Here is a 65,058-nt window from a genome sequence, read left to right as displayed (position 1 = left end):
TCTTAAGGTGGGTGGCGCATTTACGTTGTAGATGTTTATGGGCTCCAGTAACCAATTAACACCAGGTGGGCTGTGAGCTCGTCTACCCATCTAAGCAATAAAAAAATTAAATTTAAAAAAATAGAAAAAAAAGGCACACATGTCTACTCTAATATAAAATTAGAGGCGTGAACATAGAAGCGGGGTTTATAAAGTAGGGTTGCGTCCGTTGATTAAGCAAGGGCACGTACCCCACGCCGCCGACCCTTGCGTGGGGTGACACAATATCGATCCGGACGATGTGCATTTTGTCCCTATATATACCAACCCACAGCTATTGTACATTAAATTCTTTACCGAGCCGATATAAATCATTTGTATGGTCAAGAAATCTGGCGCAGACCAGGAATTTGATAAGAATATACAAAACGGCCGTCTGGTGTAGTGGTAAGTGACATGGTCACTACACAAGGGGGTCGCGGGTTCGAATCCCGCCAAGGGAGGATATTTGTATGATAAATATAAATGTCTTTTCCAGGGTTATGGATGTATCTTAAATATATGTATGTGTATAATAAAAATCTTACATTTATTTCCGTTATCTGGTACCTGTAACACAAGTTCTTTACGAACTTATCACGGGACCAGTTAACGTGGCGTGATTGTTAGTAAATATTTATTATTATTATTATTATTATTAATACAAATTATTTTATTCATAATTTTCTAGTGTAATTCGTTTATAATTAATACTACTTTAAACAATATTCAAAACAAAGAGACACAATAGCACGATTACGAAATCCCACTTTTCTGATACATACCTAGGTATTATGCAAGTGGTCTATACGTCGAATGTCGACTCGTAACAACAAAGCGCGATTATCTTATTAAATATAGGTATCTATATATTAATACGGGAAGCAAAAGCTTTGTATCCCTTTTTACGAAAATTGCGCGGACGGAGGAGTACGAAATTTTCCACACTTATAGAGAATATAGAGAAGAAGTGCACAATGCTAATATTTTTTTTTAAATAATGCATAAATGATACATTAAATCAATAAAGAAAACATTACACACACTGCATACCATGTATTTGACGCACACACGCATGCATACTATTTATTGTCAAACTTTGTGTTTTTTGTTCTTGACGTCTGTGGTCAAATTGAGAATAGATTAAAATTAAATATTGTTTGTCTTTATTAATGTTTTTTTATAGAGTAGCCTTGGCCAAATTTGTGATTATAAAAGTATAAAATACAATCATAATAGTGTACAAACTTACAATTCCAATTAATTATATTCGCATTTCGACTACTGCGGGACCTCTAGTCTTATTAAATATAGGTATCTATATATTAATACGGGAAGCAAAAGCTTTGTACCCCTTTTTACGAAAATTGCGCGGACCGAGGAGTATGAAATTTCCCACACTTATAAAGAATATAGAGAAGGAATGCAGAATGTTAATATTTATTTAAATTATGCATAAAACATACATTAAATCAATAAACAAAAACATTACACACACTACCGTGTATTTGACACACAACGCTTAGGTACATACTATTTGTTTATTGTCAAACTTTTCTTATTGCATAATTATTTGTTTTTATTAATATTTGTCTAAAGTGTAGTCTTGGCGAAATGATTGTGATTACAGAATGGTCTGTGATTACAGAAGTTTATTTATTAGTCTTTGACAATAGAATCATAATGGTGTACAAACTTATAATTTCAATTAATTATAGCTGAATTTCGACAACCAGAGGACCACTAGTCTATATAATATATTATAATTATTCTATTTGTGTGCATATTAGTGAACTCCTCCTAAGCGGCCGAAAAGATTTTGATGAATTATTGTCTGTTTATTCGAGAATATTTTCGAATAATAAATATTTTATAATAAATTGAATTATAATGAATTGGAATTCTCGGATTTAAGATGTGTAGGTATAGGACGTCTGCCGGGTCCGCTAGTATTATACATAATATAATATAATATATAATAGTTATAAGCGTTTTAATAACTGAGTCATCTTGTGACATCGATACGTCATATTAATACGTTACTTTGAGACGAATGTACCAAATGTGATTGTAAAAGTTTAGGTGATTTTTAAATATGTCTCAATTTGTCGGAAAATTTAATTATAGCCATCCCTAATTTAGTTTTAAGATTGGTATAGTAAGAAAACCCAGTGAAAAATCTTCATTACTTTATAATGTTGTAATAGAGATATTATACTCTTTGGCGCTTATGTTTTGTTAGGTCGCGTGCTCAATGTTGACAAGATACCATCGAAAAACATGACAACGATCACTGTGCAGCGATAATGGTAAAGAGCAGATGTTTATATTTAATATGAAACTCATATTCTACAAACTAAAATAACTTCGATTTTCGGAGGATTTCTCTGACACGATTGAGGACTCTTGCTGTTTTCGATAACGCCTTCATTTCATGGTTCAGTAGCATCTTGAAATGGTAAAATGTTTACAAAAATAGTGTTTCTAATTGAACGAAATAGTTCGAAATAAAATTTACATAACTTATAATGTATTTTCTAACAAATCTACATACATACACTCTTACAGCAACAACTAATCGGTATTGCCGTTCACTGCCGTTTATTTTACGTAAAATAACAGTTTAAAAAAACTAACAAAATACGCTTTTATAGAAAATCCAACTAAAAAATAGAAAATAAAAACTTAATAAATTTGAATTAAAAATAGTGTAAGAAAAAATGATTTTATTGTAAAAAAAAAGCGTGAAGAATCACGTCTGACGCTAATAAAAGCGTATTAAAAATATAATGTTTTAACTGAAATAAAAATTGGGAATCGGTAGAATTTTCTAGACCGATAGTTTGTAAAAATAAAACTCTTGTTTCAACACAGCTTGCCAAGGAAAACAGAGAAACAATAGAAAAGGATCGCGTCGCTAATAACATTGATGATGCCGAAAATTCTAGATTTTACGACCTAAGCCGGTAATTGAAATGTTATTGTGAGATAGTAATCTTCAAATTTATTAGGGGTATGAAGAGACAGCTTATTTATGATGTTTTAAAGGCTTAACTATTTTTCTGTAGTTTCTTTTTATATTTTTTCACACTGGAAATCTATTGGAGAGGCCTATGTTCAGCAGTGGACGGCGATAGGCTGAAATGATGATGATGATGATGATGAAATAGGTAACAGAAAAACTTGCATTCGTAATTTTCATGCAAATTAACAAAAAAATATTTTATTATTTAGGTTGTTATTATTTATTTGTATTACCCCTTTTATATTAGGTGTACTAGCCTTACTTGCCGCGGTAGGTATCGGTGAGCTCATTGCCATGACAATGTCGATGTCGCAACCTAAACTTAGATGTTAAGTGTCTATTTTTTTTATATTTCTGAGGATTTTTTATTATGGTCCGGACTTGTTAGCATAGATTTTAGACTAAGCTCACTACCAAAGGCCTTTAGTCACCTTTTACTCCTATGGTCATGATCCTTATGTCTGAGGGTCGAAGGTTGGCTGGCTGATCTATGTATAGGTACGCTAATAAAGAGCCAAACATCTGATACAGCAGCCAAACCGCAAATTTCAATTAAAAATCATGTTTTTTTTTAGGGAAAATAATAACACCAATTTGTCATAAATATTAATTTATTTTTATAAGGTGACTTCAATCGATTAAACCCAATTTGGAAATTGCACAAACAAAATTATAATATTTATAACGTTTTTTTTTTTAATTATTAGCTTAGGTTTTACACTTTATAATTATAAATCCAATTAAATTATAAATTATTAGCTTAGGTTACTTTATAATTATAATATCCAATTAAATCGAGACACTTTATTTATATTAATCGAATAACTCTATGTTATAAATTGAAAATTTTACTTTTTACGAATAAAAATTTGGCATTTCGATACATGGCATTGATGCATAGCCTACTAAAGTAACGTAATTAAATCAACTAGCGATCGCGAGTCTGAACACACTTGCTGCACATATCGGCCGCCAGCCGCGCCTTCATCTCTGTCATTTTCTTCTTCAAATAAGTGACTTGAAAAGCCAAACGCACTTCTCTCATCTTCCTCCGATCTCTGCTCTGCTTGGCCGCGAAGTTGTTTCTCTCCCGCTGCTTCCTGTATGTGTCGTCAGCCGTCTGATTAGTCTGCACGGCTCTCCTCATGCGAGGATTGTTCCCCAATAAGCTTCCACCGTTCTTCTCAGCCATAGCACGGAAAGCGTCTCTCTCAAACTCTTGATATTCATAGTCGTCTGTCAGGGAATCCATCTCGTAGAATTCAGGCGAGCCCGGCGGTGGAGACCGACTGTTTCCGATCGAAGGCGGGAGAGGATATTGAGTCCAAGAACCAGTAGACTCCGGTGACACAGAAGGCACAGCGTGCACGGGTCGAACCGGCGAATAATTCACGTAGTACGGTTGATAATCTTGATAAAGAAACCCAGAGGCTGGCGGCGAAGAATTTGTCACAGGCAAATCGGGAGACTTCCTTTCTAATTTGACTCTGGTCTTGCTCAAGTCCAGAGCCGATTCTTGCGCATAGGGCGTCCAGAGAGCCATATTGACCACTCCACACGAAAACGAAAGCACGAATGACAAGGGCACGTATTTTCGCGAAAGGGTGGAGTCTTCACCCTCGTTCAGAAAGGGTTGGACTACCTGCGGTCAATTGTAACGGAACCAGACGAAAAACTGCAATGATTTACGACATCACTCACTTCCCAGAACGTTTGGGAAATAGCTGTTGTAACTTGCAACAATTACATTTGTTTCATGCCAAGATTCAATCCTTAATTACTTTGTTTACTTGTTTTTAAGCTATGCATTTAAGGCATGTTATAATCTTTTAGTTGCTTTAATTCGTCATCGTTAAACTAATGACAATATATTAGACAGTATCATTTAGTAAACTTATTATTAACAAACCGATTAAGCGAAACCTATAATTAATAAGGAACAAGAAAAATGTCACCAAATAGCAAGCAACGCCGCGACGACTTATCTTAAATGACGCAGTGCAGTTTTCTATCCAATTCAAAAGTAATTTCTTGCAGAGTTAAATAGGCTGAAGATTTTTTTAAGCCTCAGAAACAGTGACCCATCTTAAGACGCAACAGTGAAGTCTGGATAACGACGATCTTATCACTAAAATTCGCGCCTTTCAAACATTTCAACACTGTCGCTACTCGTGATAAGAATTAGGGAAATGGTTTGGTGAAAAATTAAGTTAAGAGCATCAACTCCTACAAAGGGATGCTTGGAAAGAGCTTGTGGTTATAAATGAAAGGAAAGACTAGATACTATTGCCAATTAAGATCCTCTATCTCAACGCGGAAGGTAAAATTCATGTGGTGTTGTATATTAGTTCTGTTAACCGCTTTTTAAAAGAAATCGTATGCTTATCAATAACAGTAATATTTTTAAGGCTCCTATGATCGTAACATATGAAAATTAATCCTTAGTACATAACGGTGTGTGTTCATATCGAGTTCCCTTCGACGGCTGCATTAGTTTCTAAACACGCAATTTTAGATTTTATTTCTAAAACACTATAGATGGTTTTTCCACAAGCTTTTAAACGAATGCGTGGAATCGCCCGCTTTTAATCCCTTCCGCGTGTTGTCAGTGTGTGTGCATTATTGAAATTGCATAAATTTTAGTTTTGTAGGACATAATTAAGACTCAGCCGGATCAAAAAGTCCGTCAGGATTTCCACAACGATCACTCTACTTCTCCACTGGCTTTTAATGAAGAATCACTTAGCTTTGACGAATTAGGACGTTATTGTTTAAATATTATTTGGGTAAACGTAATAAAATAATGGTGTTTTTTATCAATTCTTTATTAAAAAAAAAACTTTATTAAATTATTATGAAGACATTCACCTAATAGATTTTAAATTTTGCGTAAATATTATTTTTGTGATATAGGAGTAAGAACGTATTTTGTGTAAATCTTATTCAGTATGTTTTTTTCGTCGACCATTGCTTAAATCATAGATTATACACGCTCAAATAATATCAAACTACCGCAGCAGTTGTCATGGTAACCATTTCTATAGAACTAATAGTTTATGGACTAGAGTAGGTACAGTAAAAGCTCTTTATTCGCGGGGTATATATTCCGTAAATATATCGCGAATATTGAAACCGTGAATATGGAATGATAATTTAAATATATGGGATTGTAGGAGATACTTAACTAGGCGAAAATAATAAAAAATAAGTGCCAAATATAAAAAATGAATTTAATTCAATTTTTGACCCTATTATTACCCTTTAAGCATAGTTCTATTAAGGTATATTTGACTTTTTATTAGTCTATTTAACGACGCTTTTATAAAGGATATTCGGTTGGATACTTACATGTTGGAATCCTTTTTGTTAATGAGTATGTAGCGATGTATCGATTAGATCCGCGCAAAAAAAAATTTTAGCCGCCGATATAGGTATTAAATAAACGTCTCATTCTTAAATCCGCGAATGGTAAAAACGAGAATGAAAGAAGCACGATTAAGAAGCTTTTACATTATAACACAAGCAACTCTTTATCCGAAGAAAATGCTACATGTTTCATCTTTTCTGAATTACAAATTTAATGCAGGTGAAGTCCCGGGGCTTGTCTAGTAGAGTAACACACCACAGTCGACATTATCATGTAGATTTCGTGTATTGTAGGTACTAGGTAATTTAAAAATAATATATTTAAAACAAATTCTCACTTCTGTTACCGGCGTGCATAGTGATCACAAGTTGCCCTCCAGCTTTTCACCATGAGATAATATGAGATCGAAATCTGTATGTACCTTTAATCATCTTGATCTTCATAATACTTATATTGTTCTAACGTGGCTTAGCATGTTATGTTCTGGGCCTAATTTACGTGCAAGTCTACAGAACTTATAAATATTTGACACACTTAGGATGCAGGTCTGCGGATTTTCAAATCTTACTTTGTTAGCTCCGATGTCAGCTTGTTCGTAACCCTTTCTAAATATTACGAAATTGTAGCCTCTTCACGCAGCGCGTGGCAATGTTTTTATAATTTTAAACATATTAATATTATGGATGGTTGAAAAGCGTGGGAAGTCTGACTTCGTTATTAACAATATTAATGCACTCGTGGCTCAGTGACATCATTTCTTCCCTTGCGCGTCGTGCGTTCCAAGCTCGACATATCATCAGCTGTTAGTGTATTATTAAATCATATTTATTTTATTTAAAAATGTTACATCGTTACACGATCTTTTTATTCGCCTTTTATAATTGGGACGAACAAGCACTAATTTAAACTGAATATATATATATCAAGATATATTTCCCGAGAAATATGATTGATATAGGTTATGCATTGTTTTAAATTCGTGCGGTTATCACTATCTATGACATGTCCTTTTTCACTCGAGGCTTGCGGAGAGTACTCAATGGTTCCCGATTTGGCTGTGCCCCTGGTATTGCTTACGTCTATGAGCGACGGTAACCACTTACCATCAGGTGGGCCGTGTACTCGCCTACAAAGGCAATAAAAAAATGTACGTTTTAATACTATTATTTAATGGGCTATTAATTAATAATTTAATCTTATCACGATTTTTAGTTTTAATGTCTGTTAGGTATAAGGGTAAGTATCATGTTTACTCAAATCAACCAGACACTTACCTACAGAAACGGTAAGTCGTTGTTAACAATAACATACTTCAAAAGGATCAAACGTAGAAAACTATTATTCTATGCTACTGACTTTTTTTCCCTGAAGAATTTGTATTTGCATAATAGAAATCTTTCTCGGTGGTCCGTTTTACTCCGTATTATGCAAGAGTGGGCAGCAGACTGTCTTCTTTCAAAATATACCAAGGTCAACCTTCCCTTTTTTGATGAAATCCCCTGTCATCTATTCGTGTTCACCCTTTCGTAATATTACCTCATACTCTTTACGCACATAAAATTTTCAATTATGGAATTACACAGCGTTTAAAGCGCTTACTGCACTGTGAGGAAGACGATAGCTGCTTCATTCCGATGAACTGCCTATTTTGGCGCGATTTTAAAGGAAAATTTAATAAACGGAATTTTTTATCGCTTAGATGGCTAGACACACTAACGGCCCACCTGATGTTAAGTGGTTACTGGGACCCATAGATATCGATAGTCTAAATGCCGCTATCCACCTTAAGACATGAGTTCTAAGTCTCCGTTTTTACAGTACAACGACTGTCCCACCTTTCAAACCGAAACGCATTGTTGGTTCACGCCAGAAATAGGCCTTTTGGTGGTATGTGGTAGTATTTTTGCGGATGATACATTTTGCGAAGCATGACTCTTGCTAGGAACAGTATTAGCAATCACTCTCAGGTTGAGCCCGTGAGCTCACCAGTCCTTAAGTTGCTGGAATTAGCCTTTAGGCTACCAGCAATTAGGCAGAAAAAAAAACTTAGCTGCACTACGTACCTACTTTTTCTTTTCTTTGTATACTTGTAAAATGCAAATAGCGACATCTAGTATTCAATCTGACCTTTCTTTTACGGTTCTAAATCTTAGCACCACAACTTTTAATGAGATTATGCAGAAATATATTGTGTTTTAATAAATCGTAATAATTTTTATTTTAAACTATTAGTTGTTAGCAAATTGTTGTTGCTGATCCCATATTGTAGGAAAAATAAAATAATGACATTTTGATAATCTGTGGTCGGCCATTTTGGATTTTGATAACTAGTCGAGTCTCTGAAACAAGTCCATGTTTTCCAATCTACCTGCATTTAAAATAAAAAATATCACCCAAAAACTACACACCGACAACCGTGAAAAGTTCGTTTTACCTACTCCATGTGGAAGTTTGTCGCGGTATCGAGGAATTCGTGCTCAAGGATCAGCTGTCACTCACCATTGACGTGTAGATTACAAACAAATCTTGAGATTGGGCTGCTATGGTGTTGTCGCAATGAACGGCACGTTTTATGAGCAGCTGGGGGGTGTAACAGGGGTATTCGAGCAGTGGGGTGCATGCGAAAAGACTGTGACAGCCTGTGTGCTCGCCAGACGGGTCCCTTGGCCAGGACTAAGATTAGTGCAGCGGGCCGTAGAGGCTGCACTTAGGAATCATGTGGAAGACGAACGACTCCAGAGAGACGCGAATGACGAGGCTTTGCTGACGAGCCTCCTCACTACAAGAGGGGACGATGAAGATGACGACGGTAAAGTCTCATTTTAATCATATTTTTCTATAAAATTAAATGGGTGGTATGTATTTGAACAGCTACCCTTTTTTATTTACATTACTCATCACTTACAAATGAAGTGAAAAAGTACTTATGTTCAACATATACATGAACAAGGATAAATTATGTTTTTTTTTAAATAATGACAGTGAGTCACTACAACAATAATACAAACTTCATTTTTGAAAATAGACTTGATAAGTTTTTACATGGTGCAAACATATCGACGCTTGAAAGGCAAAAGTGACTAAGCGACAATAACTGCTTTGTACATAAATGATAGGCAATAACCATATTCAATGCGCAAAAAAAAAAATATTTCTAGGTCTATTAAAATCATTTCAATCCTATAGCTACTAGCTAGATTCTACTACAGCTAAATTCATTAAAATAAATTTTGTTTTCAGGTATTTCAACTTTAAATTGGTCTACTGTAAAGTTCACGCATTGTCGCTTAGTCATGTTTGCCTTTCAAGCGTCGATATTATTCCAATATTATTAAATGCTGATTTCTTTTGCATGCCATCTCACATTAGCTCATATAAAATATAAATAAAATTAAAAACACAAAAACCTCTTTAAGACTGATTTTCATGCTCATCACCACATAAATGATACACAGCCAATATAACTGAATGTGTTTTATACAAAAAACTGGATGTCACCAATGTTTATATGTGATTTATTATGTACGCCAATTTTTGTTTGGTTGCTGGAGAGATTTTTCTATTTATTAATCTGATTAAACATTAGTGAATCTTTGCTGTGCATTGTCAGTATTGCTGAATATAAAATATGTATTTTTTTGAAGAAATGCAATATAAATTATGAAACATCAATTTTTAATAGAAGACTGGTGGTAGGACCTCTTGGGAGTCCGCACGGCTAAGTACCACCACCCCGCCTATTTCTGCCGTGAAGCAGTAGTGCGTTTCGATTCGAAGGGTGCGGTAGCTGTTGTAACTATACCTGAGATCTTAGAACTTATATCTCAAGGTGGGTGGCGCATTTACGTTGTAGATGTCTATGGGCTTCAGTAACCACTTAACACCAGGTGGGCTGTGAGCTCGTCCATCCATCTAAGCAATAAACAAGCACTATATTTTGTACATGGTATTATGCCAGAAAACTTGGAGTATAAACAACACTCTGGAAAGTGTTTTACTCGGCCTATTCAATTTCGATTGGCCTTGTGTTTTTAAATATATCATTTTATTTCTCAATCAAAAATAAAATTAGATGTCTTGAGTTGATCAACTCTACCGACTTATTTCTTCTCAGAAAAACTATGTAGCTCTATATAGTTTTTTTTTTCTATATTGGCACAAGCAAAGCTAACATATAAAAGCAGTTAAGTGCTTGGACTTATTGCTTTGGATTCTTGGAAGAGGAGAGGTTTGGAGAGGCTTAAAATACAAACTTATATAAACTGCAAACTTCATACATTTCATAAACTTATGTACACACAGTTAAAAAAAGCATTTTTTTTTACTTATTACAAGAGAATTATTAAATTTGTTTTCCATGAAAATAAGATGAATAGTAGCTTTTAATGTTAATATCAATCTTTATTATATTTGATTATATCACATTTTACATTTGAAACAGTATTAAGAGTTATAATTTTCTGTTCTACAGGTGGTGATAGACTATATCAACTCTTAACATTATTACCTCTACTGAACACAGACAACGAACGTGTTAAAGACATTTACATGAATGCTATGCCAGTGTTAGTTCAAAGGTGTGTAGATTCCCCACGAAGAACATCGCTGGCTCCAGAATTATGCAGACAGCTGTTGTCTTACATGCTGGTGCATCCTGCATTAACACATCATGATCAGAGGTATGTAATGTATGTGTTTTACGTTTACTAAAGCCGCACATAAATGCTAGTAAAACTAATCAAAGTTGAGAATGTATTCTGTAGTGGGATATGTTTTTTTTTATTTTTTTTTATTGCTTAGATGGGTGGACGAGGTCACAGCCCACCTGGTGTTAAGTGGTTACTTGAGCCCATAGACATCTACAACGTAAAGGCGCCACACACTTGGAGATATAAGTTCTAAGATCTCAGTATAGTTACAACGGCTGCCCCACCCTTCAAACCGAAAAGCATTACTGCTTCACAGCAGAAATAGGCAGGGTGGTGGTACCTACCCGTGCGGACTTACAAGAGGTCGTACTATAAGAATGGTTTTGAAATCCCTCCAAATTAATCAATACATTTTTTTTTTAATAGAACCACTAGAGCTTTTTTTTTAACATCTTTCAGAATAGACTAGAATAACTTATATAAACTCTGAAAGTAAAACAAGACAATATGTAAAACATAACTTTGATATGCTTACAGGACATTAACACAGTGGCTGCGTTACTTAGAGAATCACATATCCGGTAACAGAAATACAGAAAGCGTTTGGCAACAACGGATAGACCCCTGTCTCCTTCCTGACACCAATATATGGAGTACAAACAACTCATTCAGAAGAACGATAGGCAAAAATGTTGAATTTCGATGTATTTTAGATCCTTTGGATCAATTCAACAATGATTTACTTCAAGAATCATTCTCTAAGAATGGTCGTGATGTTGATTTAAATTTAGACGGAGACAAATTGTTATTTGAGGCAGCAATAGCCCAACCAAAGTCTCAAAGATCAAATAGTTTAACTCCACCTTCAACGAATTTTCTTCAAATGTCCTCGTCAGCTGAGAATTTGAGTGATGAGCCTTTTGTTCAGAAACCGAGAAGTTTCTCCCTCTCCAGCGAGCACAGCTTGAGCCAAATCAGGCCCATTAGTATAATGTATGGGACAACGGGCAGCGAAACTCGCTTAGATGATCTAAGATCGAATAACTTCACTGAACACCCTGGAATGTCGACTGTTGCTCAGTGGTTGAAAAGTCTAAGGTTGCATAAGTATGTGTGGCTATTCACAAATATAAGCTATGATCAGATGATGGCAATGGATGAAAAGTACTTGGAGAAGCTGGGTGAGTTCAAATTGTATCTGTTTCTCTATTCTGTCCTTTATTGTACACAAAAAAACTTTTATACAAGCTTAGTGATTTCAAATCAGTGTAAACTAGGTTATAGAAGGAAAGTGCACAATAAAATAAATATATACTGAATAAATGTAAATCATCAAAATAAAAATGTTTCTTATAGTAAAAAGATGAGAATTTTATACCAGTCCATGGATTCATTTCATCATGGGAGTGTCGGCCCATCTATTTGCAGAGACAGGAGTTTTTAGATTGACTAGCGACTCCCATGTAGGCAACAGGGGTCGCTCTTCCTGCCTACCAAATCTGATAAGAACAGACTAGTGCGGCTTTAGATGTTCGTTCAAGTATAGAGTTCTTGATGAGCCAAGGTCTTTCTTTAAGTAGGTTATAGAGAGATTTAGCATCTAAACTAACCACGTATCAGGTACGCTAGGACATCTTGTCAGTTCGCACGGGTAGTTACCACCATCCTGCCTATTTCTGTCGTGAAGCAGTAATGCTTTTCGGTTTGAAGGGTAAGGCAGCCGTTGTAACTATACTGAGACCTTAGAACTTATATCTCAAGATGGGTGGCACATTTAAGTTGTAAATGTCCAGGGGTGGGCTATGAGCTCGTCTACCCACCCATATAAGCAAAAAAAAAAACGATGTCACCACAACATTTTTAGTTTTTAATTATTTGCTTCGAAATTAAATAATATAATTAAATAATATAAAATGGTAAGAATTACATATTTTAAGCTCAGAATTGAAAAATAAAGAAATGGTTGTTAATTTTTTGAAATGTTGTCAATTAGTAGGGATCTTTGTGGACTCATGCGACTTCATTGTTGTGCTGTAGGAGTGACGAAAGGCGCTCGACATAAACTGCTCCTGTCAATAAAGAAGTTGAACGAGCGACCCTCCGTGATGGAAGCGATAGAGACAGAGCTGCAGGGCACTCCGGGGACTGCGGTCGTGGGGCGAGCTCTGGAGAGGCTTCGGGGAGTGTTGCTCAGCCCGATGCCACCTTCAACTGAACTTCCAGGCTCCATTGTCAGGGCCTTGCAACTTGGTAACTTTTTTTGCAATAAAGTCTTGAAGTTTTCTACTTCTATTTACTCAATGTAATGTTAATTATACAGATGCAGTGTAGTGTATTAATGGGGGTACTTGTTCTCCTTGTAATAAAAGGATTGCTAAGTGCGGGTTGCATAAAGACAGACACACAATGAACTGATTTGTTACCGAACACATGTACTTAAGTTCATTATTAAATAATAAAACATAATACAATGTAAGATTTTGACAAAAAATAGTTACATTTATATAATAAATTGACAGCAACAACCCTTGGACTAAAAACATTATACAACTTGTCAAATTAATTAAATAAATATTAATTCTAGCATCGAAATGCCTGAACAACTCGTCGAACATCAACCACCGTCTGTCTGTGCCCAGCAGCGATGATGACCACGAGCCGCCGGTGGACCCCATGTCCTTACATTGCTGGCTCGTTGAAAAGGTACTCGAGGGTTAGTTGGGGGCAGACCTCCCCCGCCCGCCCCCCGGCGGGCCGTGCGGATAACAACAAATATTTGTTATATAGTCGAATATCAATTTTCCTACCTAATCGTTGGTAGCTAAGGGGCTATTCCAACTTCACGCAGACCAGTAGGTGAGCTGACGGGCTCAACCTGACAGAATTGCTAACACTAGCCCGAGCAAGAGCAGCGCCTCACAGAATCTACCACCGGATCGGAATCGCGACCCACTGAGAAGATCCGACGAGAAACTCAGTGGGCGGTGTCTATGGGCTAGTTTGCATGAGGAAATATCAATATACAACCCTGCACAGCGTAGTGGGTAAAGAGACGTACTCATGCAACTACACTTGTCCTATGCTATTAGTACAAATATCATCATTTAAAGTAGATATTTTTTATTGTTTAGATGGGTGGACGAGCTCACAGCCCACCTGATGTTAAGTGGTTACCGGAGCCCATAGTTTGAGACATGAGTTGTAAGGTCTTAATTTTAATAGTACAACGGCTGCCCCACCCTCCAAAACGAAACGTATTACTGCTTCATTACAGAAATAGGCAGGGTGGTGGTACCTACCCGTGCGGACTCACAAGGAGGTCCTATCATCAGTAATTACGCAAATTATGGTTCTGCGGGTTTGATTTTTATTACACGATGTTATTCCTTCGCCGTAGAAGTCGATCGTGAATTGTCAAGTACGTATTTCATTAGAAAAATTGGTACCCGCCTGCGGGATTCTAACACCGGTGCATCGCTACATACGAATGCACCGGACGTCTTATCCTTTAAGCCACGACGACTCATATACTTACATATTATGTTCACGGACGAGTTGATGTGACGGGACGAAGTACACACACAGGCGCTGCACCACGAGTCCTTCAGCTCGGCGAGCCTGCAGGACGGCCTCAAGCGGCTGAGGCACCGCCTGCCGCCCAGACAGTTCTACCGGCACGTGGGCGACATGCCGCACCGACACCGACACGCCAAGCCCAGGTGCCGCCCCCCACTCATGAACTCATTCTGTTTCTTGATTAATCATAATAATATGATAAATTATTTCAAATTAATTGAGACACCATTAATTGCTAAGAGCATTATTGAGCTCGTAAAAAATATGGTGAATTTAAATTTATTGAAGTGAAACTTCTTTAGGCGCGTTGAGAGTTTAACCCGCGACGGATTCGTTACGGTTGGAGAGAAAAGATACAATTTAGGTAGAGCAACAGAAAATAGACAGAGCGTCTTGCGATCCACTCGACCGTAGAGAGAGGGAGAAAGCGAGTTAAGTCGTTTCTCGTATACATATTCTGTTTACGGGCGTCGGCCACTAGATGGCTTGTTAGTTTCTCATTGCTCCTGTAGATGGCAGTAACATATTAGCTATATAATATTTTATTTTTAATGGATAAAAATATATATAATATGTAATTTAAAATATATATAAATGATGAAGAGATATTTTCTCTTATACACAGCATTCCTTATTACATGAGAAATTTGATATATGGATGAAAAATGAAGAAAATCGCAATACAACACACCCCAAAAAAAGTTTCACTTCTTACACGCGCACTTATTTTAAATATATTTTCTTAGCACGAAACACTCGAATGATAATCGTGTTACAGATGGCGGATGCCTCCACACAACGGGTACCAAAAGCCTCAAAAACGCATATGGAGCTGCAAACCTCAAACGGGCCCCGGTCCCCCCCACCCGCGCCCCAAGTCCCACTCCTACCCCCCATACGTGGGCGCCGCGCCCCCCGCGCTGCCCCGCCCGCCCCCCACCCCCAACGACGAATACTCCAGCCTCGACGCGCTGTGTCTACAGATGACTGAACAGGCCATTAATTAATGACTCTCATTTGAAATATAAAAAAAGCAATCGAATTAATTTATTGTGTGCAGTGTCGATATCGCTGTCTCGACTTCTATAACGAACGGTTGTGTCCAGTGTTCGGTCGTCGATAATGTCTCAAATCATTTCAACTCTGATTCAGCAAATAGATCGTTATTTTTTAAATTATGTGGACACATTAACGGTATTCTAAATGAACCATACATCGAAACTATAATTAAAAATAAATTGAAATGTTGCCAACGCAACTTAGTGATTTTTTATTTATTAGATGATAAATCTATTTTATAACATTTGACAGTTTATCGATATGTTAGTATCGTGACGATAATACGTATTTATATTGATAGAGCGGTCAGACATGGCGACGCGACGACAACTCTGATGTTTAAACTTTAATCGATTTTTTTGTATAAATATTTTGTGACTTTCGGAATTTTGGTGTTAAGTGTATTTCAGTGGTTTTTTTTTATTATTATAAACATGACTGGGTATGCGCCGGGCAGTGCCCTTAATAATAATTTTATTACGAAAGTAAATAACTAATATATAAATGTTGACTTTTCTCTGTTGTTGAAATAAGTTAGATAAAATAAATTTATTGTTTTTTTTTAATGCATTTTATAGTCAAAACTTTTGAATACGTGATTACATACGGTTACATAGATTAATAGTTAAATTTATTCTGGTGCTAATTTCGCATTGTTGTTTTTAATTTGGAGAAGCAATGAAATCTTATGTCATTATGCCTTCAATAATATTTTATTAAAAGTTAAAACTGTTTTTATTTAATGAAAATGAAAATTAATGTTTTATAAATGGCCTATTGTAATACATCGACGATTACGTTTTATTTTTTGTTTTTATTTTTATTAAATCCAACAAAGTACCTTTCTATGCATGTCTGCATTAAGTCAACAAGGATTCAGCGTATTATAAATACAATAAAACTTGTCGTCTAATAGACATTGCTATTCTAATTTAACAAAATTTACACTATTTCGGACCGATGTTGAACAAGTCTATAAAAACATTGAAAAACCGATCCAATAAAACTAGTCTTCAATGATCACAATGACACTACCTACCTCCTACTTGTCGATTTAGGACCTCAAGAAGTCTCTTGTACTTATACTCTGATTGTCTCCTTCAGGGCGGAGCCTGTGTACTGCCACTGAATGAATGTAAACAATTTCTTTTTTGGCCCTATCCTTGTATTTAATATGCGCTGAATCCTATAATATAATATAAATATTTAATTTAATTAATTTTCGTTATTTATTTATACATATATAAATTGACTAATGTTTTTTTTATGGTTTTCGGGAATATACGTGAACTAGTAACACCCAGTGGTTATATTTCTATGTAATTGTAGGTTATAAAATTCGTGTAAACATAAATGGACGCAATTAAACCTAAAGTAGGTAATATTATCGAACCCAATTATAACAATAACTTGAGAGCAAGGCTGCTCAATCTAACGACGCTTTTGCTACTTGAAGTTTTGAGACGTATTTAAGCGTCATCAAATTTATCAATAGCGGTATTGTTAAAGTGTTTAAAACTATCTACTTTCCGAGCAACGAATACTCAACAAAGTTCTAAAATCAACTGTTACTATATCATTAAAATGGCTTTTTATTTATTAATTTTTTATTGCTTAGGTAGATGGACGAGCTCACAGTCCACCTGGTGTTAAGTGGTTACCGGAGCCCATACACATCTACAACGTAAAGGCGCCACCCACCTTGAGATATAAGTTCTAAGGTCTCAATATAGTTACAACGGCTGCCCCACCCTACAAACCGAAACGCATTACTGCTTCATGGCAGAAATAGGCAGGGTGGTGGTACCTACCCGCGCGGACTCACAAGACGTCCTACTACCATAATGGCTCTTAGTACTTTTGTCAGGCCTATACCTGATTTCGGAAACGTGTGAGTTTAGGCTATTCGCTAGAGAAAGGGTCTCTGTTGTTTACTATAAACAAGGCAACATACCCATTATTCAGCTTATCTCTAATTGCATTAGAGCAATTACAGTTCTCCCTTTGAATTTAAAGGCTTTAATAGTCTCTCAATACGAGAAAACCTCTTGAATACAACTACAACTTCTCAATCGTGAGGTTTGACAACGAACGTTTATTTGCGTCCATTTTTATTTGACGATTCAACAATATGCCCATCACAGTAAATAGACAAATTATTATATTTATTTTTTAATTTGACTGGATCAAAACAGAATGATTTACGAATTGTGCAATTTGTAGGTAATTAAAATTTAATTAAATGTTAATATAAACATCTAAGAAGTAAATAAGTTAAGTTTAAATAGGTACCTACATATTTTATTTAAAAAAAGTTAAAAGTGAAAGCATTAACATTTTGTAAATGTAAAGATTACCTAAAAAAATTTATTATTTGTTGTTAAAAATGAATAAAAAAATTTTTGTCGCTCACATTTATCTGCGATAGTAATTAAATGAAGCCTGTCGAATAATGAATGAAATAAAGAACTTTAAAATGATGTGTCGAAAAATCTAAAAAAAAATATTATTTACAACTGCATTAACGGGGTTATGAGTCTAAATATTATATTAAATAAAGAAGTTATATCTTCACAAACATGTGTAAATTTTTATTCAACTTTTGATAAATGTGTGTGACAAAATGAAAACTTTCAATTAAGAAGAGCTTAATTCAGCAATAATTGTTCAATGTACAGATAAAAATGTTCTCTGGAGCTTGGTTTTGTAGCGGCCCTTCGAAACGTGGGTCCAGTGTTCATTCGCAATGATATAAAATATTATAGCATATTTTGTGTTTTCATTTAATAATCTTGATAGGCCTATAGGCCTTGATAGAAACGATTTCTGAATGAGAATCCCGATCAGAAGTATCAATGTACAAATGTGTATCAGTACAAATGTGAATGATTTTTTCATGGCCTACAAGTTGACAATTAGTGCAACCGAACTCACTATGAAGTCGAGACTTGGACTGATATAAGTAGGGTCAAGGTTACTTTGAGCTATCAGTGAGAATATAAATAGACCATACATGACAAAATGAGATAATAAAACTGAGAATTAAGAAAAATGTATAAGTGAAAATAAAGCTTAAAACTTAGCTGTATACTACAACACATTTGTCCAGATTGTTTGTTGAACTTCTTCAATAGACACAATCTCAGTCAAAATAAAAATATAATGAAATAACTAATCAACTGGTGTTGGTCCTATAACTTTTTTTTATTATACTAGATGTTTTGCTGAGCGCAAAATAAGTTAATATCAAGTGGTCACTAGAGCCCTAAGATATCACAACAGAACTGGTGATACACAATAGGATTGAATAAAATAAAATCTATAATATATGGCACTATATTTATTGACTATCAAAGTCCATGAAAACACAATTTCACAAAAATCACAGTAACTTTTCCTTATGGGTTCCAATCATATGCCGAGATAGGTCATTCTTCCTGTAGAAACCCCTAGAGCATCGGTCACAAGGAAATGGAATGTCTGTACTGTGTACTTTGGCAGTGTGATAATCTAGCATCGGTTTAGATGGAAATGCCATTTCACAGCCGGCAACAAGGCATTTGTGTTTTGAGGTTTGCTTATGTTTGAAGTTAACATGATGTGTCAAAGCTTTAAGCTGTGAAAAGCTACTTGAGCACAGTTCACATTTCAATGGCCGTTGCCCTGTGTGCTTCCAACTATGAACTTCTAAGTTTGGTACATGTTTTGAACATACATTACAATAACCTGATTTCTCAGAATGCTGTCTGTCTATGTGACTCTTCAAGCCACCTTTCATACTGAATGATCTCCCACAGTAGTTGCAAACAAAACGCTTAGGCTCAGAATGATTTTTTATGTGCTTGTGTACATTGTTCTTATATTTAAAAGACATATTACAAATAGGACACGAAAACTTCTTTTCTGATGTATGTACTAATGCGTGGTTCCTCAATCCGTCTTTGGTTCGGAAAAGTTTGTTACATATAGTACATGAATAAGTCTTTTCACTCTCATGTCTTAATCTATGGCGAAACAATGAAGTTGCCTGTGTAAAACTCTTTCCACATGCATTACAAGTGTAAGGTGTCTCCCCGGTGTGCGTCCTCATATGGATTTCAACATCTCTTTTAGAATAGAATGCTTTACCACAATTTTCACACACAAACTGTCTTTGCCTCATCGGATCATGTTTTCTGTTCATATGCCGTTTGAGATTGCCTGCATCTTTATATTTACTATTGCATACTGTACATGAGAAGGATTTTTCGCTACTGTGTACTCGCATGTGGATTGTCAGAGTGGACGGGTTTATGCAAACTCTACCACAAACTGGGCATTTACAGCTACCATCTTGACGCCTTTTATATTTAGTACGTTTGGTATAACGTCTTTTCTTTCGTACCTCAGCTTTCTGTTCTGTAAATTCTGACTTAATATCAACATCGCACAGTCTAAGCGCGAATGTCTCTTCGTCCCAATGATTATCGTCATCGTCGGCTTCCAATTTGATTTCGGTCTTAGTCGCGTCAAATTTTGGTTTTTCTGCAATTTTCAATCGTAATCTCTTATCTGCTGCTTCACATTTTAAAACGAAATAGTAACAAGCATCGAGCTCTTTCTTGCAAAATTCACATATTTTAGACGGCAAACCATCATCCGATTTTATTTGAAGACCTGAACAGCAATACATTATTTTTGAACTTACGCTAATTTCTCCTTGTTTACTTTCAAATATGTTAGTTTCGGCTCTATTCTCGCAACATAATCTACAAATATTTTTATCCATGATACTATATTCCAAGGATCTATATAGGCCAAATACCTCTGTATTATATTTAATAAGTTATGTGAAATCTGAGGAGCAAATATCCAGCCCAGCAGGTTTGCCTTGGACAGGACAATGTTTTTTATTTAACATCACCATATGGTAAGTATCTATGTTTATCACTACAGAGTAGGTTTGTTTACTTAAGGATCAAATAATCATTGTCAAAATTAAAGTAATAGGACTAATAGGTCCATTTTTCCAACCTGAAAGGCGAAGGTCAAACAATACAGCGTAATTTTTGGTATTTTCTGTTTTATGAAGAATGATATGGAGCGAATTTCAATGAAGCTGATAATTCGACAAATTAATGAATGGGGATACAAATAAATGAGATGAAATAAGGTGAGATTAAATTTGTAATATGTGTAATAACGGTGGTTTATTAACTGTTTAATATCTGTGAAAGTGCATAAATGTGGGAAAATGAAACAAAGATGCTGGACGTAACTTCTCAGGATCCTCCAAAAAGGCCACTGAAAAAATTTCAATAAATAACCACTATTTTACTGAGATTATATTTCATACCGAATCATCTCATCTCATTTCATTTCATCCCAGTTGATTAATGTCTCAAATTAATCATCTTCATTTCACTTCACTCCATATTATTATTAATCATAAAAATAAGAGTAGGTATAAATTAAAATAAGACATGACTTAAATGTCTCAGTTACCAGGTCATAAAATCCCTTAAAAAAAACCGTGAAATGAAAACAACTTGATGTTTTCTGGTCTAAAACAATGTGAAAGATTTTACTCTAAAAAGTGATTTTATCACAATATTATGAAACTGAAACGACTTCAATGTGTTTTGTTTACTAGGTATACATTAATAAATTAATATATCATTGTAATGGAGTCCAAAATATGTCGTTTATGTCTCGTTCAACCAGGAAATATTAATTTGTTCGAAACACACGAAGATAATGTGCAATATTGTAAGAAAATTATGCATTGTGCGAACATCCACATCGCAGAGGACGACGGCCTGCCTGATTTCATGTGCGAAGAATGCCTAGTTAAACTTTCTGTTGCCTTCGATTTCATCACCAAATGCCAAGCCTCTGACAAAGCTTTACGTTCAGTATCTTTGAATTATAAACCAGAAAAGAACGACGTCAAATCCGAATACATTGAAATTAAAGAGGAACCTGAAATCAAGTCTGAAACTGAATTCTTAGACGGTGATGATCATCAGTATGAAGATTTACAAGGTAAACCCAGAAAATCATCTAGAACAAAGAGTAGGGGGCCAAGAATCTGTGCAATATGCGGTTACAGGGCTGCCTGTCAGAGTGCCTACAAAGACCATATGAGATCTCATTCTAAAATCAAATTGTTTGAATGTGAAATTTGTCACAAACATTTGTCTGGTAAATATACTCTCAGAAAGCACAAGGAATCGCGCCACGGCATGGAAGTAGTTAGAAAGTTCAAAAAAGAGGCCAGAAATAAAACAATTAATGGTCCAGTACAATGTGTTGTCTGCGGGCAGATACTACCTTCTTCTTCAGCCTTAGAAATTCATAACACAATTCATACAGGAGAGAAACCATATCAATGTGATGTCTGCAATAGATCATTCCGATTAAAGGGTTGTTTGAAAAGGCACATTGAAACTAACCACTTAGAGAGAGAAAAAACATTTATTTGTGAGACATGCGGCAACAGTTTCTACAGGAAAGCAGATATCATAATTCACATTCGTTCTCACACGCAAGAGAAGCCATATGAATGTAAATTATGCCACAGCAAATTCTCCCAACTTTCATCTCTGATACGCCACAAACGAACACATTCTGGAGAGAAAACACATTCCTGCTCAACATGCAACAAACAATTTTATGACAAATATGCTGTGAGGAGACACATGCTGTCACATTCCGATGAGAGGAAACACAAGTGTCACCTTTGTGACAAACTTTTCAAGACGAAATCAGCAAGGAATTTACATCTTTCATTACATACCAATGAGACTCGTTTCATATGCAGCTTCTGTGGAATGATGTTTTCACTTAAAGGTAATCTCAAGACCCATATGATTAGGAAACATTCGGAAAAAGCCGGAGAATGTAAAGTATGTATGAAAGAATTTCCGAATCTAGCTGAACATTTACGCAAACATACCGGAGAAAAACCCTATGTTTGCAGGACCTGCAATCAAGCATTTGCTACACAAAGAAGTCTTTCTTTCCACACCATGTACAAACATGAGAGAGCTGATAAATATCGTTGTACAGTTGGAGAATGTAATAAAGCATTTCCCATGATGAAGTTGCTCGAGACTCATTTGTATAAATATCATACAGACACCATGCCGTTTATGTGCAGTCACTGTCCAAGAAGGTTTTATCGTAGGTCAGATTTGACAAGACACCTTAAAGGTAGTCATTTAGACAGTGACAAACTCAAAGTAAAACCAGAGCTAATATTAACTATAGTGAATATCTAATTTTTAATCATAAATATATTTATGTATTACTAAGTACATACCTGCTCAAACTGGCTAATATTCCAAAAATTTTCACAAGATTGTCTAAGTAATGATTCTCAATACATAGTTACTATTTCAATTTTTACAATGAAATAACATAATAGTCCTGTTACACATACATACATAAATACAATAAATTATGTATTCTCATATCAAAAACAATAAAAAATAAAATTTTATGATACATGTTATAAGTTATGTATTGATACTGATATAAGTTTCACAAATATAAGTATATGTTAAATTGTGTGTCCTAGCTTAGTTGTTACATGTTTGTATATTAGTTAAAAGTTAGACTTGCTTACACTTATAAAACATATATAACATCTTGCGACTATGTCTATCAGTCTACCCTGACTGTAAGCTGTATTAAAGATCTTTGTCCAAAAAAAGACATTTCTGACACTTGCAAAATTCCAACAGTATTTGAGCAGGGATGTGAACCCTTGAAAGGCTGATATCAACAAAAACAATCTAGTCAAAGATGTTTCCTGCAATATTATGTTAAGTACTAAATAAGTAGATGAAGCTTATAAAAACTATATCATTATTTTACATAAGTGTAACTAAACTACATATATGCATATATATATTTGTATATTCAAAATAGGATTGACAATGAGTTGCGCCAACCCTAACGAACGTTTGTTGTTTTGGCGGCGCTGAACTTTATTAAACATACATTACAATACTTATTAATGACGTGATCGTTTGGTTATTTATTGGCTGTTGATTGATTCTGTCCCCATCCCCGGAACATTCTACCTGCGGATACCTCTGCGCTCGTCTCTGGTAGTATTCCTCCACATCACATCTACTGAACATCAAGTGAATCGTAAGTCATCTACGTTGAAAAGCAATAAAGAAGAATTAATGCATTCTTGTACAACATAAAGAGAAGCCACAGATGCGGAAGGTCCGCGCCCTTTTTTTCCTACCTAACAGCCTGGCCACGGGACATTCGCCGATGCGAATATTCGCGCGGTGCGAACGGCGAAGCGTCTAGCGACTAAAACAAGCGCATAGAAATGTACCTAACAAGCCACGCGCACCGGCGACCGGCGAAGCGACCGGCGAAATGTACCGAGCGAATCGCGCGATGCGGCGGGCGAGCAAAACAAATGCATGAATACGGACGGCGCGAGCCACGGAGTCGAGCGGTAGTCGCGGCGAATAGTGCAGTGATTAAATGAGTTTAGTTGTTTTCGCCGCGAAAAATTAACGCCGAAATTTTTATATTTTTTATTTATTTTTTATTTTATATTTTTTAAGTCGTCGTGGCCTAACGGACGTCCGGTGCAATCGTGTTGAGCGATGCACCGGTGTTCGAATATCAGGCGGGTACCAATTTTTGTAATGAAATACGTACTCAACAACACTCGACGTTCACGATTGATTTCCACGGTGAAGGAATAACATCGTGTGATAAAAATGAAATCTTCAAAATAATAATTTGCGTAATTACTGGTGGTAGGACCTCTTGTGAGTCTACACGGGTGGGTACTACCACCCTGCCTATTTCTGCCGTGAAGTAGTAATGCGTTTCGGTTTGAAGGGTGAGGCAGCCATTATAACTATACTTGAGACCTTAGAACTTATATCTCAAGGTGGGTGGCGCATTTACGTTGTGGATGTCTATGGGCTCCAGTAACCACTTAACACAAGGTGGGCTGTGAGCTCGTCCACCCATCTAAGCAATAAAAAAATAAAATAGCTGAAATACTAGCTAGACCAGCTATTTGGAAGTCTAGCCACCCAAAGTATTTCTCGTACTTCTTGTGGAATTCTCCATCTATAGGTATACTCCGATTCTTATTCAAATCATGTACTTCACAATCTTTTCCAAATAATAGGTCCTGAACCAAAAAACTATTAATTTGTAAGCAATATCGAGATAATTTCGATATAGACATTTCGCTGTCGGACTTCCTTACTAGTCGCGGCGGCGAACGTGAGTACCCGTGGCCTGCAAACGGTGCTGCGCGAATGGTCGCCTCGCCCACCGCTTCGCTGTTCGCACCGCCGATCCCCGTGGCCAGGCCGTAAGCTGTGTGCTTAGTGCGAGTTTTTTAACGTTCCCGATAGCGTAAAAGTTAGCTCATATTTGTATGGAATGGGATCGTTCGCCTACGTTTGCCGCTACAGCCGCCTAACAGCGCCCCGCTGTTCCAACTCCATACAAAATTGAGTTAACTTACGTTATCGAGAACGTTAAGAACTCGCACTAAGCACACTGATAGCCTTGAGAGGCTATTTCAGCGTAACCTTAAACCTGACGACGTTGCTAACACGAACTCTAGCAAGAGCCATGCTTAGCAGAATGTACTACCGAATCGGAAATGCGACCCACTGACAAGATCCAGCGAAAAACTCAGTGGGGTGTGTCTGTGGGTTAATTCGCTCGCCGAGACCTTCGTCACAAGCGACGGGCTCGACGAGGACGGTGACCGTCCGCGCCCGCCCGCACTATGGCTAAGAGCAAGATCCCTTAAACCATCGCCCTCTCAATGCGGGCGCCCCCGGGAGACGCGTCTTTACTTACCCAGTACATCTTTACTTACGCGATATTACCCGGCTTATCATGAATTATTTATACTTTACATTTTGCATAAAAATAAATTACATAGGTACTTTATAATAATGAAAATAAATGTCATTACATACATTACGAATTTTTTTGTAACAATATACTATTCTCTTTATTCTTCATCTTTGTTCTTGATATTATGTTTCTGCCATCAACTCTTATGGGTCTCTCGACGTGATTCCTAAGTTCAATAACTTAATAATTAACATTTATTATCAATTATTATGTAGTTTAAAATGAATCATCTTAAGAGACGTAGTCGTGGCAAAAAAAATATTGATCAAACCTCTGGTTTGTTTTATCCACGCGGTAATTCCAACACTTGATTCATATTAAAACTTGCAATATTTTTTTATATGCAACAAGGTCCAAAGTTCGTGTTTCTAGAAAACATTACTGTTATATTGCCATTGTTATGCTGTCGAATGGTAAATTGACGCGATGCGATTTATTAGTGACGGTTGTTCAGCTACGTTTACGCGCTCAGTGAGGCTCGACAAACATCCACAAACACAAGCTCATGAAAGGAGTTGGCTTGGCCTGCGTGAGCTTATCGTCGATCCTGTGCGGACTAGGGTAGGTTAATAAATAATAATTAATTAATTAGTTAATCCGTTAATGGATTCTCCAGCGTTGAAAAAAAAATAAAAAAAAAATGTGTGCGTGTACTAGTGTACACACGTAAGAAGTGAAACTTGTTTATGGCCTTATTTTTCGAAAAATGATCTACATGCAACTTTCTAGAAATTGGTTAAATAAAGTTAAATTAGATAAAGTTTAAACAAAAGGATTTTATTATCATAGACATGAATACAAAAAAGTTAAATTAGATAAAGTTTAAACAAAAGGATTTTATTATCATAGACATGAATACAAAACAGATGGCGCGTAACGGAAAAAAGTGACGCGTAACCGAAAAATGTGACGGTAAATTTTTTTCCAACGCCGATAAGGAAGTTTCACTTCAAAAATCTATTATTCTATCTCTTATTCTAATCTATTATTCCCTTCCTTCGTTTTTCCTTTTGTTCGGAATAAAATTAAGTCAAGCCAAGCGAAATCGCGGACACAATTTCAACGTATACCATGTTTGCCTACTCACCTTGCCTCTACGGCCAACGCACTCGCAAACGTGTCAATGGCAACAAAGTGTTTGTAAAGATTTGGAACTTGTGGTTGATGTCAAGCCTCGGCAAGTGTGTAAACGCAGCAATAGCATTGCGCGTAGATCGTCTCGTTAGTGTAGTGATGTCGACTCCCACTCCCTAATAGGCGCGTTAACACCTCCGCCATTCGCCCCATCACTCTTCCCGTCATGACCTATGCAAGTGTAGTGTTGGCTCACGCGGCCTGCAATAATTTGAAACCCGTTCAAGTCATTTAATCCCGTTTTTGCAGGATAGAAGTTGGAGCATCGTTGTTCATGAGGAACGTGGATCTCCATGATGACCTGGAACTTTGCTACTTTTTGAGTGCGCCACTTTGAAAAGGCACGACACGAAAACCCTCTTGCCTTGTTTTTTTTTTTATTGCATATATGGGTGGACGAGCTCACAGTCCACCTGGTGTTAAGTGGTTACCGGAGCACATAGACATCTACAACGTAAATGCTGTCACCCACCTTGAGATATGAGTTTTAAGGTCTCAGTATAGTTACAACGGCTGCCTCACCCTTCAAACCGAAACGCATTACTGCTTCACGCATCACGGCAGGAATAGGCGAGGTGGTGGTACCTACCCGTGCGGATTCACAAGAGATCCTACCACCAGTCATGCAAATTATAATTTTGCGGGTTTGATTTTTATTACACGATGTTATACCTTCACCGTGGAAGTCAATCGTGAACATTTGTTGAGTACGTATTTCATTAGAAATTGGTAGCCGCCTGCGGGATTCGAACACCGGTACATCGCTAGATACGAATGCACCGGACGTGTTATCCTTTTTTTTTTTTTTTTTTTTTTTTTTTTTATAGCCTTTCCCCGGTCGTGAGATCACGGGGTCTTTTTTAATCTAGTTTACTCATCTTCGTTTTTTAATCTAGTTTACTTACTTCATCATCTGTCATACTTAGCCGGGTGGGACTCCCGCTAGCTTAACCTACTATTGTTTTATTTTTCGGGGTACATAACATTTTGCTAATTTATTCATAAATCAATTACAAAAATATTGTTTGAAACTTATGTCTTTATATAATTTTAACAATTTCAATATTATTATCTTATTCCTATGGTTTACATTTTAGCTTCTTATGCTACTGCTTATTATATTACATGCTTATTCTACTTTTTCCTATGTTATTTGTTACATTTCTCTTCTAGTTCTATTCTAACAATACTTTTTAATTTTGTTTTCCAGGTAGCTGGACAGGAGAAGAGGAAGGTAAGTTTTAATTTATGTCAAGCCCATTTGCTTTGTTTTCTTATTTTTACTGCTTACATATGTACTTTTGTTTTTGCTTAATATATTGTATGCTTATATCTAATATATCTTAATATTATTGTAAACATACTTTATTTTCTATTTATTTCTTTTTATTACTATTCCAATGATCGTCTTATCCTTTAGACCACGACGACTTTTAACTTAAACTTTTACTTTTATTGCCCTTGTAGGCAGACGAGCGTGAGCTCATGAGGCACCTGAAGGTGAGTGGTTACCGTCGCCCATGGACGTCAGCAATGCCAGGGACAGAGCCTAGCCACGAGCCTGCCTTTCAGTACTCTCTACAAGCCTCCAAACTGTAAAGTATTCCGAACGTCGAAACTAAGAGACACGAGATATTAAGTCTTTAAACTACCTTTAAATATGTCTGCCACTCGCGAAAATAAAAAGCTAGCAATGTGTAGTGGTAACAATATCTCAAGAACTACCTTCCGTTTAGTTAAGAGCTGTCCTCATTTGGTATGATATTAAGTGACATCCGTTCTCAAAACCCAGAGCAATTGATTCAAACCCGTCACATAATATATGTAAGACGTAAGGCGTTATCTGACTTTATTATTTCCGATATTGGAATATTGAAAGGCGAGATTATAAAAATGGAAAAGCTTTTCTAATATAACCCCCTTGTTAAAAAGAACCAATTTATGAGTGAAGGTAGTAACCTCGCTCGTTCATATCTTGTAAATGATTTGAAGGAAAAAAAAATCGCGTTTTGTCGTGTCGTCTGTACTATTTCTAAGCCTGCCTATTTCTGCCGTGAAGCAGAAATGCGTTTCGGTCTGAAGGGTAGGGCAGCCGTTGTAACTATACTGAGATCTTAGAACTTATATCTCAAGGTGGGTGGCGCATTTACGTTTTAGATGTCTATGGGCTCCAGTAACCACTTAACACCAGGTGGGCTGTGAGCTCGTCCATACATCGAAGCAATAAAAAAAAAAAAAAAATACAACCAATAAAACGGTTAACTACTTCAAACGTACGAAAATCGAAAAATTACGATAACATTTCCACAATTTCGCCTTTTCGCATTAAAACAAGTAAGCATTTGGTATCACCAGTATTTTTCTCATAAATACTATCAAAAGAGCGTAGTTTAGTTGTAGTTTTTTTTACTTTACCTATGTTTTGGCTACTATTAAAAAAATTTATACATAATTTTATCTTACTTTAAAAGACAGTTAATGTAAATGGTAAAAAAAAAAATGTTGCAAATATGATTAATATTAAAAAGATTACATGTTACACCTTTAAGAGACTCTCCTGTAAAATTAGTAAGTTTTGAGATTATACAGTTTTAATGCGAGAAGACGATTCGTTGACGGCTTAAACATGAATACCGAGTCGTAAGTTAAAGTTTGATAAAATGTAAATAACAAATGTCGCCCGAGACAACTGGTCTCGATCAGCACCAACTGCTTCACGCCATATTGACTGCAGACGAGTTGAAACGGTTGTTTATAAAGCTTATTGTGCTTAGTGCGAGTTTTTTAACTTCTCGATCGCGTAAAAACTAACTCAAATTTGTATGGAGTTGGAACAGCGCCCCTAGCGGCAAACGAAGGGAAGCTGTTTCAATTCCATACAAATTTGAATTAACTTTTACGCAATCGGGAAGTTAAAAAACGCACATAGAATGGCAAAAGAACGTGCGACTCTGGTATTAAGCACTGGAACCAATACACGCATCAGCGTGAATACATCCCTGTACCAATCTTAGACTATGCAGTGGAGTTCTCATTTATTTATATAAATAATTAGTATTGCTGCGCGCGCGGACCCTCACAAACCCTATCCATCAGTATTTACTGTCAGACGCGTTCCGGTTTGAAGAGTTGGACAGCTGTTATACAATACAATAGAGACTTCGTTTTCAAGTGTCAAGGGCCGGTAATCACGTTGTGATGTCTGTAAGTTTCGGTGACCAATATAGACCACCTTATTTTGAAAACCACTACAAATCCGAAACTGATTTAATGAATTTTGTTTTCAAGTTTACTCAACAGTTAGCGCCTATACAAAGAAGCCTCACAATGTCCCGAGTTCGTACTGTACGGTGCACGAAGTCCACTCAAGTTACATTAAAAAGTTAACAGGACATTTAATTAAGGGCCGCTTCCTGCCCAATTTGTGGGGAGGTCTGGCCCTCGGAAGCCAATAGCGCGTGAATCCGTTCTCAAGGGTCAAGTTTCAAACTGGCGCTCACAATTTCGACGCTAAAACAGAATAGTGTAGCTAAAACAGCGCTCAGGTGTTTCAAGTTGGATCTACTTTCTCTTTTTAACTTTTGACGTTTTAGCGCCGTCGAGGCCTCTCACTCTCGCGCCAATTAGCGGGCCAGGTGATATGGCTTCGGCTCTGTAGTCTGTACTCGCGAGGCTGTCTCCGCAGAGGACGTAAGCGCTCAGGCCGCGTCCGTCTTCCGCAACGCACGCTCCACAAAACTAGAACCGTGCCAGGTGTCGGTGCCGTGATGTCGAAACAGTGAAACATTTGTGTGCAATTATCAGCTTCCTTCCCATTCGGATATCGGATTGCGTTACGAGTTTCACCATGGGCGACGTGAGTACCGTTTGTTTTAGTTCTAGTTTACGTCTGGTGCGTGCCAATTCAGCCGCGGGTTCGTAGGTCGTCGGCACGGGATAAGTGCAAGTAAGCGGTGCGATGGCGGGTCGTCGCTCGAGATCGACCTCCTTGTAATTAACGCGGACAATGTCGGTGTGTCGGTATGTGTGCCGACACGAGGGCCGGTAGAAAGCTTTTTGCGGGCCCCCGGTAATAGCTCGGTCGCAGTGCAGCATCGGTAAAAGTGTGCGAGATCACGAATGTACTGTTACACATCTGATAACGCTGCCTGCCGATACATTATCTTCGATATTGTTCGATGTATTTGCGTTTATTTGTGCCCGCTGTAGGTGAATACATGGCTATTGTCTTATCTCTGGCTATTAATCGTGCTCGTTAATAACCTTCGACGATTTTATTCTGCCTAACCTTTTTAAATACTTATTAGTACATATAATATCTCATAATACCAAATATCTCAAATTTCTGGCAAAGTATACAAATACAACTTGCAATCATCAAAAACTACCCTCGTATCGCAATGGGAACTACCATATTGTTAGGTTTGCGATTCTCAATATTCCTATATAGTTTCATCTTTGTTTACTTTACCAAACAACATTCGATCTCCTTATCTTGAATCATATGATTGATGAAATCTGACCATTTCGTTGCGATAGTACGAAATAAGTTTTATTCAGATCAATGTACCTAAGTACAAATATGATTGGGTATAGGGTGACGACAAGCGTGTAAACCTTTTTAAGTTACCTCCAATATTTACTTATGTACGTTATTTCATTACGGAATATTTTAACCTCCGTTGAAACCAATCCCAAAAAGTTTGCAAATCTAGACTTAGCTTAGATAGAAAAAAAATACAATACGTCTTGTGACGTAGACCGTAGTTTACATTATAAGTGATATCTTCTGTCCTACTCTTACAGCCATAATGCATGACCTCATCGCGGTAGAAATAGGCATGTCAGCAGTGCCGATTTAGTTCTGCCACTAGTGACGAAGTTAGTAATCCGCGTGAATGTTGCAAAGAATTCAATTAGACCGAGCAAAACGACTGTTACCAATAAGAGGTTAAATCGCCAGATGCTTATAGATTCCATTTACAATTAAGTCACTTTAAAAAAAAAGGCTTTAAAAATGGCTCTGCATAAATAAATAAAAAACATACTAATTCTTTTCTAGTTATTCAATAAATATAATTTGACTCAAGCAAAGGTATAAACACGGCAGAGTTATCTATAATTGAAGACATGAGCGGATGAAGGGGATATGATACAATTTGTTAATTTAGAGTAAACGGGTAACAAACTTTGGTTACTTATACTTTTTCTTCGTACGTAACTCCTTCATCACATGCGATTTCTAAAAATAGCCTTTAAACCGGAGTTTTGAGGTCTAATATGGTTTATACGCACATCACACCTTCATTCAATGTAAGAACTCATAAATCTTAAAAATTGTACTTAACCCCTTCATCCACTGATTTCTTCAATTGGTATATAATAAAATCTTAAATTCAACAATATCGGTCATGATCCGTAACAGTTACGCAGAGCAGAGCCGTTGGACGACAAAACGCCTGGTTGTCCGCAGCGCTGGTTCCCGTGACGAATTCAATTCAACTAGTAAACATTGATTCCGTTTATAGACCTTGTAATCTGTGTAACTATAGAGCTTTGTATTTGTCGGCGCTAGAAGCAGAACGTCGGTTCGGCTTTTGCTTCTATGTCCTTTTTTTCCTACCTAAGCTGATAGCCTTGAGTATATCAGCGTAACCTTAACTAGCAGGTGAGCTCACGGGGCTCAAACCTGACGACGTTGCTAACACGAACACTAGCAAGAGCCGTGCTTCGTAGAATCTACCACCGGATCGGAAACCCGACCCACTGAGAAGATCCGGCGAGAAACTCTGTGGGCTGTGTCTGTGAGTTAATTTACTCGTCGAGCCCTTCGTCGCGAGTGACGGGTTCGATGAGAACGATGACCGGTCTCTGTCCTGGGGTCTCGACTTTACACTATAAGTTTTAGATCAATTCCTCATTAAAACCTTATGTTCGAAAAGTCCGCACAGATAATAGATACATTAGAATTTGAAATATTCATGTTAGACAATTTGAAAAGAAAGTATTTAGCTTGACGGGTCTGCATTTAAACACTTGTGAATCAAGATACCGATTCAGTTGTTATGAATAATTGCGATATTAACGCACTTTTTGCAATATCTGAAGTAACATCACTACCTAGTATAAAACAAAGTCGCTTTCTCTGTCCCTATAGCCCTATGTATGCTTAAATCGTTAAAACTACGCAACGGATTTTGATGCGGTTTTTTTAATAGATAGAGTGATTGAAGAGGAAGGTTTATATGTGTATTAACATCCATTAAATAGTGGAGAAATCAATAATAAATTGCAGTTTCCGAAGCGAAGCGAGGGCGGGTCGCTAATATTATATATTGTAATCTAAAACGATTGCTTAGCGTATAAATGCGTTAGACAAACGTAAGCAAAAATAGCAATAGAAGTTGATCACTTGAAAGATTAGTTATAACGTATTGAGGCCAAACATTGTTATGTCATGATTCTGACCCTGGCCTTCTCGAGCTGCTGCTACTTCCCTATCTCATATGGAAGTATTGTCGTCTGATTATTCCATTAATTTTTTCCTCTTGGCAACTGAAGCCATGAAACATCCATTACACCATAGTTAGAACTAATGTTTCAAGGTAGCGGCATTGTAGTACCGCTTAATATAAGGTATCTAGTTTGAAGGGCGGGGTAGAATTGAAACTTAGAGCCCATGTCTCAAGGCGGGTGACGGCATTTAAGTTGTTGAAGTCTATGGGCTCCGGTAACCACTTCACACCAAGCAGGCTGTGAGCCCGTTCACCGTTCTAAACAATAAACACAAAAAAAACAAATTAAGATAATTTTACCGGCGGTTGAGAAGTTTTTGTATAAAATTTATTAATTAGGTACCACGTTAATTGAAGATTAAAATAATAAAGTAATTGTTGAATTTTAACCGGAAATTCAGCTAGGTCAATATAAATGACGCAGGTACTCACAAATTCCTTTATAATAATATATCCTAAGGTTGCATATAAATCACAATAGTTGGTATTAAAATTGTTCTTTGGTTGTCACACTCTCTCTGATCAGATATTATTATCTTTAGGCCTTCTACAAAATGTAGTTCCTTTAATGTTTATTGTACCCCTTGTATACAAAATATATAGATAGATACATGTATAGATAATGTGTTTGCATGTGTTGTATGATTCCGTAACAGTGAATGTCTAATTTCTTCACAGATATTTAAAAAGGAATAGACAAAGAAGTTAAGTGACATTTTCTCGTCTGTCAACAACAATATTTTCTCGTCCGTCAATATTTTTTTGTCTACCAGCTATATCAAGAGTTTCAGAAAACGGTAATAGATCTAGATGTGTCTCGGTATGGTTGAAGTTCGATGATTGACCGATCGCTGGTCAAGTAGTAACAATACGTTACGTAAAAACAATAAGTTTTACAGTTTTGTTCACGGATGACTATCGTCGCGATATTGAGATTAAACCGTAAAATTGTTTTAGTCACTCATTTAGTTAATTCTACCTCACCGCTTTCTCATCGATTGCCTTTTAAACGACTATTTGAAAAAACAAAACAATTAAACTAAGTATTATTTTACTCATACGTTTCCGTAATCCCAATATGGGGTATGAGAGATAAATAAATAAATATACAGGACGAATTAGGCATCCCTTGTTCACGGATCAGTGCTCGATTTGTTTAACTACATACCCGATCCTGTAGACTGAATGGTAAACAGTCGACGTCGCCCAAAACACGTCATTACGGATCCTCCCGATCCATTAACGGCGCTATTAGGTACCACAAGCACCGGTCACCGTCCCGTTGCTTGCAACGAAGGGCTCGACGAGCGAATTAACCCATAGACCTAGCCCACTGAGTTTCTCGTCGGATCTTCTCAATGGGTCACGTTTCCGATCCGGTGGTAGATTCTGCGAAGCACTGTTCTTGCTAGGGCCAGTGTTAGCATTACTCCGGTTTGAGCCCCGTGAGCTCACCTACTAGCTAAGGTTATCTCTCAAGGCTATCAGCTTAGGTAGGAAAAAAAACTCGATTAGTGCCTAGATCTGCCGCCCAGCATCGCGCATGCTCCTGTCACAGCTCTCGTCTTCAAATTTAATTAGATAGCTTGACTCTTGTGCTTTGTATGAACGAATATTTCGTCCAAATTTTCGTAAAATCCACAAAAAAAACCTACTCAATCGACTATACATTTTCAATCATAAGTTAAAACGGCCTTTGATAAATGAATGTTTCTTACGAATCAATTTATCTGTAATATGTTATCGTTATATTAACTGATAAAAGTATCGAAGGGCATTTTATTTTTAATGTTTTCTAGATAATTCTGTACGCTTTGTTCGTGCTTCACTGCGTTAAAGGCGTTTGGAAAAATATATGCTTAGATGGACAAACGAGTCTAGAGCTTAGTGGCATGTGATTACCAACGCACATGGACACTGCCAATGCCAGGGCAGAGTCGAGCCGCCCGCTTATGGTACTAGATATTTGTATGAATTTAGCTGTTATTTTTATATATTTCTATAGTTGTTAAAAACCATTTTGCACACCACATTATTGGCAAAAATATGCTGTATTTTATTGGCTACGTGGGATATTTACGAAAATATTTCTTATTTGAGGTTTACTTAACAAAGCTTTGAAATTCTTAGCAACATATTGTAGCGCATATAAAATTTTACTATCTACAAAATTAAAACGAAATAAATCATTACCTCTATCAGTCATTAAAATCGATAACAAAAACTCGTTTCTCGATACTTGCACGTATCGATAAGGTCAATACCAGCCAGCTAGGGTGACCCAGACATACATAAATGGAGTGACCAAACGTTTAATCAAGCTTAGGACAAAGAATAGTGCCACTTACTAATATTGTGCGCGAATCTGGGATGTACGCTTGACAAAATATTTATATATTGGAATTTATATATTATCCAAAGAAATTTGAACTCTTGTCTCTTTATTGGTGGTATATTGAGAGCCCGCACGGGCGGTTTACTTGTCTATTAGGTACTACCGTGTAGACAAATGTATTCGCGCCTAAAAAAAACGGACAACTGTTATTCCAATGTCAACGAAACTTCAACTTGACGTGCGTAGGCAAACGGAAACATTGACGCAGTTCTGAATGTACCGGAACAAAACCGGTAACCTCTGTTTAATTCGAACGCTTTGAATCGGTACTTTGCATCCGTGCTCAGCCATTACAGATTAAATCGTAAAAATGATTAAAAGTAAATTTAAAAGATAAAACTGGAATGTCCCGAATAATAACTTTTAAGGAGACATCGTGACGTGGTAATTACCTCACGCAAAAAACCCTAACCTTTCTGCAGTATGATTTCATACTGGCACTTGCATTATGCATTCAACACATGTTTTCATTATGTTGAGATAAATAAAGATGTTTGTAAATAGATGACTCATTAAGGGTAATTAAATTTTCTAATGGTTTTCAAAACACATTATTATTGCTAACATTTATTTTAAGACTCATAGCGAGTGATAAAGTGCTCAATGATATGATGACCGGAGTACTCGTACCCAGCACATACTGGCAGCGATGTAGCTTACTTGCATATTGTAAGCCTGTGAGAGTAGGTACCGCCATGAGCGTATTTCTGTTGCGAATCAATCAGGCCGTTATACAATTCCGGGATTTCCACCTGATGTGTCCATACGAGCGGTGGGTCATTCCAGATACACTGGTGGTAGGATCTCTTGTGAATCCGCACGGATAGGTATCATCAACCCGCCTATTTTTGCCGTAAAGCAGTAATGAGTTTCGGCTTGAAAGGTGGGGCAGCCGTTGTAACTATACTGAGACTTTAAAACTTAATATATCTCAAGGTGGTTGGCGCATTTAAGTTGTAAATGTCTATGGGCTCCAGTAACCACTTAACACCAGGTGGAAAGCAATAAAAATAAAAATAAAAAATACATTTAAACATACTAGTGGTCCCCCGATACTCAAAATTCGGTCAAATAATTAATTGAAATTATAAGTTTGTACACACACTATTATGGTACTATTGTCAAAGACTATTTATTAGGTATACTTCTATAATCACAGATTTCGCTAAGACTACACTTTAGATAGACAAATATTATTAAAGACAAACAATATTTAATCTATTCTCAATTTGACCACAGACTATAAGCAAAAATAAACCAATAATAAACATGCATGTGTGTGTCAAATACATACTAGTATGTTTAATGTTTTTATTTATCGATTTTATATACATATATTTTATGCATAATTTAATAAAATATTAACATTCTGCACTCCTTTACTATATTCTCTACAAATGTGGGAAATTTCATACCACTCCGTCCGCGCAATTTTCGTAAAAAGGGGTACTTACAAAGTTTTTGCTTCACGTATTAATATATAGATATGTAGGAACGCGATGCAAACGAAACGAAACCCTCACAGCCAAAGCTTACACTTTTAAATTAGCTGCAATTCTTTCCCAGGAACCAAACATTCTATTTAAATCTTATTTACCAAAATAAACAACGCACGCACAGAAAGATTCATATTAGTGAGAAGGCTGAAAGGTGAATCGGTTCATGAACCCAACTTACACACAATACGTACTACATATTCATTAACATGAAATTAAAATTTGGCGGATTTTACAATACCAGTATTGCAGTAGAGCGAGTTATGATCCCTTGCGAGCTGGTACCACCGTCCTGTCTATGTCTACAGCGATTTAATCCTGCGTACCCGGTTCCTCGATTTCTAGCGTGGGATAATAATATTAAAGATAAATAAATAGCTTTATTCTGGTATGAATTATCAATTTAATACTGCTCAGTTGTATACAAGATCTTGATTGCGTAAACGCTCTGAGGACAAAGGTTTACTTGCAAATATGGATCTGCGAAATAGCCACAGCGTCTATTGCTTGTCTTTGGTAATTATCGTTTTTATTTATTAATAATTACATAATATTAAATTATTTAGTTATTTAAAAAGTATTCATCAATTCAGGCTCGCTTATTCGAGCTTTAAAATCATATTTTCAATGGATTCAATTTGAACATTCGCATTGAATGTTAACTGTGAAATTGATCACGGAACTCTTCATAAGTTGTAATCGAACGCGGACTATTGGAGTTTCTTATTGGACAAGTGTTACTCACAGCTGTACGCCCTGTCGAGGCCGAAGTCTTAATTATGTTGTAATGGGGTCCTATCCTCCTCCCTACTCGGAATATTTAAAAGCTTACACTGGAGATGCTACCCGCCGTACGGTCTCACGCTATGAAAAAACTTGTTTTAATTTTACGATACCCTTCATTTAATTGTGGAAGAAGTCAACAATTAAATATTATCTAATAGACCTAATTCTGTGAATAGTATTTGCCCCTGGATCGGAAAAACGGTAAATTCTCAAGTCTATTAACAAAAAAATTCACGGCAGTGTAACTCAAAAAGCATAAATTGTAATTTTCGGTTATGGGTTATTAAAATATTCAATAAAAACTTGAGCTAAGAATTAAATTAGCATTTAGCTGTTGATCAGATTTTTATTCCGTACCTAATTGCTGATAGTTCTAGGACCTATTCCAGCCACGCTCGGATGGGTAGGTGTGCTAATCAGTATGGATCATTTACCCTGAATCATGTCGCAGTGTGAGTGCGACAAATGCGCAATATCTGAAAAGCTTAAACTCCAAAGCCCGCAGAATTCGACATCAGCGTCATAACTATCTTAAGCATTTCATAATAGTTTTTTTTTTCTCCACATATACGATTCGTCTCGTGCCCCGTGTTGAGTGTCAGCATTCACAAAGCGGTAGGTAGTGTCACACAAATATGGAATGTCATTGAGCTCGTCGTGAATTGTAAAAATACTTAAGTCAAAGTAAAATCGCGCGACGTTGTTATGATTTCTGTGTAAAATAGGATTGAAAATTGAATCACAAGTTTTTTTTAATTTATGCTTTTCTATTGTTACAGTCACTTTTGAAAGAAGATCCGCTGTCAAGGATCCAGAGAGAGATCATCGAAGTCACAGAGAGGGAAAGAGAATTTAAAGAAGGTCACTTCAGAGTCAACAGGCTTATGTCCGAATCTACGATCGACGTTAATCATCAGAATGGACACATGAACGGCGATGCTGATGAGAAAATATCACGGACCCTCAACAGAGCGGTCTCCATTTCACATTTGTTAGGGCCCATCGCCCCCTCGACTCCTGCAGCGCCTGCTGCCCTCACCGCAAATGGTTACACGCGTCGATTCACTCCGCAGACCGGTACAAAAGGAATAATGCAAAGATTTATAGCCAGCAAAGGAAAGCTGCCCCCGCCTTCAAATGCGGCCTCAACACCGAATACGGCCATCGCCCCTCCCCTTATTTTCCCCTCGACTCCAGTATTGGCACCAGTAGTTTCCCCTCCTATCATCAATCGTACGCCTGAAGGGAAACCAGTACGAAAGGGATACGTCCCCGTCGAAGAGAAGATACAAAAGGAACTACAGGAAATGAAAGACAGAGAACAAGAGCTGAAGAAAATGAGGAAAAAACAGAAACCTTTTGATTTGGAACTGACCGATGATGAGATAAACTCCGAATCAGAAGATGAGGAAATTCCTTTACCCGGGAAACTTAAAGCCACTAAGTCAATAGGAGAGCTTTATGAGGCTCTGAACGAAGACATACGATCGCCATCACCTAGAAATAGTTCCGGACACGACTCACCCGGCAGCCTCAAGCCAGCCAAGTCGCTCGCCGAGCTGTGCGAGCTTGCACCCGGTGAAGAGTTCCTCGCTCCGAGTTCCACTCGGCTCATAAAGCAGTGGGAATCTATGATACAACAGAAACAGGAGGCCGGCGCTGCCTAACCTAACCTGAGAGCAGAGCCAGGGTTCTAAAGTGTGTAACGCTGATCGTGTACGTACCGTGTTCGTAAGCATCAACCACTCAAAGCGAGTTCCGAGGAACTACGATCGAGGTGTCGCGTCTATGGTGGTGTAGTAACGGGTCCGCGAGTGCGCGCCGCCTTGGAATTCGCGATTTACCGTAATCCGAAATCGGGCAAACGGACAAATTCCACGAATGTCTCGGTGCGCCTTCACTCGATCAACAGTGAATCAATTAATTTTCTCGCTCGCGATGCAAATGATGGTTATGGTCGCGATCATCACGAGCGTTGGAAAGCGGCCGCTGCACGCGCCTTCTGTGTGCGTTCGTTTCTTCCTATTGTTTCATTGTCACCTATAAATACGTTGAAAAACCGCGTGGTTTTTGCTGCCGCTTTCCAGCGCGGCACGTCGCGGCAAGCGTCACTCGTGGTTTATTCAACTGTGGGAAACAAACAAGAAACTATTTTAATAGCCGTTTAATAACGCCTTGGAATCGGGTCTCATTATTGTTCTCGTTCCGTGAGTTCACAGGTGGCACGGTGGCCTACAGCGGCGTGATTCCGACAGTGATTGAGCACTAACATAATTGAGTTTGTTATTGTTAGAGAATAAACAATTCGAACGTTACTTACAATGCTACAAAGATTACACGAAGCTTTATGATTTGTTTAAAAATGATTTTACTACGTATTTCCTTATCCTTTTCTTATTTTTTTTTGTTACAAAATAGTAGAAAAACGGTATGGAACTCACAATGAATTAACGAAATGCCTTACGGGATTTTTGCTTGTGGTGGTTGGATGCTGATTATTAAAATACATGGAAGTCTTTGAAGCGGGCCTCCGAAAAAATAAAAATAACATCTTGTACTTAATCTTATCCGGTATTACAGTTAATTATGCACTTATTATGCGCGGCGATGGCCCTAATAGATAACTTTAGTTAAATATACATTGTTGATTCAAATTTAATTTGGATCGCTTTAGAATTAAAAAGTAGTGTCAAATAGTCAGTGCCTTAATCTAATTTAGAAATACGAATAAATAAATTAATTAATATAAAGTTTTTCAAAATTCTAATGTTCAAATTGTTATGGTTTTTATTGCCAAATTGTTAAAGGTTCTGTGCAAATAAACTCGATTACTGAGAGTTTGGGATTTTTTTGCTAATACGTCAGGCAAACGAATCAATAACATTTGTTTTGTATATATACAATACTCGGAATCAAACATTATGTAGGTTATGCTGATACATAAAATCGAAACTGCTTTAAAACTCGAACTGTCAAATTTAGCTAAATTACCCAAACTGAGAATTTTCTAGAGTTGATGATGATTGATAAACCGTTAAAGACACCTTTAGACTAAAATAATTGTATCTATGCCACGTTCTTTGTATTTTTATAGAAGATTAGATTAGATAGTAATTACTTACTGATTGCTTAGCATAGAAAACACAAATTATTATTGAAAACAAATGACTTAACTAGAAAACAACGCAAAACATAAAATTTTTGGTCGTTTGAATAACCAACGTACTTTTTTCTTTATAAATTAATTATCAACCAGTTGATAATTTAGTTTTCAGTCCCAAATACGACATTCTCTGAAAAATTCAACTTAAAATTTGGTATGATTGTCAAATTTACATTTCTCAAGATTCTTTTTCAAATAGAATTTGTATTTTTGTCAACATTATTATGTGTAAATGGCTTTCACACTGCTAATATTGTTAGTCTATTAAAAACAAAACATCGTTATCTTTTTGCAGTGTTTACTTTCAAAGTTTTAAAGTAATCTTGATTTTTTTTTATATTACCGACTTATGTAAAATATTTCTTAATTACTTATTTTTCTTCTAAATTATCAAGACCTTGGATTTCGTGTTTTGGACAGAATCGAAAACATTTTAAAATTATACAGGGAAGGCTGAGGTTCAAGTTGTATAATCTGTGGTGGTTATTTTGATGTTATATTTTTGTCTACGGTGCACTCAGTCATGTTTGTTTTATTTTCTAATAATCTGGAGACTAAGGCTTTTGTAGCTTTGATATGGATAGTGTTTTTAGCATAATAATATGATTCAGTCAATTAAATTTAACTGATAGATTTATGATCGAGATTGATAGAGTTAATTGTTGCAATATTGTATAAGAAGATATTTAGGTTTTTTTTTTTTCATTTAGAACAGTGCCAGGTATTAAGTAATTTGAATTGCTTGTTTATTTTAGAAATTTCTCTGTCTGCTCTGTCGAATATTACAAAAAGAGTTTTCACAACAGTTCCGATTTAAATGTTTCTACGAATATTTTAAATTATTATGTATTTATGTACATGATAATGTGTATTTTATGCGTTAAACTATTTTTTATGTATTTAAATGTTTCGTGACACACCTATTACATAATTAGTAAATATCATAAATAAATAAATTTAAGTTAAGCATTGTGATATGAGATTGCCTTAAACTTATTAAATTGTACTTTATAAAGAAGTTATACACGTCTAATAATATATTATTTATATCAATGTAATAGAATAGTGTGGAATTCCTAAATATAAACAGTTGTATTAGAAAAAAAAAAACGGTTAGTTTAAAAGATAATTATAAAGTTTTGAAATTTAAAATGAAATGTTAATTTATTGCTTAGGGTTTTCTTTTTGATGTAATAAAATTATTTTGAAAATAAAATTATCTTTTTTCATTATTATAGTATATTATACCTTTTCCGCACAGAGCATAATAAAATTTTAGGGTGGACCTGTATAATATGTGGTTCTCAAACCTCAATTCATTGGAAGATTATTGTGATACATTTATTTATGACACACACCTGATATACCCAAGCGGCTTTTTCCGCATAAACCTACAAATTCAAATAATAATAATAATTCAATTAATTCATATTCAAATAATTCTAAAGTTGCCAATAATTTTTGATGATAATTTTGTGTCTGTACCGTCTTTGTATATTATGTAAAAGTTATGTATTTTAAATCAAGTAGGTTTCTTTTCTAAGTATTTTACAAGACGTAATGTTTAAAAGATCATAACTTATAAAATTGCATTTATATTTTATAAGTACTCGTAATATGGGAGCATGAAAACTGTAAAATTATTTTTAATCAGGTGGACAAACATAGGTGTTAGTAACATAGTTAAGATTGACATTCACGTCTAATCGCTCGTAAATACTGTCATAATTCCCCAAAAACATGACATTTATCAAACTTGACCCATTTTTATCGTGACATCAACATAATGGAAAGTCGGGGCATGGCATATTTCCAATGGGTGAAAAAAAACGGAATAAATTACACTCCTGACATTCTGAGCTAAAGGTTTCTTTTGTGGAGGTAATACACTTTTATTGCCTTACATTTACAAGGAAGCACATCATTTACAGCTATACGATACTATATAGTATAAGTATCACCTTTATGCTCATAAGACGGAAGGTGATTATATTTTGTTACTACTGTAACAGTGTCAGTGCTAATATGAGCAACCACAAAATTTTTACTCACTAATATAGTGTGATCAGTGTGCTTAGTGCGAGTTTTTAACGCTGTCGATAGCGTAAAAGTTACTCAAAGTATGGAGTAGGAACAGCGTCCCTAGCGGAAAACGTAAGAAAACGTTCCAACTGCATTCGTACGAGTTTGAGTTAACTTTTACGCTATCGTGAACGTTTAAAAACTCGCCATTGTATGCATGTATGCATGTACGTAGGAATGTAGTAGTGACGTTTATGACCAAGAATTAAACGTCTAAATTTACAAAAACTTGTATTGCAAGTTAATCGATTGTTTTTACAATTTCCGACGCTTCCAATACGCTTCATTTTTACAGGGGTCATCGTCCGTCACCAGGTAAGATGTAAAGTAATCCGTAAAAGCGATTATAGCGTTTTTTTTTTCATATTTTCATAACATACCTCATACCGTTACCAAAGTTAACCCTGCAGACAAAGGTGAAAAAAGAGTGTCCACTCGCCGAGCACACACGATGTACATCTGTTTCGGGACCCCGGTTTCACAAGATAACCTAACATAACACGATGTGACCGCTACTGCCCTTCTCTAGAGGCGACATTAAATTGTATTACGTATGGATCTCCATTTTTTTGGTACAAGGGCTGCCCTGTCGGACTGAAATAAACGATTACTCGTACGTCACAGCAGTAATGGGTAGATTGAGTGTATCCACCCATTTTGGATTGCTACAACCGCTACTTGCTATAGGGCTTATAGTTTTTTTTTTTTTATTGCTTAGATGGGTGGATGAGTTCACAGCTCACCTGGTTTTAAGTGCTTACTGGAGCCCATAGACATCTACAACGTCGCCACCCACCTTGAGATATGAGTTCTAAGGTCTTAAGTATAGTTACAACGACTGCCCTACCCTTCAAACCGAAACGCATTACTGTTTCACGGCAGTAGAATTAGACAGAGTGCCGTACGGACTCACAAGAGGTCCTACCACTAGTAATTAATTATCTCTTTGGAATGCTTAACGACGGAGGGAAGATCTTCCACCGAGCGGGTGATATTGCTCGGTAGACCGACGCGGCGACGGTCCGAATGTTGTTGTTCGGAACTTGTATATATGCAAGCTTATCTTGAAAATGTCGTAAGCGAGATTCAGACATCTGTCAAATATCTCGTGTTGAATGTTGGCCACCCGCCACAATCGCTACTGCGGGTGAATCATTAAGAGCTGCAGTAATTTGAGGAATCTCTTCTGATTAATGAACGAAAATACTTTAAACAAGAGAATGACCATATTGTTTTAGTATATATTGTACAAAATATTAAATATTAGCTTTTACCCGCGGCTGCACCTGCATTAATGTAGATTTTTAAGCTATTGCATAGCTTTTACCGCGGGCCTTGAGCGCGGCGACCGAATCATGAAATTCCGTAACGAAAAAAACCTAACACCCCTCACTCCGCCTACCATGTAGCTCGCGTTCAACACATTCACACGTTGCGCTTGTGTAGTGTTTGTGAATAAGCGCGCGGAGTGACGTCGCACTGCATGCGCATCATGAAAAGTCTGCTCATATCTCTCTCGCGCGGTCTAGCTTATGAGTGTGAAGGGGACAGTTAATGTTTTGCTTTTATTAATGTTTAATATAGCGTGGTTTTGTTTTATTATTGTTTTAATATTAAATTATCATTGTCTAATTATAATTGCATAAGTTTATAAAAAATGCTAGGCAATAGCTTTACCGCGGCAGTTCCCGAGTGCCACACCTTTTTTTTTAAAATAATTTTAACATTTATGACCTTTTCGCTACCCCTGACAACGTGCATGCAAAGTTTCATGATGATCGCTTGAGTAATTAAGAAGTGAAAGCGAATAAAGTAAACAAACTCCAATGGATGTTGTGATGTTACAAACAGAACACAACATTCTTATGACTTTCAGAACAAATGCGGTAAGTGCCCACAGTCAATTATTATTGCGATGCTTAGATAAAGAATATAATCGAAGTATTGACGATCGAATAACAATATTATGTTATTAATTTTATCGTATGTTAAAAATGCAAAGCTAATTTATGTGTTTTATACGTTTTTATTATACAAACGTAATCAGCGAAAGTGTGTATGACTCACATGTGAACTATTCAAGTATTTTGGTATACATACATAGTCATAGGTATGTTCGAGTATGTGTACTTTATTATATTTGTAACGGATGTTTTGATGGATTTTCATGAGGTTTTCGTGGTCACGAACAATCGTCCATGATTTTACTGTTCCGATAAACTGGTCAAGTTTAAAACGTATGGGGACAATAGTTTTTCGATAGAGCTGACTTCTGCAACAACGCAGATAGGACTACCACAAGCCCCAAGGACTTAAATACCCTGGAAATAAGTGGACGCGCCAACCTGCAACGGCCAGGGTGGCGTTTTAAGGCCAATAACCTTCATGCACTAACTTCTTATTCATTTGAAGAGATCTACACTCAGCATTGGGTGGACATAGTGTAATAAAAATGAAACCCGCAAAAATTATAATTTGCGTAATTACTGGTGGTAGGACCCCTTGTGAGTCCGCACGGGTAGGTACCACCGCCCTGCCTATTTTTGCCGTGAAGCAGAAATACGTTTGGGTGGCGGTAAAAAAAATAGATTGAAGAAGAAGGCTTCCTGTAAACGTCATTGTTGTGTGATGCACAGACACTTAAACATGTATTTATCAAAATTGAGTCATTGGTTATTCTAGATGACAAACGATCGTATATGTAGATATTATACAGATTAAGTTTTTTTAATTTTTTTATTGCCCTTGTAGGCAGACGAGACCATACGGCCAACCTGATGGTGAGTGGTTACCGTCGCCCATGGACTTCAGTAATACCAGGGGCAGAGCCAAGCCGCTACCTACCGCTATACCCTAGATTATACTAAGTAGGTATCTTAGATTATATTTTCTGTACGCACTGTTTAAATTAGTATCTTGATTATTTGCTTAGAATTTAATTATTAAGTACAGTTAAACGAATTTGAGTAGCACATTACAAACAAGAGTCACACATTGTCGTTACGTGCTTGTTTGTAATATGAGTAATTAGAATTCTACAAACGGAGAAACTAAGCGATCAGGGTTAGCGCGAACGGCCGGCTTTGTTTTCGGTTTCCGCTACACTCGCGATGAAGGGGTAACTCCACTTGGGTATTGAGTGATATTAACCTTAACTTGTTACCATTTTTTTTTCCCTACCTATTCGCTGGTAGTATAAGAGGCTATTCCAGCTACGACCGGACCAGTAGGTGAGCTTAACTCAAGATTTTTTGCTAACACTAGCCCTAGGAAGAGCAGTGCTTCGCAGAATTTACCATCGGACCGGAATCGCGACCCACTGAGAAGATCCAGTGACAAACTCAGTGGCTTATAGGCCTACTTAGATTGGTGGACGAGCTCACAATCCACCTGGAGTTATGTGGTTACTGGAGCCCATAGACATCCACAACGTAAATGCGCCAACTACCTTGAGATATAAGTTCTAAGGTCTCAATATAGTTACAGCGGTCGCCCCACCCTTCAAACCGCTTCACGGCAGAAATAGGCGGGGTGGTGGTACCTACCCGTGCGGACTGGTATGACGTCCTACCACCATAATATGATCACCTCAGTATTCGGAAGCTGGTTGCACTTATTTGTGTTGTCTGTTATGTTCTCGTATGCTCTTCCATAATTAACTGATAATTATAAGACCAAGGTATTGTCGTTTTTTCAGAAAAAATCTTTAACTGCACTTTTTAGAGACATTTTTTCGAATGCTTTGCTGAAGTCATCACCGAGACAGTTCGCAACCACGCTTTCATGACTGCAAAAGTTCAGAGATTTGCTAACTAAGCAACGAGAAAAGGTGAAATAGAGGTCGCCGATTAATATCCCAGAGACTTTAACCAACTTGGCCCAAGACTCAGTGTAGACAGTACAAATAGGTCTTTGTCAGCAACATGAGTTGCAACAAAATTCATTTGAATATGTGGATATGTTTCATGCGGTTCAATTGTACACAGCTTAGCATATCTATTTAATTTTATATTTTTCTCAATTCGACTGTATGTTTTTGGAGTTTACTCCTTTAGAATCGATTTACATATATAGGCCCGGGGTATGAAAATTATGGGGACCAAAATCGTACTAGCATGTCACACGAAATGCGTTATGCGCCTGATTGGCTCCTGATTGCGTGATGCGTGCGCGCGCCAATCAAAATCGTACTAGCATGTCACACGAAATGCGTTATGCGCCTGATTGGCTCCTGATTGCGTGATGCGTGCGCGCGCCAATCAGGAGCCAACGCGCGGCCGCGTTATCGCAGGTGACGCCGGGCTGCTGCGCCGGCAGTCCGCCACAAAGCCTCGTACTGATCGCGCGTTTCTCTCATTATTGTATTTTCATATATTTGTTAGTCGTTTGTTTTGTGTCTCGTTAATTTGTTAATAATCTGTAGTGTATCGTGTTGTCGTAATATAGAACTATTTCTCGTATTGTTTCGTTTAATTTTTTATATCCAGTAAACTCCAGTCGTGCGTCGGAGCGGACACACACACTTTTTTTATTGGAGTTTACTCCTTTAGAATCGATTTACATATATAGGCCCGGGGTATGAAAATTATGGGGACCAAAATCGTACTAGCATGTCACACGAAATGCGTTATGCGCCTGATTGGCTCCTGATTGCGTGATGCGTGCGCGCGCCAATCAAAATCGTACTAGCATGTCACACGAAATGCGTTATGCGCCTGATTGGCTCCTGATTGCGTGATGCGTGCGCGCGCCAATCAGGAGCCAACGCGCGGCCGCGTTATCGCAGGTGACGCCGGGCTGCTGCGCCGGCAGTCCGCCACAAAGCCTCGTACTGATCGCGCGTTTCTCTCATTATTGTATTTTCATATATTTGTTAGTCGTTTGTTTTGTGTCTCGTTAATTTGTTAATAATCTGTAGTGTATCGTGTTGTCGTAATATAGAACTATTTCTCGTATTGTTTCGTTTAATTTTTTATATCCAGTAAACTCCAGTCGTGCGTCGGAGCGGACACACACACTTTTTTTATTGGAGTTTACTCCTTTAGAATCGATTTACATATATAGGCCCGGGGTATGAAAATTATGGGGACCAAAATCGTACTAGCATGTCACACGAAATGCGTTATGCGCCTGATTGGCTCCTGATTGCGTGATGCGTGCGCGCGCCAATCAAAATCGTACTAGCATGTCACACGAAATGCGTTATGCGCCTGATTGGCTCCTGATTGCGTGATGCGTGCGCGCGCCAATCAGGAGCCAACGCGCGGCCGCGTTATCGCAGGTGACGCCGGGCTGCTGCGCCGGCAGTCCGCCACAAAGCCTCGTACTGATCGCGCGTTTCTCTCATTATTGTATTTTCATATATTTGTTAGTCGTTTGTTTTGTGTCTCGTTAATTTGTTAATAATCTGTAGTGTATCGTGTTGTCGTAATATAGAACTATTTCTCGTATTGTTTCGTTTAATTTTTTATATCCAGTAAACTCCAGTCGTGCGTCGGAGCGGACACACACACTTTTTTTATTGGAGTTTACTCCTTTAGAATCGATTTACATATATAGGCCCGGGGTATGAAAATTATGGGGACCAAAATCGTACTAGCATGTCACACGAAATGCGTTATGCGCCTGATTGGCTCCTGATTGCGTGATGCGTGCGCGCGCCAATCAAAATCGTACTAGCATGTCACACGAAATGCGTTATGCGCCTGATTGGCTCCTGATTGCGTGATGCGTGCGCGCGCCAATCAGGAGCCAACGCGCGGCCGCGTTATTGCAGGTGACGCCGGGCTGCTGCGCCGGCAGTCCGCCACAAAGCCTCGTACTGATCGCGCGTTTCTCTCATTATTGTATTTTCATATATTTGTTAGTCGTTTGTTTTGTGTCTCGTTAATTTGTTAATAATCTGTAGTGTATCGTGTTGTCGTAATATAGAACTATTTCTCGTATTGTTTCGTTTAATTTTTTATATCCAGTAAACTCCAGTCGTGCGTCGGAGCGGACACACACACTTTTTATTTTTTATTTTTTTTTGTTACCTCATAACTTTTGACTGGGTGAATCGATTTTGATGATTCATTTTTATTAGAAATCTGGCGCTTCCCGTGTGGTCCCATTTCAATTTAGTCCAGTTCTGATAATGGTATACATGAAAAAAAAGTGTGTGTGTCCGCTCCGACGCACGACTGGAGTTTACTGGATATAAATATAAATTTGTGTCAGTTGAATACATACATACATACATAGTTCTATATTACGACAACACGATACACTACAGATTATTAACAAATTAACGAGACACAAAACAAACGACTAACAAATATATGAAAATACAATAATGAGAGAAACGCGCGATCAGTACGAGGCTTTGTGGCGGACTGCCGGCGCAGCAGCCCGGCGTCACCTGCGATAACGCGGCCGCGCGTTGGCTCCTGATTGGCGCGCGCACGCATCACGCAATCAGGAGCCAATCAGGCGCATAACGCATTTCGTGTGACATGCTAGTACGATTTTGGTCCCCATAATTTTCATACCCCAGGCCTATATATGTAAATCGATTCTAAAGGAGTAAACTCCAAAAACCATATGTCTTAAATTTGCATTAAGTACGTGCGAGACAAATAGATGAATAACTCAATATCACGCCAACCGATTTCGATGATTATTGTTTTTAGTGTATATTAATTTGTTTCCGAATATCTTTTTTTTCTATTTGAAGTTAGTTTTTGTTAAAGCATGTCTATTTACAATTATAAACTCTATTGTAATATTTATATTACGACTACCTAATTAAATTATACAGGTTCCGTACAACCTTGCGGCTGGTAATAAACAACCACATTTAATATTACGATTCTCAGCACATCGGAGTGGCATGGGGCGTCACGGACCTTGGGCGCGTTCGCTGTATGATACACGACCAATTCTACGGATTTTTTTGGTTTAATTGTCTCAGGAAATGTTGAGTGCGCGCTGGCACAGTACTACCGTCTTGTTTCCTCCTACTGGCATCATGTCCCTTAATGCTGAGGGTCGTGACCCTTACGGAGCGTTTTTGTTTAGACTATGTTTCTCCACTCTTTCCTATTCCGTTCCCCTGTCTCGAAGGGTGGGGACAGTTGCTATACAGATCCGGACTTCGATAACATTGTCCAGCTAGCACGTGCAAAAAAATTGCATATATTAGTCTGGTGAGGCAGTTTTTTTGTGTTTATTGCATTCGGGTGCAGACGATGATTAAGTTAAGTGGTTAGTGTGGATCATGGACATCAGTACTGTCAGGTCTTACAGTCTACCTTTGAATATCGCAAATCAAACATACCTTCGGTTCGGAGTAGTACGGTTGTACAACACTATTCAGACGAATAGTAAAATCCCTAATGTTTACTTAAAGAATATACATTTTCATCTCATTACATCGCGAGACGTTCAGAGAAATATCTTATTAGCTTAGCTAAAAGTCTTTAATACATTTCCGTAACAAAAATAACTGTTTTCGCATTAATCATTTTGTAATCTAACCGAAATATAGATTATTGATAATATGCATTCCAAGTATTTACCAGATATACAAAAGAAGTACATTTATGGATAATTTTAATTAACGGGAAAACTATCTAATCTAATCTACTTTGTCGTCAATGAAATGTCGAGCACATGTGAGCGGATTTGAAAAATTGCATCGACCGTCGACTAAAATATAATCTACATACATTCCATTATATCCTAACATATAGTGTGATCTTAATTTTATTCTGTAACAGCTGTTCTAGTTTTTAAATCACATACGTAACTTTAGTAATATTTGTATTGTAACAATATAACAAAACGCCTGCTAAAAGGTTTATCATCAGTAGCCTACTGACCTTCTTTGTTAACTCGCAATGCACTTCATCCTATATTTTCTCTGTGCTAATTTCAGTCAGGAAAATACTATACTATCAAATTAAGAATATGACCTCTTGAAAGATTGTTAATTAAACAGAAAAAAAACAAGAAAATTAGTATAATAAACTTAAAATGAACCAATCACAGATGTTTTCGATTTTTATAATTTTACTTACACAAAGTCTTTGTTTTTATCCGATAAAGTAACATTTGTTTGACAGCTAGAGAGGTCATTGACAGTAATATTCGGATCTCGTTGACATCATAGATAGTTAATAATACATTTTGTTGGCATATCATATATTTTAGTTTTGATCGTAGTATTATACCACTCGCTGGAGGAGGATAGCAACAATAATGTTGCTGCCATGAACACGAAGAATTTACGTACATTTTGGCGGGAACGTGATCATCGATGTGTGGCTTTGCCATTTTGAGGTTTTTTTGTTCAGATTTAGCATGAAAGTGAACCTATTTGTGAATTTATTGTGGGTAAACGTAATAAAATCGCAGGATTGAACATTCGGCCTCAAGGAAATTGAAGTATTATCTGTAAATTCCTAATATTATACTGAAATATTGTGAAATATATTAGAATAATTTAAAGTTACCAATTACCATAAACAAATCTATGGTAATCTCTTATTTGATTATTTACATTGGTAATTAAGTAAACTATGGATGCACTTAAGATCTACAAATTTTCCAACGCAACTTTGAAAATTTTATAGCAATTTCACTATTATTGTGATGAACAGAAATATCATAATGCTGTGGAATATTGTACTCGCACGATGCTTCTTCAATTCTAAGGTGCCGGTAATAATTACATTGCAATTATAGCGTACGCTCGTAATTGAACTGTTAGGGAAGACATTGTCGTTAATGTATCATTAGAAATTTTAGTATTCATGAATGTAATTGCAATGTTTTTGTTCGGAAATTGTATTAACGATTATTTAGTTCAGGGTTCCGTAACTAAATTAAGTTCTACAATTGACACCAAGAATGGAGAATTCATTTAAATCTTTTAAACTACGAATGAAAAGACAAAAAGTAAATGACCAGTTCTCGATCGCGTATAAGTTTACTCAAATTTGTATGGAGTTGGAACAGTGCACTTAGCGGCAAACGAAGCGAATTCAAAAAACTTGCACTAAGCACATTGGTCATTTTCTTTTTATCTCTTCACTTGTAGCTTTTTTTCCCTACCTATTCTAGTAACCTCGAGGGGTTATTCTAGATTCACCGAGCTAGTAGGTGAGCTCACGGGGCTCAAACCGGGGGTGTTGCTAACACTGGCCCTAGCAAGAGCTGTGCTTTGCAGAATCTACCACCGGATCGGAAACGCGACCCGCTGAGAAGATCCGGCCAGAAACTCAGTGGGCTGTGTCTATAGGTTAATTCGCTCGTCGAGCCCTTCGTCGCTAGCGACGGGTTCGACGAGGACGGTGACCGGTGCTTGTAGTACCTAAAAGCACCGTTAATGGATCGGGCGGATCCGTAATGACGTGTTTAGGGCCTTGTAGCTAAAAGATATATAACGACTACTTAAACATCGTCAAATCGTTGGTCAACGGCTTCTTAACCCAGTTATAAACTCAATCCTATCCACATTATTGAGTAGGCGATAGCTAAGCAGACACTCGTAGATAAGGCACGCACTGTTCTGCCTAAAATCTAAATAATGAATTATGTAGAGTGTGCGTAATGTAGGTACGTCGCTGTCGTCTCAAGTACTATAGAGGATAAGATACCTTATACTCGTTTCACAGGATGTAGCTGTATCAGGGTACAAATCCCGCAGGAAGGCACCATTTATTTTATTTCAAGCCCAGAATGAACATGTCGTAACTCTAAGGAAATACCCAATGAAATATCTGGAAATCGTGACCTGAATTCGTTAAGCTGCTTCACACATAAACTGGTCGTTAATTTACCATATTAATACGATTAGAACAGATTCACAAAATCAACATAATTATGTTGTGATGACGATTTGAGCGGATCATGATCACTTGGGCCGAACGAAACGTTGAACCAGTCCAGGCTGCTCATTACTGTAATTATAACTGCACTTTACTCAGAGTTTGGATCGGCTTGCGTCAATATCAGTCGCAGCGGCTTATGGTCACTCTTTTCCGTTCTATCCTCCGTCTCGACGCTGCCTTAGAAACTTTTTTGTATTCGTTTACCAGCGGGATATTTTCACGATTGATTCCTCACGATGATTGATTCACGATGGGTTGCGATTCCCAATAGATTCTGGGAAGCACTGTTCTTGCTAAGGCAAATTGCCTCAGGTTAGCAAATTCTGTCAGGTTTGAGGTTTGCTCGTGAGCTCATCAATCCGTCCGTGATAAGCTGGAATAGTCCTTTGGTTACTATAAAATAGCTAGGGAAAAATATTAATTTACCTGTTACAGTCTATTACCGTCGAGGCCATTCGACACAGGACCGCACCATATTTTTCTTAATAGCTTTTCAAAGTTTTTGTTGCGTGCATTCTGGTGGTAGGACCTCTTGTGAGTCATCACGAGTAGGTCCCACTACCCTACCTATTTCTGCCGTGAAGCAGTAACGCGTTGTAACTATACTGAGACCTTAGAACTCTTATCTCAAGGTGGGTGGCGGCATATTTACATTGTAGATGTCTATGGGCTCCGGTAACCATAACACCAGGTGGGCCATGAGCTCGTCCACCAATCTAAGTAATAAAAAAAATATCCCACGCATGATATGATATGACATGATAAATGATCTGTGTGTTTGTCACTAAACTACTCTTATAAGGCTGAACCAATTTCGGAGACTTTTTTGTTTGTCGTTGAATGGATAGTTAGGATACATAATTCGATACGGTAGGTATCGCTGCAATCAGATTTAAGCTTTTCTCACAAGGTTCACTTAGCTTCTCGTTAGTCGTAAGTTAGTAGACCAGAATGATTTAAACGTTGTTTTGAGTTCAATCATAGGAGAAAGGTTCAGTTTATCGAATTCAGAATCTGTGTATGGAGATTCTTGTCTCGTATGATGCTTCCCATTCCCACGCTACATGGAAAGAACCTTCCTTAAGGTCTTTGAACGTCGTTTGTCATTTCACCTTCCGCACATTATATAGGTAGGTATATAAATAAAATAATAGGGGATTGTTGCATGCGCATCACGCAAACACTACGGGTAACCGACAATACTCTATAATAGCATTGTGGTATTAGATGATTTCGTACATTCACTGGCTTATATTGCATCACATGAAGAAATAAAATCGTGTATAGTAAAAATGAAACCGCAAAATTATACTTAGCGTAATTACTGGGTGTAGGACATCTTGTGAGTCCGCGCGGATATGTACCACCACCCTGCCTATTTCTGCCGTGAAGCACTAATGCGTTTCGGTTTGAAGGGTGGGGCAGCCGTTGTATGTTAAAACTGAGACCTTAGAACTGATATCTCAAGGTGGGTGGCGGCATTTACGGTGCAGATATGTATGGGCTCCAGTAACCACTAAGCACCAGGTAGGCTGTGAGCTCGTCCACCAACATAAGCAATGAGAAAAAGTAAACTAAAAAAAAAAGCGATACGCAACAAGAACAAAGTTAGATATGTTTAAGTGCTATATAAAAATAGCGTTTAAAGTTTATGAATTTAATAAACCATTTTTTCGATAAATATTTACATAAAGACCTTGAAGCCGCTATAAGATTTCGAGTGGGTTTGCTTACTTAAAATATTATCTTTTTTTTTCTGTTTAGCAAAACTCTGTGAATTTATACTTATGAAATCGAGTTCGGCTTAATTGGCAGACCTGCCTGGTCACCACGCTCACATTTCAGGATTTTAGTTTGTTCTACATTTAAATTCATCAATGAAGTAAAATTTGAATTACCATTTCAAATACCTAAAGCCTACCTGTTAGCTATCGGTCACAATGAGATATGTTGATATGTGATTCATAGACATCAACAAATTAAATCCTGCCATCTGCCTTGAGACATGAGTTCTAAAGTCTCCGTTTTATTGTAGGTACTAACGCTGCCCCATCTTTCAAACCGAAACAAACTCGATGTGACATCAGCCCAATAGGTTTCATGATGGGTCAGCAAGTTGCGACTCCGATTCGCTAACTATTAATAGAAGGAACAACTTCCTGTAAGATATTAGACCTCAGTTGGAGGTGGTCGAGCAGCTATTAGTAAATCTCATTCCTCCTAACATCCCCATAACATAACTCTCCCATCCTGTTGAAAATGGGAAGGGCTCCGGGCTAATAACAATTTCACCTCCATTACAAAAAATATATATTGATAAACAATAATTAGACACTGAAGTACCAAAAGTGACGATTTACGACAAGTAGACCAGTCATAAAAGCCCTAAAATACGGGCAAAGAACCTTACATGATGGTCATCTATTCAGTTGGGTGGGTTGTTCTTCGGGTTACCGCTGTTACATCCTCCTCGCCGTAACCGAGATGGACCGTGAAATTGACCACAAAGTGCTCATAAGACAGCCTGTTTTGAGTCCGTATGAGTTTTATTTTCCTTCTGTTTACACCAGTCGAAAAATAAGCTTCATTAGTATGCAGTATCCATACGTAGCGAGTACTCGACATCGATCACCGTGGTATTCAGGTCGTTGTACACAGATGGTCACACGTCCTTGTGTTTACGTCGCTCGGCCGAGTTTTGTCCAGTTGCCAATAATTGGCATAGTTTCAAGTTGGTATTTACAGCCTTTCTTTTGTTTCATTGCTCGCCGAAATGTATGTTTGGGTTACTAGTGATGAGGAAATTAAGTAAGGTTCAATTTCATCAATATGGCACCCCTTAGTTAAAACTAATGTGCGATTGTGCCCATTAATCAACAGTCGAAAAAAACATTTAGAGTACAGATTCTGTTAACTGACTACACTGTTCTGTATAAAGGTAAAATTTGATGATTCGAAGCGTTCATTATCAGAATAGGTCGGCAGTTTTTTTTTACCTAATCTGGTGGCTTTGAGAGGCCATATCAGCGTAACCTAACGAGTAGGTGAACTCATGAGGCTCCAACTTGACGACGTTATTAATAATAGCCCTAGCAAGAGCAGCGCTTTGTAGAATCTACCACCGGATCGGAAACGCGACCCACTGAGAAGATTCGGCGAGAAACTCAGTGGGCTGTGTCTGTGGGCTAAATTACTCGCGGAGCCCTTCGTCTCAAGCGGCAGTATTGTCTGTCTGGCTCCTGTATCGTCAATAGAATAGCCTCTTAGAATAGCCTCTTAGGCTACCAGCGTATCGTCCTTGGAAGTCCAGACAAAGCTCACAACACAACAACAGAATTACAATTAATTTGAAAGGTTCCTCACACACAAATGCATGTCTATGTCTTAAAACCTACCCCAACGAAGTTTATGTAAAGAATAATAATATAGATTTTGTTTCTTTTTTTTTTTGTTGAAAGAAAAGTCCTCGTGTTACCTCTATGTGTGGCTACCTCTGAAATTCCAAGGACATAACTTATGCTTAATTATGCCCTTGGAATTATTACATGAGAATAGTAACTTTAATACGTGCTTCTTATCACACAGTGTTGCAATCGCTTCCTCGGCAGTGTTCCACAACCAAATAGATTCTGTTACTCAATTCTTCACTGATAATGCGGAGTTTGATTGTGAAATACTGACTCGACTACATAATGATTGAGTATTTAGCGGTATATGAGCATTTCCATTCACTTGTCTGCTCGTAGCAATCTTGTTTATTACACTAGATAAGGTTACAGCCCTTTTGGTGTTAAATGGCAACCAAAGCCCATAAATATAAAACAAATGATTCTCAATTAATTTACCACTTCGATAAAGCGGCACGACATTCCCTAACTACATTCCCGATCCTGCAGACAGAATAGAAAGCAGTTGACGTCGCCCAAAACACGTCATTTCGGACCCTCCCAATCCACTCACAGTGCTTTTAGGTACCTCAAGCACCGGTCATCGTTCTCGTCGAACCCGTCGCTTGCGACGAAGGGCTCGACGAGTAAACTAACCCACAGACACAGCCCACTGAGTTTCTTGCCGGTTCTTCTCAGTGGGTCGCGTTTCCGATCCGGTGGCAGATTCTGCGAAGCACGGTTCTTGCTAGGGTTCGTGTTAGCAACGTCGTCAGGTTGAGCCCCGTGAGCTCACCTACTAGTTAAGGTTACGCTGAAATAGCCTTTCAAGGCTATCAGCTTAGGGAGGAAAAATGCGTATAGGAAAGCGCAAAGAGACAATTTTTCTCTGAGCTAGTAATACATCTCTGTAGACCTACGCTTCGAATGTTGTTGTTAGGAACTTTTATGGTTAATTTTATCAACACGATTCTAATTTTTGTCAAACATCTTTTATTCAAACCGCAACGCATGATGGCAAAAGACAGTAATAGGCGGGATGGAATTGCTTGCCTCAGCAGCCTCACTAGATGTCTTATTGTACCTAAATGATAAAAAAAAACATTAACATTCTAAAGAATTATCTACAATGATTTCCCCATAATTAATTGAACTGTAATTGCTATTGAACAATGGTCCATTACAGCTATTATTAATGGTCAATTATAACCTCGTTCGGTCAGGACATCCTTGCGGAGAGAACAGCTCCAAGGCTGCGACATATAGTTCATGAAATAGTATAGATACATCATTAAGGATAATGATAGTCTTGTCGGCAATAGCAATGCAAAGTCGACTCAAAGAGTATTATAACCTTAGAGTAGCTTGCTTATGTATACTCTAAGATTGTAAGTGAAAATGGTCGTACTGATTCTTCTCGTATTTAATATACATGCACATTTCTTGTCGGCACTTCATGAAAGGTTCCTCCGCATCACATCTAACGCTAAATGGCGTGCGAGTCGTTTTGACAAATCACGAAAACAGGCAGGTCGATCGTTTAGAGTTTAGAACATTCGTAAAAAAAAAAAAAAGCACGGAAGAAAATAGGCAGGGTGGTGGTATCTACCCGTGCGGACTCACAAGAAGTCCGACTACCAGTTTTTAATAACCTGTGAAGACAGACATTCGTACGACCCTTGTGATGATGAGTAGACTATGGGGTCACAGAGCTTACAAAGGTTGAATTAATATCTGCAATCATTCTGTAGATAGTCGCAGAGGATTCGAGGTAGAATAAACCTCAATGGTAGAACTGTACTTAAGCCTGCTCCCTAAAATATGCGCGCTTCAATAGAACTTGAAGCACCATAGTACTTAACTTACTAGTCTCTAAGAAAAGTCTTAAAAGGATAAAAATCCACGTATTTCTTAGTTTTTTTTTGTAGAGATTGTAAACAAGTTTCTTAAAATCAGGAGTTCCCCTGATCGCAATACCGTATGCACACATCCATTAGCTTGTAGTCAGGCACACGTCATTAATTCTAATTGAAGTGAAACTTCTTTATCGGCGTTGGAAAAAAATTTACCGTCACATTTTTCGGTTACGCGTCACATTTTTCCGTTACGCGCCATCTTTTTCTTGCCCCTACCACGGTTGGTTCAGACGAAGAGTACTTTCACTTTCTCCAACGGAGTAGGGATAGCATTAATGTTTCACTTCTTACGTGTGTACACTAGTACACGCACACATTTTTTTTTCCTGGTAGTATCGTTTTCCAAACCATCACAAACACAAGAGAGCCTTATTGTATAATAAAAAAAAGTGTGAATAAAAAAGCATTCACATTATAGTGTGGAGCTGGAAACACGTGCGAGAAAAGAATAGTGACGTAATGACGCGAGACCGAAGATACATAATCCGACCTTTGAACTTGGACGCCGGATAGCAATTGGGTTTACCAACCGTTCCACTTCTCTTCTTCAACCCGTGTCGACCCAATGCTGAGTGTGGGTCTTTTCTAATATTTTTACCGGTGGTAGGACCTCTTGTGAGTACGCACGGGTAGGTACCACCGCCCTGCCTATTTCTGTCGTGAAGCAGTAATGCTTTCAGTTTGAAGGGTAAGGCAGCCGTTGTAACTATATTGAGACTATATTGATTGAGGAATGGTAGGTTCTCTGATGTCTCAAAGTGGGTGGCGAGATTAATGTTATTATGATTTTTTTTCTTTTTCTTTATTGCCTCTGTAGGCAGACGAGCCATACGGCCCATCTGATGGTAAGTGGTTACCGTCGCTCATAGCCGTCAGCAAAACCAGGGGCAGAGCCAAGCCGCTGCCTACCATTGAGTATTCTCCGCAAGACTCTCTTGAAGAAGGACAGCGCTCGGGAAGCATCGTGGAAGGGAGCTCATTCCAAAGCCGAATGGTACGTGGCAGAACTGTAATAATGCTTCTACGCAATAAAACAAAAAAACCCACTATGACATTGAAACCGTCTAGAGCAATTTGCAATACAAAATTTGTAAGTAAGACCTTCCCAAGCCCGCGAGCTTTCCCGCCGTAATATATGGTAAATGTGGTAAGAACGGTGAAAGGTATATATTGAACTGAATTTCAAACAGGTCTAACAAATACTCGTAAACAAATAAAATATGGCATAATTGATCTTGTCACACGCATTAATATTTTTTTTTTATTTAAAATAAAAAGTAAAAAGATACGATTCCGGCAATATTCTTATCTGCAAATATTTGAGTTATGATTACAACTTTTACTTCGCACCCATAAGTTGTAATGTAATTCGGTGCAACTTTCAATAATTCGTATAACACATTCACTTGAGCTTTCACAGAATGTGATATGTAATGCTCCGATCGTTGTAATAAATTCTTTAACAAAAATAGCTTTCACGGCGTATCAAGCGCAACATCATACACCCGTTACTGAATTGAAGTCACCGTGGCCTACGGAACAGACGGCGGTGTGCTTGGTCCAACGATGAGACTGCTCGTCATAAAATCTGGCAAGCTAAAATCAATTTTTTCTAAGGAAATACGTAGCACGCGTACGTAAGATCTTCGACTAAGAATTGACGTCGTGTTATACAAAAAAAAATTATTGCTTAGATAGGTGGGCTAGGATAGGTTAGCTCATGACCCACTTGGTGTTAAGTGGTTACAGTAGCCCATTTATAACGTCAATTCCACAATCCACTTTGAGACAACAGTTCTACGGTCTCAGTTTTAACATTCCAACGGCTGCCCCACCCTTCAAACCGAAACGCGTTACTGCTTCACGGCAGAAATAGACCGGGTGGTGGTACCTACCCGTGCGGATTCAAAAGAGGTACTACCACCAGTAAAGGTGCAAGGTAGGGCGCATTGTGTTGCTCCGGTGCGGTGGGATCATCGGCTAATCTGTTCAAGTTGTAAAGCAACCTTGCAAGTCGCCTTGAAGACAACCGTTGTGCCGATCTTAAGCTTGTAGGGACTTATGGCGTCCGCTAACAGCTTGATATTAGATTGGCCGTGAGCTTTTTTGTTTACCTTAACTAGTAAAAAAGAAGTAACTATTCGACAGGAGTCTAATCCACAAACATTGTTATGTGTTGCTTATTTCATAGAAAATAGACAATATTCTACAGATAACTAGATTTTTCCCTTGTAAGCGAGATTCGCACCCGACACAGTCACGTCGCTCGATACGGATACATTAATACTTTTCCTTTAGCCAATGACAACCTGTTTTGCATATTTTAGTAGTTATTTATATTATCTCATTAGATTTGTTTTGTAATTTAGTGATCAACATGACTACAGACACTACAGTATTAGGATGTTCTTAAGTATTTTTGTTTTTGCACGCTTTCATTACCTGCTTATAATTAGATGATCATGTAACAGATAGCACACAAACGAAACAGGATTAGCATGTATCATGTAATTAGAGATCGTAAGTGAGTCAATAAATTACTGTCGTATTCATCTACCCAACGCGTGTCCTCAACTTTGTGGATATTTTTGATAACTGATTAATGTACTGTAGGATTGGTAACGTATAAAAAGAGTGTGGACCGTTATGATGAGAGTGAGCGAAAACGGTAAGAAAAGGAAAAGAGAACGACAGAGAAAAGCAGGATAGGGAAGACGGTTGAATAATAGCTACGGTGCGGCCATGTGTGAGGATGGAAAATGGTTTAAATTATGGGTTGCGATAGAGATATTATTACAGAGTGGAGATGGGAAGACACAGACTGAATCAAAGAATATAACACTTGTGACTCATCTGAAGTTCTCCAAGATCTCGTCCTCTCCAGCGGTAGGATACCTTAATGGTTTCTCAGCGGTGAATGGGAAGCGAGTACTTTACAATATTAAAGAAAGCTCCAGTGGTGATGAGACAGCGATTCTTAATTGAAATTAATTTTGCGTGTTGCGCCTAAAGAAATAGGAATGCAAATGGGGCGTACGTGGACTTCAAATTCAAAATTACGTTCTTTGGTGATCCATTTTTAAAATTCCTACGCCTCCAAGGAGGATTCATTGGATTCCAAAGAAGTGGCGTCGCAAGCGTGTAAATTCGAAATTTAAAACTGTTGAAAATAAGATGGCGCTCATCCAATATACACGTCAAAAGTTATTATATGTTCCTGTTCTTGTTTCTTAAGTACATATTTGTGCGATGCTGATCACAGATGTCCTTGTATACTATAAGTAGGCTTGTTTCACCTACAAACGAAAATATATTTAGGTTACTGAAGGGGGCTTGAAAACAGGAATTTCTTGTTAAAACAAGTCAACGGCATGAACAATTTTAATGTATAAAATAATAGAATCCAGACTGAAAGTAACCCGTAGCTTGTGTCACATTCCATTGCGATTTGTAAAGGCGCTACCGCAGTGCCAGTTTATGACAATAAACATAATTTTATCCTTATTATCTCTCTAAGCTTAGTCGGTATACATTCGTACCGGAATTTAACTTCAATAATAGAAACAACAACAAAATAATTGAGTCGACTATTATCAAAGCCGGCAATGTGACTTTTGGACAATTATTGGTAAATCAGAAAAACGAATTATTGACTTTGTATTCCATTGGCAGTCACAAAACTCTTCGGAACGACATCTCAGATAAATAACAGGTTAACTATTAACCTTTATTTAATGCAGGTTTTGAACCGTATTCTTTGAAGGAAACGATTATGTTCAAATCAATCTGTATTGACATATCAATAACATTTTTTTGTCCAAATGCACAGATTGCCACCTTTGATAATAGACGACTCAATTTATACAAACTGAAAAGCTGTTTTTAACACACTTTAATTGGCATGATATTTTTCTATTTGTATAATGGATCCTTCAACATAATTGACTGATCACCCTGTTTGACATCCTGGATGCATTCATGACATTCTGTTGACACATAAAGTCTGTCCGCGACTGCGCCGCTTTTATCCTCGACAGACTTTAGCCCATGATCTGGTGTTCGCTCATGCGGCCCGTGCCCACGTAGACAGCTTTCTGTCTCCTCAATCCCGTTTTTGCAGGATGAGTCTAAAATACCTTGAAACTATAGATATTGCACAGCATAGTAATCAATGGAGCACAGTTCTAAATCTTACCTAAACATTTTAGAAGTGAACACAGGGTTCGGAATGTCTCCCACATCGCCAGGCGGTTTGTGCAGCTGTGCCTCTACACACTTACTGGTATTGTAAGTAAGTTTCGTCTAATTAGATCCACTATTCATTACCATGCTTTCTCGTGTTTATTTCATATTTTTGTATTTACTACTTGGATGGAGGATTAAGGAGCTATTTAAACCCCTATTTTAAAACATTATTTATTGGTCTTCCACTTGTATAGGTCTTACCGTGGTGTTATATAGCCTATAGCCTTCAATTCAATTAATGGGCTATCTAACACTGAAAGTTTTGTTTTTAAATCGGACCAGTAGTTCCTGAGATTAGCGCGTTCAACCAAATAAACAAACTCTTCAGCCTTATAATATTAGTATAGATTGTCGACATTAAAACAATAAAAATGCTTTATCTGTTTGTACAGAGCTGTAGGCGTCGCCGTCACCCGATCGATCAGATGCTTTATTATTTGTCTTATCACATCACACACGCGTGCTCTCAAAATTCATTTTTGTTGGCATTCAAGGTAGGCGAGCACACGGCCCGCTTGACTTGAGTGGTTACTGGAACCCATAGACATCTACAACGTAAATGCGCCACCCACCTCGAGATATAAGTTCTAAGGTCTCAGTATAGTTACAACGGCTACCCCACCCTCCGAACCGAAACGCATTACTGCTTCACGGCAGAAATAGGCGGGGTGGTGGTACCTACCCGTGTGGACTCCCAAGAGGTCCTACCACCAGTAATTACGCAAATTATAATTTCGTTTGATGTATACATACGCGAATAAACATGTAATCATAGTCAGTGTTTTATTGACCGCTCCGATGAGGTTTATGGAGGACAACACGCAACAAACAACCAACACACACGCCTCCTCCTCCGTCATCTCCCAATAAACGTCACAATATCGTCTTTTCGCATTAAAAGTGTACAATTTCCAAAAATATTCGAAATTGAGTTAATATGCGGAATCATTTGGTATCACCAGTATTTTTCTCATAAATACTGTCAAAAGAGCGTAGTTTAGTTTTAGTTTTTTTTATTTAGTTTACCTGTGTTTTGACTACTATTAACAAAATTAATACATGATTTTATCTTACTTACTAAACTACTACTTACTAAAAGACAGATAATGTAACTGGTAAAAAATAAAAAATAAATGTTGCAAAGATGATTAATATTAAAAATATCACATGTTAAACCACAGAAATTGTGTGTTAAACCTTTAAAACACTCTCCTGTATTTTTTTTTATTGCCCTTGTAGGCAGACGAGCATACGGCCCACCTGATGGTAAGTGGTTACCGTCGCCCATGGACTTCAGCAATGCCTATTAGTAAGTTTTGAGATTATACAGTTTTAATGCGAGAAGACGATATATCTTCTCGCTTTATAAAGCTTTCTTTATTTATGTACAGTATATTTTACGTTTAAGCAAATAGTCACGGTAGATAGCTTATTGGCAACGAATTAACATAACTAGAGATCCCGCAGTAGTCGAAATTCGACTATAATTAAGTGGAATTGTAAGTTTGTACACTATTATGATTGTATTTTATACTTCTATAATCAAAAAGTTCGTCAAGACTACACTATAAAAATATTAACAAAGACAAATAATATTTAATCTATTCTCAATTTGACAACAGACGTCAAGAACGAAAGTTTGACAATAAATAGTATGCATGCGTGTGTGCGTCAAATACACGGTATGTAGTGTGTGTAATGTTTTCTTTATTGATTTCATGTATCTTTTATGCATTATTTTAAAAAAATATTAGCATTGTGCACTCCTCTATATTCTCTATAAGTGTGGAAAATTTCATACTCCTCCGTCCGCGCAATTTTCGTAAAAAGGGATACAAAGTTTTAGCTTCACGTATTAATATATAAATATTAACATTAGCGATGGATGCGTACAAGCCGATCGCTTGTTCTTAAACAATCAAACACAGCCTATTTCCGCCGTGAAGCAGTAATGCGTTTTGGTTTGAAGGGCGGGGTAGCCGTTGTAACTATAGTTGAGACCTTAGAACTTATATCTCAAGGTGGGTGGCGCATTTACGTTGTAGATGTCTATGGGCTCCAGTAACCACTTAACACCAGGTGGGCTGTGAGCTCGTCCACCTATCTAAGCATTAAAAAAAAAACACAAACATTATTTTAATCTTTCTTATCTATTATAAACCTGAAAAAACTGTGCAAATAAATAAAGAATACGTTTGATAACGCATTAGTTAGTGTGTGAGTCACGTTATCGCGTGATAAGCTGATAATGCGATAGCGAAACAATGCTGACATTTCTTTACTTAATTATTTTATTGATTTTATTGGGTTTTGTGGAAAATTCTCGAATTTACAATCAGCGGACGAGCTCACGACCGCACCGCGTGCGTACTGCCCCTTTGTGACCGTCCACGTCACTGAAGAATGGTCATGTGACTACCCCATAACATATCTAAACGCGAAATATATAATTTTTTTATTACATA

At 37.4% G+C, this 65,058-nt stretch overlaps 4 protein-coding genes across 4 annotated transcripts; 3 read left to right on the top strand and 1 right to left on the bottom strand.

Moving 5' to 3' along the window:
- The first annotated feature begins 8,701 nt into the window (after positions 1-8,701).
- On the top strand, positions 8,702-18,463 carry LOC101736320 (protein Smaug). Its single transcript, XM_004925889.5, has 7 exons — positions 8,702-9,219; positions 10,882-11,089; positions 11,597-12,240; positions 13,097-13,309; positions 13,644-13,762; positions 14,645-14,778; positions 15,414-18,463. Exons 1-7 carry the CDS (start codon positions 8,967-8,969, stop codon positions 15,640-15,642), a joined length of 1,800 nt encoding a protein of 599 aa, XP_004925946.3. The 5' UTR covers positions 8,702-8,966; the 3' UTR covers positions 15,643-18,463.
- Positions 18,464-19,019: 556 nt separating this feature from the next.
- On the bottom strand, positions 19,020-20,648 carry LOC101736182 (zinc finger protein 431). Its single transcript, XM_004925888.4, has one exon. The coding sequence runs from the start codon at positions 20,460-20,462 to the stop codon at positions 19,077-19,079; it is 1,386 nt and encodes a 461-aa protein (XP_004925945.1). The 5' UTR covers positions 20,463-20,648; the 3' UTR covers positions 19,020-19,076.
- Positions 20,649-21,197: 549 nt separating this feature from the next.
- LOC101736044 (zinc finger protein OZF) lies at positions 21,198-23,700 on the top strand. Its single transcript, XM_004925887.5, has one exon. The coding sequence runs from the start codon at positions 21,358-21,360 to the stop codon at positions 22,954-22,956; it is 1,599 nt and encodes a 532-aa protein (XP_004925944.1). The 5' UTR covers positions 21,198-21,357; the 3' UTR covers positions 22,957-23,700.
- A 6,610-nt stretch (positions 23,701-30,310) lies between these two features.
- Positions 30,311-42,305, top strand: LOC101735915 (uncharacterized). Its single transcript, XM_012690188.4, has 2 exons — positions 30,311-30,590; positions 38,706-42,305. The coding sequence occupies exons 1-2, from the start codon at positions 30,582-30,584 to the stop codon at positions 39,591-39,593; spliced, it is 897 nt and encodes a 298-aa protein (XP_012545642.3). The 5' UTR covers positions 30,311-30,581; the 3' UTR covers positions 39,594-42,305.
- Positions 42,306-65,058: the final 22,753 nt, after the last annotated feature.

Source organism: Bombyx mori, chromosome 18 (assembly GCF_030269925.1).
Source record: "Bombyx mori chromosome 18, ASM3026992v2".
Lineage (NCBI taxonomy): Eukaryota > Metazoa > Arthropoda > Insecta > Lepidoptera > Bombycidae > Bombyx > Bombyx mori.
This window is presented reverse-complemented; position numbering and strand designations above follow the sequence as displayed.

Coding starts and splice junctions, on each gene's coding strand:
- LOC101736320 (XM_004925889.5), top strand. CDS start 8,967: ATGAACGGCACGTTTTATGAGCAGCTGGGGGGTGTAACAGGGGTATTC. Junction 13,310..13,643: donor TGTCAGGGCCTTGCAACTTG/GTAACTTTTTTT, acceptor TATTAATTCTAG/CATCGAAATGCCTGAACAAC. Junction 13,763..14,644: donor ATTGCTGGCTCGTTGAAAAG/GTACTCGAGGGT, acceptor GTACACACACAG/GCGCTGCACCACGAGTCCTT.
- LOC101736044 (XM_004925887.5), top strand. CDS start 21,358: ATGGAGTCCAAAATATGTCGTTTATGTCTCGTTCAACCAGGAAATATT.
- LOC101736182 (XM_004925888.4), bottom strand. CDS start 20,462: ATGGATAAAAATATTTGTAGATTATGTTGCGAGAATAGAGCCGAAACT.